Source organism: Pezoporus occidentalis, unplaced genomic scaffold, assembly GCF_034315485.1.
Source record: "Pezoporus occidentalis ecotype Australia unplaced genomic scaffold, CSIRO_AGI_Poc_V1 ctg55, whole genome shotgun sequence".
In the NCBI taxonomy this organism is placed as follows: Eukaryota; Metazoa; Chordata; class Aves; order Psittaciformes; family Psittacidae; genus Pezoporus; species Pezoporus occidentalis.
In genome coordinates this window covers 1759487-1829789 of record NW_026915888.1, presented here as the reverse complement: position 1 = coordinate 1829789, position 70303 = coordinate 1759487, and the positions used below count along the sequence as shown (strand labels likewise).

Sequence of the window (70303 nt, the reverse complement as noted above, 5' to 3'; positions counted from 1 at the left end):
GCTGCTCTCTCCGTTTCCTTTACACACGTTTCAGCCAGTGTCCAAAACCTGATGGTTTGGTCCATGAAGTCCTTCCTCTGTGGGAATGAAAGTTGCACATCTTACTTCTTGGTTATGTTACTACATCATTACTGTAGGTTGGCCAGGCTTGTTAGCAGGCAATTGGAAACGTACATCCTCTTCCTAAATGTATCTTACAAGGTAATTGACTTTGTCTTCTTGGCTAGTGCAGTGTGTTCAGTGTGGGACACGCCGATGCTGAGTCCTCACCTCCCAGCTGATGTGTGTGCAGTATTTAAAGGACCTTAAAAGGTTTCTCTGAAAAGCTAATAATATTTGTGTTAATTATTATAAAGCAAAATATGTTCTGTAGAAGAATTCCCTCCTACAATTAGCAGCACAGGCTTTCATGGTGAAAAGCAAGCTGGCACAGCGTAAACTAAACTGCAGTCTCTATTGATTCAGGCTTCTGATGATGGACAAGGCTGAGATAAGAGGAATTTTGCCTCAATGGTTGCGCTTTGTGTGCAGTATCGCTGGAAAGTCAGCAGGTTGCGCCAGCTGATCAGCCAAAAGGCAGGGCTGGGTATGGCATTCCAAAGCAGGTAGCAGGCTGTAGGAGACCCGAGTGTGTTGCCTTCCTCCTTTGCAACAGTACGAGCTGAAGATGCAGCTGAAGTTGTGCTGGTGCACAATTCTGATGGAAGGCTCCATCCTGGACTTATTTCGCCTTTGTTAACATCCTTGCTAAGCCTGAGTTAGGCCGGTTTTAATGAGGATTGAGGAACACAAAATCTTTTTGCTACCTATGTCCCATCTTATGGGGAGGCCAAAGCTCTGGCTGAACCCTTCGGGAGTCCTTTAACGCTTGGTGAAACAGAAGGGAACAGTGTAGATTTGGGTTGCAACTTTAGGCAGGGGGACCTTGTGGTCCAAACTTATAAAATAGAAGGGGTGACAATGGAAGGATCCCTGCAGAACTGGTGCAGAAGCAGAGCAATTCTGCATGGCTCTTCCCTGAAAGGCCTTGTGGCACAGGTTACTTCCCCAGCACCCTCTTCCCTCACCCTGATTATTTCTACATCTGTGTGTTTTACCAGCCCTTTATTTCCTTTCCTATTTGTAGAGTCAGCTACAAACTGTCCTTTCCCTCCCTCTACAGCCAGTGTTTTACTAGACTGAAAAGATAAAGCTGGATTTACTGATGCTGTTTGCCCCAACTGCTCTGCAACCTAAGCCAGTAAGTGTATTTGCTTTTCCCTCCCAGCTAAACTGGAAGCTTTAGTGTTTGCCCTGTTCCTTTTTCAGGAGCATCCTGCATCCCAAAGCAGTGCACCTCCCTGTGCTGCTGCTGGAAAAGCTCCGGTTAAACAGTAGTTCCCTGCAGAAGGTTTGTGAAACCAGCCTGTGGAGAGCACCACAAAGACATTGAGCTGCTGTCCTTGATGTACAGGAAGAAATGCTTCTGAAATTGAAATGTTTCTGCTTTCAGTGTAAGGAAAAGTGCTTTTTCACTGCAAATTCGATTGTATTCACCCTCCTGCAGTGACTGGTAGCTCTCTGGCCCTGCAATATATTTATAGGGACATGCTGATTTTTCACTCATAGCAAAATTAAAGTGGTTCCTGTGGGAGGTGAATGGGACACGGCACATTAAGCACTTCTTACAGATGCAGTGAGTATCCTTCTGTAGTTTCTTAGGAGAAAAGCCTGCTGTCAGGACACACGCAGCTCCCACTGAAGCAGCTTATCGGAGGCTGCATTTGTGATGGTAAATACATGAGTCTGCAGAGCTTGTAAAGCCATTTAGCTCTTGAGACTCCCAGTAGCATGTTGGTAGTCTTGGCCTCAGAAGCCCTGTCCTGTTAACAAGAGCTTGTTGTCCCGGGAAAGTCTTCAGCTGATTTACTAATGGAAAGAAATGCCTCACTTGGACAAAAGGCAGTGCGGGTTTGCCAAGGCAATGCTGAAGCAGGAGTCAGGGGAAAAGGAATGAGTTACTTCATTAATGGTGGTTTATGTTTTTGGTGATGGGCCCCAGGAAAGATTGAGGTTTCAGCTTTATAAATGGGTTTTTCTCCCCAGCTGTATTTAAAAAAGCAGAACCCAGCCCAAACTCTGTGACAGCACTGAAGGAACTCAAAGCCATTTGTAGTGAAGCAGGCCTTTAATAATGCGATTTTCCATATGTTAGTACAAGTGATATTTGTGGCTTATTGAAGAAACCTTTGTGTTTGGCTGCAAAAAGAGCAGGGAAGTCCAAGAGGAGAGAGCTGCAGCCGAGCACCAAGGGTCCATCACCTCCCAGCCAACCCGTTCCCCACTGCTTCAGCCTTCACCTGCGAGTGCCATGACATGCAGTATACGATAACAGTGTTAAAGCATGTGTTATACCTTACTCTGAGCCTCTTTATGTTCAGATGACCACCAACATATTGCTCATGGATAATTTTTAGGTGGAACATCCATTTGAGGCTCAGTGGCTTCGACTTTACTAGTGTGGCTACCCAAGCAATTTAATGAGTACAAATAGGAGGCTGAAGGCTTTGCCCATGATGTGCAGCCTCCCATTTACAGGTTGGGAGTAGGATCTGTTAAGTCACAGTTCTGGATGTGGACATGGGATATAATTCCTCGGTAGACCCTCTGCATGGGCAGCAGGACACCGATTTTCTCCCCCTTCTTGATGGGACCGCTGTACTTGATGGGTTTGATGTAAAACATCTTAATGCAGAACCCTGTTAAAGGGAGAGAGAAGAGAGGGAAACTTGCTCCTGTGAAATGAGCCTGGAAAAGTCATAATGTTCAGTAGCAAAATACAAATGACAATAAAATTATAAAGAGATTCAGCAGCAAGAACAGTTACAGAAAATGATGCTCCTATAGCATCATGAAGAGAGAATAGGAAAAGAAATAACAGGGGAAGGGAGTTAGGGTGGGTTCCTTTAATTATCCAAAATGTGCAAAGGGACCAGCTTCATCCTTTGGCTTTTCTAATAGAGGTTTCCAAGTTAGTTTTCACATGGATTCACTTGCAAGCACACACGGTTCGGGTTAGGGTCCTGATTTTTGGGTTGGTTTAAAGCTCTGTAAATGAATCAAAGGGGTTTGCAGTCAGACTTTGCAAGACACACGTTTTAGCTCTGTACCTGATCCTGACAGCTGGACTCCGTTGTCGATGGCATTGTTGTTTCCATAGGGCCTGGCTCGCTTGTCAATGTTCCCTGTGAAGGGTGCATACACCTCCGAGCCATCCTCACACACCACGTCCACTCCCTTGTGCTTCCTCCCTCCTCTGGAGAAGGAGAGCAAAGGGGTTAGCCCACTGCAGAGTGCTAGAAACCTTCCTCTTGCCCATTTTCTCACGCTTATTCCTCTTTTAAGGAAGCTTTAAGCACATCCATCTCCCATCATCCCATCCCAGCACCTGGGGTTGTTGTATCCACCACAGCCATGGGGGTCGCAGCCTCTGATTTTGTTTGAGGGTTGACTGGAGCAGATTTTGGCCCATTGTGCTGCAGTAGCTGGAAAAGAAGAAAAGAGAAGAACAGAAGATGAAAGCCACAAGCTAGAAAGGGGATTTTTCAGCCTGTGTTGTTTATTCAACAACAAGGTCCCTTTGGACTTTGCTGTAATCAGGGATCAGGCTTCTGGGAACTTGAAAGTTGCTCCTCTTTTAATGTAAGTTAATATTAGGGGTACAATGAAACAGCATTCTTTTGTTTCATGCTTTTTCCAGTGATGTTTGAGGGTACTTAAAGCAGCAATCTCAAAGCAGAAATGCAGAGCAAATAGATCTGGAGGGGACATCACAGGGTGACCCACTCCTCTCCCACTGCCCCCCAGATGGGTTGTGCTGCACCCACAGTGCCAGGCATGAGGCCAGAGCTATGGGATCTCTCTGCCTGGAAGGTGAGCTGAGCCACCAGGAATTTTGAGACATTGAACTATAAATGGGGCTTCGGGAGACCCACTGAGTTCATTCCTGTTCCCTAACATGGGATCCAGTCAAAAATATAAGCTGTCATCCATCTTTTACTAATTGCATTTTCTATCTCCCAGTGTTTCTGTATCACTGTTTCAAAGTAGCAATCAGTAGGGGATTAGAGGAACATCCTCCTAGTGTTCACTCCAGACTCCAGCTATCACCACCCACAGTCAAATCCGTGCTGATGCTAAACCCCTTATGATGTCTGAGAGGTGGGAGACACAGGAGAGAAGGGGGGAAAGGCAATGCCTGCCTTGCTACCTTCTGCACGCATCTGACAGCCCTGCTCCCCTCCCAGAACTACCAGGACTTCCTGTAGGATGCTTTAGCATGAAGAAGCAATGAGTTGAGGCTTATTGGTGTGTGTGGACAGCTCAGCTTGGGCTTGGGAATGCACACAAACAGGGGAAATGTGCTGGCACTGAAGGTCTGATGCTATGAGGGTGCAGGAAACCTCTAATCCCTTTCTCCAGCAAAACAGCCCTTTGTTCTAGGTAGTCTTCATTTAGTTTAATGACTTCTATATCCTTTGTGGAATCAAAGGTGATGACATTAAGCACTGCAGCATCTCTGGGAGCACTCTAAGCTCAGCGGGCTGATCTTTGTGGGGAAGGCTTGTGAGAAAACATGCATGCTGTTAGTGATCGATGTGCTTCATCTTATTCTTTCTTACCCATTCAACATTATTACTCCAACAAAATCTCGCCACAACTCTTTACCGTACCTAAAAGGGATTTTCTCATGGAGGTTTCTATGCAATGGGTGAAGGGCTGTTTTCCAAAGCAAGAAAACAGCAGAGAACAAATCAGTTCCTAAACCCTTAGAGCTACCCCTCATTAAAAGCACAACAAAGAGGGCAGGTTGCAATGAGCAATGCTCACTACAATGCAGGCAACTCACCACTGGAGATCACAATCACGAGGACGACCGCTGTGGCTCTGCGCATGGCCATGCTGCCTGGAGAGCTCCGCTTTCAAAGTGGAAGGTCCCAAATGCTCTATTTTCCATTTATACTCTGCAGAGGCTCTATCCAGACCTTTTCCCCAGCCAATCAGGGAATTTATGTGGCCTCAGTTCTCCTGTTTGCAGATCGAGGCCAAGAGCAAGAACTCAGAGAGGCCCTCGAGGTGTGCCACCAGCCCTGCTAATCAGTGGTGAAGAGGAGCCAACCTCTTGTGCAATAGCAGCTGCATGTTTTGTTTGCCTTTCTTGACGATGAAACCATGATTATTAAACACAAATGTAAAGCTCCGTTTGTTTCTGTCCCTGCCCCTTGCACAATCCTGAAGATAACTTAGGTGAAGAGGGAAAGAGCTTACATGAACTTAACAACATATCTGGGCAGATGGATACCTTGCCCTCCCACCATGGCTGTTGCTTCATGGAAGGAAGGTGGACACAGCACTTGAGCATCACAGCCAAGCTCATACTGGAAACCTCTGATTAGGCAACCCATGAAACGAGACCTTTGTACCCCAGTTTTATTAGCCAGCTTCATTAATGCATCCCAGATATTGCCGTGTGCTGCTGCTGTCCCTTCAGGATTAACAGTGGGAGTGGCAGATGTTTACAGTCTTCACTGGGCCTGAACAGAAAATGTCATAAAGCCTATAATGTTGTGGCTAAGCAGGATTACGGGAAAAAGGAGAAGAAGAGAGCACTGGAGCACAAACAAGGCCACCTCGAGTGTTGTTTCTGGGAAGGGAGGGAATGTGATGCCCTGGTTTATAGCCAGGAGCTGAAATCTTTTGTGTTCTTGGCTCTTTGGCCGCCCGGTCTGTGCTGCTGGGAGCCACTGACCGCCTTGTTTCTCTGTGCAATTAAAAGCTGGGAACCCAAGTTAGGTACAGCTTCGGGTCAGGGCTCCCAGCCACGATGCTGTGCCTGTGCTGGCACTAGATGGGTGAAGACTGGTTTCACATCCCAAAGGACAACCAAGAGCAATTCTGTTCCACAGGGTTCAAACCTCTTCTTTGTCATAGAATCCCAGCATGGGTTGGGTTGGAAGGGACCTTAAAGCTCCTCCAGCTCCAACCCCTGCCACAGGCAGGGACCCCTTCCACTGGAGCAGCTTGCTCCAAGCCCCTGTGTCCAACCTGGCCTTGAGCACTGCCAGGGATGGGGCAGCCACAGCTTCTCTGGGCACCCTGTGCCAGCGCCTCTGCACCCTCAGAGGTGTTCCCACCACGCTGCATTTCATGGGGTTTGCAGCCTTGCTCTGTAACTGAGCAGCAGCCCAAGGACTGAAGCAATCCTCGTGGCCTGCCAGTTGCTTCATGTTTTGCTTGTTGCTGGCTGTAGCCAAGGGTGGGTTCCTTTCCTTGGCAGAAAATCAGGCTGCAGAAAGGTGGCCGCAATTTGCAGTTGCTTGGTTTGGCATTGATGGCAGGTGAAAGAGTTAAAGCAGGTCAAGGGGAGGAAAGCCAAGGGCAGAGTTTGTTTGATGCACGTGACGAAGGGCCTCTTCCTTGGGCAAACAGTGTAGGAGGTAAGTGAGGCAGGGGAGAGCTTTTCCTCATCTCCCACAATGCTGGAAACTGCTCAGAAATAGAGGTACAATGTGTGCATTAGGCAGTGTGTATGTCTGGAGGGGACTAAACCCCACAAACCCACCCCAAGCACTGCAGCTTTGCAGGATACCTTGTGGCTTACAAATACCTGTTGTGCTGTGCCTAGGAATGATGCTGGGGTTAGGGGAGGTCTTGCTTGCAAAAGGATGAGTAAGGAGCAAAATGGTAAAATGCAAATAGAGCACGGCAGCACAATTGAATTAAATGTGGTTTGAATGAGATGAAATTGAAAAGACAATGACTTAAATCCTCGCTCCCAAACTCATCAAACTCCCTAAAAGCAATTTCCAAACTTGTAGCCATGCTGGGATCTAATAAAGGTTTCATTAAGGAGGAAGTGTTTGACTCAGCCTGGCACTCTGCAATGTAAGGGGTTTTTCCCCCCCTGTTATGGAAGGGATGCACATAGCTGTAATATCTGTAATAGTTTCCTTTCTGTTTTACCAAGGCATAACTGAGTGTGCTGGCAGCCCTCTGAAGGCTGTGAATTCCTAACTGACTTAGGCAAAAAGTGCTTTTTCTCCTCCCTCCCACCCCTTCAAGTTTGACCTTTTGCTAACCCAGGTATGCTGCAGCTCACAGCCTGCTCTCGTTTTTGTTCACCAGAATTACCCAACACATAAACACAGCAGGAGCTTCTCATGCTCTTCTATTTAGTTCTTCTATTCAGGTGTGGCTGCCCCATCCCTGGCAGTGCTCAAGGCCAGGTTGGACACAGGGGCTTGGAGCAAGCTGCTCTAGTGGAAGGTGTCCCTGCCTGTGGCAGGGATTGGAACTGGAGGAGCTTTAAGGTCCCTTCCAACCCAAACCAGTCTATGGTTCTATTCACCAGTTAGTGCAGCCTGAAACACCTAAATATGCTTTAAAAGCCTTCAGAGTCAAATAGAGTGAAATCCCTGGGTACAGGTATGTTGCAGTGAAGAAGAGCACGCAGTTTGGGTACTGAAATGTCAGGTTTTGGAAACATCCAGGTTTTGCAAGATCCCACTTAAATTTCTAACATGAAATTCAAGGAAGTGAGCCCTGAGGCACGGTACTGCAGATGTCTACTGCCAGCATCTTGGTTTTCTTCTCTTTGTTGTTGATGGTAGCAAATGCCACACATGAGCCTTTCGAGGAGGGGATGAACTGTAACCCCATGTGCCAGCACGCTTTCCCTCTTGCTATGCTGGCTTGCGTTGACCATGCCCATAGAGACTGCTGAGTGCATAAACCAGGCCTTGAATTAGTTAAAAAGCTGTTTGTGTGGATGACTACTTATTGCTTCTGTTCATCATGCTCATTAAGAACAAATATATTGGAAGAACAGGGCATTCTAGAGAGAACTCTGGTGTCCAAAAGCAGCTTTTCCACCTCCATCCCCTTCTCCGATAACATCCCAGACTTTTAAAGAAATAGGAACCAGTTTATCACCAAAAGTTCCTTTTTTACATTATTCTTTCTATTTATTTTAAGAGGAAACGTTTTTGTTGTTAGCATGTAATGGATTCCTGAAGTGCAGCACCCAGCTAGTGTAATGGCTGGTAATGAAACCCACTGTAAGCAATGAGTGTAATTTAGAGACTTTATTGCAGAGTTTCATGGGGGGGGAAGTTTAGAAACCTTCAGCCTGTGGAAAAGCGGTGTTTTGTGGTTCCTCAGAAAGCCTTGCTTCAATCTGTGGAAACACAGAGTGGGTTTTTATTAGCCAACGTGAGCAACTGAAGGTGCTGTGTGCAACCATGAACGCACACTTACCTCCCAGTGCTTTCTGAGCTGATGGAGAGCTGTCCCACAAGGTGCTCCTCTGTGTCACTCTGCACCCAGCCTTTAATTTAGCCCGTTTTCAGCTTGAAACCCTGCAGTTTACTGGGCAAAGCTGCCTCTTTGCTCGTGCAGAAAGGGATTCCTTTGGGTTCCTGGGTCCCTGTTAGCGTTGGGATGCGATGGGATGAGCTGCACAGCCCCATGTCCCTTCCTTCCTGATGCAGTGCATCGCCCCCAGGCTGCTCTTCATGCCCCAGGGCAGTGGTCACTGTGTATTCTCCATCACAGGTCTCTGCTCTTGTCCTGTTGCTGGGTTTGGGAGCATTTTAGGATGTTTTCTTCTTCCAAAAGAAACCCTGTTGAGCAAGAGCTGGAATCATCCTGGAGAAACCCATGGAAACCTGGTGCCAGCAGGGTTTTGGCTTTGGATACCTGAGAACCAGGGGAGGGCAGTGATCACCCTCCAGAGCATAAAGGTGTTCATGAGATGAACTGGACTGTGCAGGGGATGGTGGAAATGCCACTGCTCTCTGATGGAAAGCAGGTGAACACAGTCCTACCAAGCAGCCTGCCCTTATCTCCCTGGGTCTTTATATCTGTGTATATAGCTAGAGATAAAATATCTCTGTGTGTGTATATTTACCACCTGCACTGCTCCTTCTCTCATGAAGGGAAGCCCAGCCCTGTGGTGGGTTTCATGGGGATGCTCATCAGCATCTGCCCACTGGGACTGGAATGAACTGGTGTGTGCCGGTACCCAGGATCAACCCACAGACAGCTCCTCAGTACGATGGCATTACCAGCAAGGAGAACTGCAGTGCAGTGGATCTTTAAATACGAAAGCACATAAAGATGCCTACAAGATAAGCGGTACAGATGTAGTGGTGATTGTTACTCCTTTGTGTCCAGCAGATCTTCTCTTACCCTGTAAGAGGAGCTGTTGTTGGGTTTTAAAATGCAGCAGGGAGAAAGTGTGGTGCAGGCTTGAGGCCAGTTTTGCTGATAGGCAAAGGAGATGCCACCTCTCCCCTTACCCTGCCCTCACTAAAATAAAGACTGTGTGGGAATGGTCTCTTGGCAGGGCTTTGAACGGAAACCATATAATTATAAACCACTGTCTAGCCCAAAGTACTGCTCAGTGCTCGAGCTATCGTATTTCCAGGGCTCATTCAGAGGTATTTTTAGCGTTGGTGGAAAAAGTTGCTGACTCTGGGTCAAGCAAAACCCCTCCCGCAGCCTATGGTCCTGATTCGGGGAATTAACCATGTGCTTAAATGGGGTGAAGCAGCCTCTCTGCCCGAGCCCAAACCTCAGAGTTGAGATGAGCACAGCCAGGGTGCCCCTTTTTGAGGTGTGATACCTTAAATCCTGCTTCCAGCAGCATCGGCCCCCACGCTGCTGAGCACGTACCTCAGGTTGGATAACTGCACTGCACTATTAAGAGAAGGTTTGTAAATAACTCCTCTTTGCACCATTAAATCCCTGCCCTTATATTTTCTTGCCTGGTTGCTGATAACTCTCCTGTATGGCTTCTCTTGGAAAACGGCCTTTCCTGCTAAGCATTTCCTTCCGTTGGTGCACGGGGTTAATTAAAACCTCCCTAGGATTTGTTGCTTTGCAATGAGGGAAGCTTTCTTTTGCCTTTTAAGAAGCAGTCGTGTGTCTGCAGGTAGCCTGCACGCTTCTGCGGCTCTGCTGAAGGAATTCCTACTTGTTTGCAAGGTCCTTTTTGGACACACAACTTTGTTTAGTCGGTTGCGTTGTGAAATGGGGGACATGTGCTTCTGCAGAGCTTCATGGGCTAATGGGTTGTTATGGAAAGCCACTTTATCTCAGGCTGTGGTTGTCCAGCTCAGGAGCTGGATGATGCCTCTCTGTTTCGCCCCATTGCCCTTCAGAGGTAGAACGTGTCCCACCAAGAGGTGGGGGCTGAGTCCAGCTCACACAGGGCTGTGGATCCCCAAAACCTGGTGCAAGGGGGAGGATGCCCATTTGGGCTGACTGGTGGCTGCACATAGAGCAGAGAGAGGTGCTTGGCCCCTCTCTGGCCTTTCTGACCTATACCAAGAGTATGGGATCCATCTCCCCTCTTTGCTCCTGGATGCTGCTGCAAGGCTGTCCCTGAGCTGCTTTGGATGCCTAGGTTAAACGATGTTTAATTATTGCTGGGAGCAAATCCAGCTGCACATTCACTCCTAGCCGAGACTGATGCCGGATTTGTCATTCTTGGTACCCAGAGCACGATTTGCACCATTGCTCATCTCTAACTGGGGTGAGAGCTGCTTTAGCCTTGCTGTGGTTTCATCTGTGCTGCACAATTAGAAAGACACCTTCCAGAAAAACTAATTTCCCTTGTATAAGACAATACAATGTGAACTGCTTGCCTAAAGGAGTCCTTCGGCAGTGGCCGGCAGAGGGTGCAGTGGGTTTTTGCATCTGCAGAGCTGGCTTTTGGGGAAAGGATGCTCTCATCCCTCGCTTCTGGTTGGTTTTGAAGGGAAAAAGAGATTGCAGGGCCCTTTTGCTGCCTGAAAACTGAAATTATTTCATGCCCCCATCAAAAACTATTCAATTTTGGAGAAAAATAGAGTAGAATTAGAGCTCCTTCAGAAAACACTCTGATAAACGACTGCATGAAAAACTGTCAATATGCAATGACTGGGTGGTTTGCAAGTGTCCTTTTGTATTGAATTCTATATGCATTGTGTCTGTTCACATTTGGTAATGGTTTTTGGGGTGTGCTCTTCCCAGGCCTTGTAGCAAGGGCAGGATGTTGCTTTCCCCAAGTTACAGGTGCTTGGTATCACAGATGCCACTGGAGAACATAACCCTGGTGGATCACCTCAACCTTTAGATTCTTGGCTTCAAAATGCACTGTGCAAAATGAGCTCTCCTTGAAATCAAGTACAAAACTTCTCCCAGGGCTCAGTGGCCACTTCTTTTGTATTGACTGACATGAGCTTTTTCCCCTGGAATAGCAACAGTTGGGCAGGAGGAACCTGACACCACAATTACAAAGCCCTCCTTTGTAGGACTGGGTTCAGAAGTCACTTGGTTATGACCCTTATATTGACCAGTCATGAACAATTCCTCTGCCACAAAGGTCAGCCAAGCAGTGATGCAGAGTTGCCAGGGGCCAAGCAGTCGCCTTGGCCAGCAAAGTCTGGTTTTGGGGGGTTATTTTAAGCAAAAACCAACAACAAACGCAGCACTTGTCCTGCAAAAAGCCAGCAGGCAGGAGCAGCACTGGTGTGAGCCGGGCAGCCTCAATGCACCTCTATATGCTGACACCCAGCAAGAAGAGGAGAGGATAATTTGACTAGATACAGCCCAGGGCTTGATGCTGAAGGCTGAGTTGATCAAGGCCTTGTTATTCCCATAGCAATGAGCTGTTGTGCCAAGTTCACCCGCTGGTGAGCAGCACGACACAAGTGCCAAGTCTCCATAAGGTCCCCAATCTCTTTGCAGAGGTATGGGGATTTATTCATTTTATAGTGCCAGTTATGATTGACAGGAATTGGCATGAGGATAATGAGGGCTCCTGCAAAAATGATCTAAGGCTTTGCAAACCCTGCTCTTTGCAAGCATCCAGCAATGTAAAGTGTGTATCTCAAATGGGATTGGGCTTTCGTGGTCTTTTTAAGACCTGGAACATCGCAACTCGGTGCAGCCTAATTGGATTCAGCCTCCTAAGTCAAGTCTATATTCTCTTTTTAATGAGCTGCAGATCTTGCAAAGATTATTGATGGGATATCAGTGACTGTGTTGAGCAATGCACCAGATTTATTCCTCTTGCAAAGGGAGAGAGAGCCAAGAGCTTGGCGATGCTGAGTGCTGGCTGCACCCAGGCTGAGCACCCCTCATCGCCTCGGCGGCTCTAACAGCCATGTGCACTTATCCAATGAGGGCCAAAAAGTGATCTAATTCCTGCGGGATCTGCGCTGAGCAATTCAGCTCCCATATTCAGACCTGCTGCTCCCACTTAAGGCTCCGCCAAGGACATCAGCTCAGGCCTGGGTATATGCACTGTCCTGCTCATGGCTGTTTGATTTATCTATTTAATTTGAGCTGTCCCTAGACATCACTAAAGGGCATGATCATGTGTTTGGAAAGCCCATTATTTCTCTGAAAGGGGAGAGTTCCCTCATTGAATTGTGACGCTTCTTTTGCCTTGTTGTTACCTCAGGGCTTGGCTTCCACTGAACCTGCTCAGATGTGTTGGGTTCAGACAATAAGTGAGAGGCACAAATTCAGCAGCTCCCTGTCCTCCTGGTAGAAAGAGAAAATGAGGCTTTTTTCATTTCTGCTTTCTCCTTTCCTTCCCAAGGAATGGGATGAGAAACTGGGTGGTGAACTTCCCGTATCTCTGAAAGAGGAAACCAGCCCGATGCTGGTCAGTATTGCTGCTTCCCCATTACTTGTGCTGTGATCTCTGCAGGAGGATGGTGTCAGGGCAGGTTGGGATGAATTGATGCAGAGGGCAAGACGAGATCATTTCACCCATTTCTCAAACACTTGTGTTCCTTCTTTTTCACCTCCCCTGGCCCCTTGGCTCAGAGCAGAGCTGTGGTGGGTGCGGGTCTCAGCATCTCTGTTTCAGCAAATGACCATGAGATGCTCTGTGTGATTTGAGCTCCCACAGTATTTCCAATGGAAGAAGGAACCAAAATGACTATGAAAGCCCCTAAGAAACCTTCCTGTGAGGTTTGTTACAGCCCTGAGTAAACTCAAAACCTTATTCAGCCATAGGAGGGGGAGAGGAGGGAGTTCCTAATGCTCTTCTGCAATGAGCTGGAGGTGTGAGTTTGCTCTGGGCAAAAGGCTGCCCACTGCTCAGCTCTGATGGTCAACAGTCCTGAGTAACCCTCAGGCAGCTCTCGCTGGTAATTAATAGGTGACTAATTAGTACTCATAGGTTAGAGTCCATAGTGGGTATTTGCCTAGTGATCAAAGCAAGCTGAAGCAGTGATGTGCAAGCGCTGCATCCTGTCCACACCATCCCTCTGGGCAAGGAAGTCTCTCCCTGTGCTTCCTAGCAGGAGGTTCAGATCCTAACCTAACTGTATGTATATTCTTCAGGTATGATGAAGCAATGTTTTCCTATTGAAATATTACTCCACCCCTCCCTGCAAGTAAACCTTCATTTTGGTTCTCTGAGGAAAATGTACATCTCATTTCAGCTCTACCTCTGTCCTGGTCTCAATCTTTTGCATTTGCAGTTCATTTCCTACTTCAAAGCGAAACAGAGAAACTCTTTGATTTACTAGATTGGCTAAACCCAAGATCTTTCCCAGAAGCAGTGGCTCAGTGTTTCCTAACAGTAAGTTCAAATGGTTGAATGATATAATTTCCTCACTTCTGACACTCGTCAAAAGCAGCGTACTGCATCCACGTCGGTCTCCTTCATACCCCCATGGCAAGCTGAGCATAGATTTCATCCGCTTTAAACTATAGCTGTGTTTGCCACACAGTGTCCTACAGCTTCGAGGTCTGATTCGTGATACGAATAACATGCACAGTTGGACACCTACGTTAAGTCTGTATGATGAGATCACTTCCAGTAAAAGCTTGAAATGCAGTAATGTGAAAAACATCTGGTTGTTGTGCGTTTGATTTAAAGTTGGAAGTCTTGGACAAAGGGACTATACATCTATTAGTGAGTTCTGTGCCTTATGGAGGTTTCCGTGCAATTTACTCATTAGACTTCAAAAGCAGGAAATTATACCACCTCTTGATTGAAATTAGTTTGTTAAACATCAAAAGTAGGAAAATACATGATTTCTTGGTGGGAATGAATTGCATTGTTGGGGTTTCTTGAAGTCTAAATTTAACATAGCAATTCTCTCCTATTAACCCACCCCCAATGCAATATGTGTGTGCATGTTTATGCCTACGTGTGCCAAATAAAAAGGGGGGTGTGTGGAGGAAAGATGTGGATGTTGGGAGTAGGCCACACCAAACCATGCGGATTCCTTGGCTGGTGCATAGGGTAGGGCCAGAAGGGGGGATCCAGGGGCTTCCATGGCACAGTCTTTGGCCCTTGCCAAATTCCTGCCCCATCCCTGGCAGTGTTCAAGGCCAGGTTGGACACAGGGGCTTGGAGCAAGCTGCTCTAGTGGAAGGGGTCCCTGCCTGAGGCAGGGGTTGGAGCTGGAGGAGCTTTAAGGTCCCTTCTGACCCAAACCAGTCGGGGATTATATGAATGTAAGAAACATTTAAAGCCATGGGGGGTGGCTGTGTGATGTCTTTGCCCCAGAGCGAGGAGAAGCCAGGATGAAGCATCCATCGCCTCTCACCTGGGTTAGTCCCTATGCTCACCTCTGTGCCCTCAGCAGGGACCAGCGCAGGCTCTGCTGCAGTGTGCTGTTCCAAGCAGTCGTGCAGGAATGACTCTGTGTCTGCGTCTCCCCAGCAAGAATGTGCAGTGTGTTTGAGACGTATCAGTAGCGAGCAGTGGTAACCATGGAAATCCAGCTGTTTAGCAAATTGTAGGGAGGAAAATTCAACAGAGGTGCCCAAGGGGGATGAATTAGGGCTGCCCCTTGGCAAGCGCGGCATAGAAACTAGTGGGGTTGTATTTATTTCTTTATAAAGCATGTACACATGTGAACTCTCCAATCTTTCATTCACTGCTGTCTGCTCTGAAACGTGGAAAGTATTTGCAGGGTGTTGCACTGCCTCCCACGTGGCGTTTGTGGTCCTGCTGCAGGGCAATGGCCTCTTCTTGCTCTGTGGGTACCAGTGTGATGGGTGTCCCTCTGCCTCCTCATCTGACATGAATATGCTCTTGGCATCCCCAGATTCACATGCTCTGAAAGAAGACCCCCAAATACAGGGAAAAAGTTGCTGGAAGTGCTGTCAAGGGGCAAATCATCATGCAGGGGACTGGGGGGGGTATGACCCCTTTGCCCATCACAGCTGGAACATCCCTTTCTCTACATAAATCTTTGTATTTGAGCTCTCTGTCATTCTCCTATTGTGCCCTGTTCCTCACTAACACCCAGTTATGGTGTTTTGGTCATTTTTCAAATGTGGGAGCTGTGGTGGGGTAGATTGTGTCTAGACTGGAACCATCTAAGAAAAGCTGCTTATAAGAGCTATTGGTGTTTCTGAAATGGGTTTGTGCTGCATTCTCTCTGATGCTACTGAAAGGTGCATTTGTTTCTCTGTTTTATGTGGTACTGCTGAGGATACTGCTCCATTAATCCTTAGTTTCTTATAAATTGCTATACATAGAGAAAGAGTTTTCTTTTAGTCCCTATAACCTTTGCTGTAGAGAAACACGGATGGTAAAGCGATACATCTCTGCAGCACTCCCTGTATTGTCCTTAGAAATATGGGCAACCAAGCATAATTTAAAGCCATTTATTCCAAAGAACAGCTATTTTGATCTTCAGGCTGCCTTTTTTAGGATGCAGATACACAAACCTCTTGGCTTGGGCACGGTGGGGGTAAATAGGAGTAGTTTCCAGCCAGTGTGCAGTTCCCCACCGCAAGCAGAGAGTTTTAAACCGCTTTCTGACCACTCTTTTTTTGACACAATCTATTCTGGCCTTTTATCTTCTGGGTCCAGCAGCGTTTCAAACACAGCCACGGTTCTACCGACTGCATCCCTCTGTATGGGGAAACCGTCCCCTGGATGTACAGACAATTACAAATCCCCAATGACTGGAAAACATTCCTCTAATGAAAGCGTCTGTACACAGTCTGACTCATCTAAAGGCAGACTGCAAAGACAAGTCACCTCTCGTGTTTATACAAACTAGGTTGGCCTCATGCATAAATACTCCTTTCAAGTAGCCCCATTACTCTATACCTGAGGCATGTTCTGAGCTTGCTGTGGGTTTCTTCCCTTGAAAGCATAACCAAGGCATGATAATCCTGGCTACCACGGAACATCTGCGCTACGTTTTCACATGATTTATACCAACATATTGCCAACATATATGGATATTTGTGTGTATATATATCTGGAAGGATAAGACATTAACACTGATCAAAAATCCTGCTTACTACTCTAATGCCAACAAATGTATTTCTTACAGTCCACGAACCACTTGTCCAAATTCCTCCGTGGCATACTGGTACAATAAAACAAGAAGAAAACAGCGGCTCCATGTGATCTTCAAAACCAATTGCCCTTAATTTTTCTATATGAAAAGATCATGGAGAGATTTATAGACAGTATTTCTTTATTCCTAAAGTCACCCAGGACTAAGGTACCTAGCAGGAGCACTGATCAGCTATAATAGAATAATAGAATCATTTGTCTTTGTGTAATACCATTGAAGGTCTCCAATTATTGAAGAGCTTACAGGGTTTACACCATTAACTCAAGTTCCTCCCATGAGCCTCTTTGTTTGCTTTGTATTGTGAAAAACCTGATAGCCCGTGGAAGAAAGAGCAATCTGAGCTGGGACATAGCAGGAAATTTTCTTGCAGACCAGCTTTCGCTATTTGTACACTTTTGGGTTTGCTTCTCCTCACGCTACCTTTCTTTCCCTTGTTTCCTTTAAATGGAAAGGACTTTTTCTTCCTCCTTTTCTGCTTTTTATAGCCTAAGCAGAACCTGAGGCAATAGCACTGGGGACCAATGTCAGTGCCAGGCTTCTCCCAGTGGGCAGGCAAAATGGGAAAGTTAAATCCTAACTGTGAAAATGAAAAGTCCTCAGTAAAGATGCCTGAGGGTCTAGGGCAGCGCTTGGGCCAGGTACTCAGCTGCCATCAACAGCTTGGCCTATGCTTGCAGGTGACAGTTTGATGTAATAGGTTAACTATAGATATTGCATGGCAATAAGCAGTTGGGATATTTTCCCCTCTCTCTCCTCTCCCTGTTCATGTTAACCCTGATGATTTCATCTCCCCCATACGTAATACCCAGAGCTGCTGCTTCGGGTCCCCTCCTCCGGCGGCTGGGAATGAGAAGCAGCCCTCGACAGCAGCAAGGAGCCTACTGTAGGTACCGGGATGTGGATGAATCATGGCCTGCAATTATGTCAGACTCCACAATGTGTTTCTCATTTGCTGAACTAAGGCTTTTATGAGACAATAGTGCACTGTGTGCTATGTGAAAGGCAAGAGAGCTGAAGGACAGCGGGGAAGCCAGAGCAGCAAGAAAGAAATCTACAGAAAATCTCCCCAGAAACCTGGAGAGGGGCTTTGGACAAGGGATGTAGGGACAGGCCAAGGGGAATGGCTTTAACCTGCCAGAGGGGAGACTGAGGTGAGCTCTCAGGCAGAAGCTCTTCCCTGTGAGGGTGCTGAGGCGCTGGCACAGGGTGCCCAGAGAAGCTGTGGCTGCCCCATCCCTGGCAGTGCTCAAGGCCAGGTTGGACACAGGGGCTTGGAGCAAGCTGCTCTAGTGGAAGGTGTCCCTGCCCGTGGCAGGGGTTGGAGCTGGAGGAGCTTTAAGCTTCCTTCTGACCCAAACCATTCTATGGTTCTATGAAATAGCCCATGGTAGGTATGGACATTGCTTCCTTTTCTAATTTTTAGGTTAAATTCAGTCACTTCTATGGCATTGGATTTATCCTCTTTGTAAAATCAGTATTGCCACACATCCCCATTTCTTTCTTTAGGCTCTTAGAGCCTTCCAAGGTTTAAGGGAAAAAAAGTATTTTTATTTAATTAATCATCCTTTATCAATAACAATTGTCAGTCATGTAATGAATTTGTTCATAAATCCAGTCATCAGGACATATGGACACACCAGGCGATCGCTACTACAACGGAGGACTGCAAGCCATTTACTCTGTGGAGGTTTTTAGCCCTGTTTTCAGTCCTCAGCAGGCAATAAGATGTGCTTCAAACCTGGGGGCTGCGGTCAGGACCTGCCCCAGGGCTGCCATTCCTGGTGATGAGCAGTCCCTGTCTCCCCACACATGGGTGCTCTGATACAAACAATACACATAAATCCACAAGTGCTCGCATGCCATTCTTTTGCACTGACTGCTTCGGTTAAGAGCAGTATAAAGTTACTGGAAAATGAATAACCACTGTTGCAAGTGTCAAAGCAAAGCATTTACTGAGAGCTCCGCTCCCTGGTTTCACCTCTCTCATTTTTCACTCTGGTTTTCTGTTCTTCCATCCCACCTCGCTCCCAAAACTGAAGCCAATGCCTGGAGCGTGCTGTGTTTTCTGGACCGACTGTATCATTTACTGGAAAAGAACTGGATGGTTTTTTTTTTCCTTTGTGGGGAAGGAATAAGGTTACACTTGTGTTTTCCACCACACTTGTCTACACCTCAGGAGAGCACTGGGTTGCAATCAGGTATTTGCTCTCCATCAGCAGGAAGGGAGGAGGAGGCAGCTTGAGGGGGATATTTGGTGCCAGGTTTGGGGATGCACAGGGCTCAAAGGAAAAGTGCTGTTATATTAACCCAGGGCGATCCCAACACTGCAGATTCGGGGACTTTTGATGGGATTTTCTTGATGTCCATTTGCTGTAAGGAACGATTTCCATGAGAGGCATCCCCCAGGACATTGAGGAAGGGAAGAGGAAGCATGGGGCAGGGCTTTGGTTTGGAGAAACAAACCATCTCCCCGGTGGGGAGAAGAGGAAGAAGGCTCTGGGAGCCTTATTCCTCTTATATGAGTTTCTCCAAATTCCCTTAGGGAAAACATGAAGCACCCTACTTCTGAGTGCCCATTGAATGTGTATTAACATGTGCTGCAAAGGAGAGACAGGTCTTGTTTTGGAGAGAGCCTGTGGTCCTTTCCTGGGGTCAATGATGTGATAGTGAGGGAGAAAAGGGAAATCAGTCATCACTGGGACCTGTGTGAGAGGCAATGAGCTGAGCCAGTGCTTGTGGTCCTGCTGTCCCACACAAGCAAGGCTCCCCTGGGCTGGCCATGGAGGGTCCACATGGATGACCTGAATCTGGGCAGGATTCAGCCTCCAGCTGCATTTCAGGTGGTTGGGATGTGAAACGGGTGGGTTTGACTTTAAACGAGGCACTAATGGCTCTGAGGAGACGCCTGCACGCTCTTTTACAGCACCTATTTGTGTCGGTTTGCAACCAAACCTCCTTGTTTGGGAGTTTTGCTGAGTTGCTCTTTTCTGCTTCACCCATAAATGACACATTGCCATAGAAGCAATGCTGATGCTGGTTTGACACCAGGCATCTTAACCCACAGGCTCTGCAGCATAGAAAGGTGAGCAAGGTCTGACTATCTGGTTTATCTGTCAAATACCTGGTGCTTGAACTGAGGCTGTGCTCTGGAGCACAGCTCCTAAAGGTTCTTGCTAACCTTCCTCAGTGGTTTGGGTGTCCAGATCAGGCACCTTGTGCCTGATAACAGAGGGTCACACTGAGCAGGGATGGAAGGCTTCAGTCCAGGCTGTGGGCTGGATGCTGCACAGGTCAGTGCTGAACCCTTAAACAAGGAACAAAGCTCCAGGAGTTGAACCTTTCATCTTGTCAACCTGGGAGAGATTTGCCCAGATGACTTGCATTAATTCTAATGGAAACTGTGTGCGGAAACCACAAGTTTAAATCAAGAGAATCATGTCAAAAGAGCAGACTTTACATTCACAAATTCAAATGACAGACTCCAAGTGGGTTTTTCTGCTTACTGCAAAGAACCCATCGCTATTTTCAGCTTCTTAAAGCTGATGGGATGCCCAGCCTTCCCGTGGATCAAGTTTTGAAATGGTTTTCATAGTTCAAAGGACAAAGGAAGAAATCTTCCCCCAAGTAGGGCCATGTTAATAAGCAGCTACATTAAAAGAGCAGCTCTCAGAGACTTCAGCACAACTTTTGGCTTGGCATCTCACTGCAGTCTCTGTGCCAAGGTGGGACGAGCTGCTGAATATCATTTCCCTGCAGTGGTGTGGTTGGGAGCATGGCGAAGGATGTTGCATCAGTCCATCCCGCTGCCCATCCCAGCAAGGAGACTGGCACTTTCCATGGAAGAAACAGCCTTTCCTGGCCAGCTGCACTTAAATTCTACCTATTCACTGAGATGAATGAAAGGGAAATACAAACATCAGGAACCTCCACAGGGGACAGTATGGATTTTCCTGAGGATGCTTTTAGCCTGGAAAAGCACCTCCTGAGGGTCTGGGGATATAAGACAAATCCAACATAGCAATCCCAGACCGATCAAAATGCACTTGAAGAAGGGTGGAACATTTAATGTATTGCAACATGTTGAGAAAGCCGTGACCATGTCTTTGGGCAAGCAGAAAGGAAAGGACCTGGCTTCCAGGAGCCAAAATCCTGTTGTATCCTGTGCTTCAGGAGCCCTTTGACCTTCTCCATCAGCTTCTGGCCTTCTCCGTTAGCAAGACAGGAACGTAACCTGGCTCTCCCTGCTTAGGAGAAAGAAGTAGCCAGATGATTTCCATCTCTTCCACCCTGAACTGCTCCCAGAAAGCCCTTATACCTGCTTCTTTTTTCCAAAGCCATCCTGACCTTGGCATCTGCTTGAGTTCATACCGGGCTCCTTGTGGCTGCAAAGCCAACGTAGAAAAAGCACTTTTTGATGCCACCAAGCTTTTGGAGAACCTCATGGCCTGGGGTTTGTCCAACCCCGCTGGCTGCATCCAGGTCTGGCACTTGTTTCTTTGCAGATCCTAATATGATGCTTTATGCCCCGTTTTCTATTGTTAGTGCTGGGTGAGCTGAGAGCAGCTCTCGATGGCAACTGGGATGGGAGCTCCTCATGAGCCATCAGAGCTCAGCCTTGATTCTTGGTGAGGAAGAAGAAACCCTCCCTGTAAAACCTGCTTTCAGACGGGGGGAAGATGAAGCTTTTCTGCTGGGAAACAGTAGCCAGCGCTAACGAACAGGGAGCGAGTTGTCATTAGGCTCATGTCAAGGACTGACATGTTTGTGGCTGTGGACATCTGGAAGGGATTTAGCAGGGAGGTCTAGTTCCTGTGACAGCGCTCATCTCCCTGGCTGATGGAGTCAAAGGGAACGAGGTGGAATGAGAAAAGAAAACTGAAGATCTCATTCTTGTCACATGTGAAATAAAGGACCGGCTCAGGGAAGGTAAAACAAGCGGTTCTGCAGCATCAACCACTCTCTCTTGCCTTTCCCTTCTTATTTATCAGAGGTGACTACAATGTGCTGAAAGCAAAACGCACTGAGCCCTGCAGGGTCTGGGTTCCTGCAGGGTGATGGGGGCTCCCTGGCCACCTTCCCCTATTGGACTGAGCATATGGGGCTCAGGGATGCTCGTCCTGGGGAGGTGGTGGGCAGAGCTTTAACTAACCCTAAACCACCACCCAATACAAACCCTCATCCAGATCTGCTCAGTACCTTTGAGGCTCAGCCTCTGACGCTGCCTTTGCCCCAGCAACCTTGTGCACCTGCTCAACAGCACAACTCAAGCAGACCCCATCACTGACCTGAGACAAATGGGGGAGTCCTTCCACTGCTGCAGACATGGGGAGAGACCCAGAAACACAAAGGTTTTAATGGCTGGTTTCATTCTGGTGTGGCGTAAACCTCGAGACTTCTGGAAAGAAACTGCTCAAAGAGAGATTTCCCAAAGCCAAACCCAGTGTTTGGTGGTGGGGCTCACCTGGGCTGTGGGAGACCTGAGCTCCCCTCTCAGGAATCACTTGGCTGCAGCTAAATGGGATGCTCCACATTAGTTGCACTTAGAAATGACTCAATCTGACATAAAATAACAAAGCCAAAGGCTGGTTCAGGACATAACCTGACTTTCCAACCTCCTTTATTATTTGGCTCTTGTGTTCTTCTGGGAGTGACCCAAATCTTATCTTGTCTGAAGCTCGGGAAGCCTTCCAGCTGTAAATGCAACACACACTGCATTGGTTGTGCTCTTTCCTTGGGCTCAGCCCCGCTCCAGAGAACTTGTTCCTATACATCGTGTACTGATGAGCAACATATTTTAAGGTGTTTTACTTAATATTCCAAATATTGTGTGCTATTCTCATATGCATGGCATGCTTCTCTTTATGTAAGGACAAAATGGAAGGAATTTAGCCGGTCTGCGTATTTAATGTGCAGTCCTAAAATACACCATTGGCTGTCTCATGGTTTTGAGATGGTCTTTTTTAAGTACCATCCGGGCTAAAATAAGGGTCTGTCCAGGAGCCATGAGCTAATCTGTTTGCTCAGACCTTGGTAGGATTCAGATACAATTCCTAATTTGGACAATTCCTGATCCAAAGAGTCCCTGGAGGAAAACAGCCAGGGAATTCCCTGGTTCTTCAGTTTGAAGTGTAAATCACCAAAAGCAAGTGAAAGGCTAATGAGCAAACCAAAGGTACTGCAGCCACCTAAAAAAGTACTCCCAGCAGTAATCAGCTTAAAACTCCATTTTGTCTTATTCTTTTCTTCATTTTTGAGAAGGGTTTTCACTTAAAGGGGCTTTGAAGGAGTTTGACAATTGGTTTTTGACAAGTGTTGAACACTCAGAGCAGCAAATCGAACATCCCACCCTGGCAGCCCTGTCACGCTCTGGAGCAAGCCTTTGTGCATGTTCATGGATGTGTATTTGTACATCATGTCCCTAAAGCCCTGTGGTTTGCTCTCGGCAAGCCCCAAGCAGGGTGAAGCGCGCTTCATCTCTTACCTACCTGATCCGGCCTCTAGAAGAAAAGCTCAGTTTGGGATTAAGCAGCCATGACCTCATCCTGGGAGCCTCACATTGCCGCGGGGATTAGGACCATATGACTGGAAAGCCTGTCTGATAAATGTTTGTTCCTGCTCACGGACGAAGCATCTCTCCTGCAGCACTTGGAGCGAGGCAGCGCTGCCTCCTGGTGTGAATTAGCCCATCCCTCTGCTAGAATAAAAGAAGAAAGCAAACGTGTCCGCTTGCCAGCTTCAGAGTCAGAGAGTGACGGGTGCCGATGGTGCCAAACCATTGTGAACAGAGAGGCAGAAGAATTAAGAACTAATAATGAAGAAATTAGCCTGTCTTGATTGCGCTACAACTGCCAGAGTAATCCTGCTGGAGCCCTCCCAGGCCACAGCATCACTTATTCGCTTTCTCAGTAGCTGGCAGCTCTGCTTTTATAAAAGTAGTGGTGGAAACAAGTTGGGTTTTAAGAAGCTCTTTACTTGTAGTGAGGTTTCACTTCATTTGAATTCCAGATTTCCAGGCACTCGGGGCTAATGCTAATACAAAGTCCTATTATATCACACTAAGGAAATCGCTTCTCTGATTCTTCCCATAAAAGCTGAGTTTCTGTTTACCTTGCCCGAGTGAGAAGTGCCACTGAAATCAAAAGGTCAGTTTGTCTAAACAAGAGGACCTGGATTTGACCCAAGATATCTTGCTTTACAATGTGCTGTGTCTCCTATAAAGATCCCTGTCTCCAGTTTCTCTCTGCTTTGGATGTGCCAAAGTCCTGGAGCATATTCAGACATCCTCTACTAAACCCATTCCCACACCTGTATCTCTTGTAAAAGACCATAAACCTGCATGCATCTCAACCTCAGAAATGTGCATATGCTTTGCTGGATGAAACAGCACATGCCTGTTTCAAACACTTGATTGAAACCTGTAGAAAATGCTGCTCCTTCTGTTTTATGGAAAATAAGCTACGTGGACCTGGCTGGTTGCAGAAGTGGTTTATCCAGGAACACGTCTGTACATTGAGCTTGCAGAATGAAGGCAATTATTTTCCATTCAACCCCCCTAACACATATTGCAACATTCATTCTCAGCAGCGGCGAGGAAATGGATCCAAACTGCTCCAGCTCTGCCTGGCCCTTTATCAAGGAGGGCGGTAGATTATATTACTAAATCATTCGCTCTTATAAACGATTACTAGCCTTGTCATGTTATCTACTCAGCTGGAACTAGAAAACCACTGCAACTAAATTAAGCCATATGTCCCCTATAATTCCTCACAGTGATGATGAACTTGCAATACCTTATTGAGAAGAGTCTGTATGGGGTTTATGTTTGCGTGTATGCAGGTATGCAGAGAGAAATGCTTCAGAATCACGGGCTTGGGTGAAGCTCTGCTTGGACATAAATCCCTCCCAAAGCAGACAGTGGTGAACGGGATATCTCTGAGGTTTTTAACCACAAGGAAGCAGAAGGAAAAGGTAAAATCCAGATATGAAGGAGTTGATGAGGTATATAATCACCTTCAGTGCTTAGAGACTCAAACCTGAAGGAAGTATTTTGCTGGTGCCAGTGTGATGCCAGGCAGGAGAGCCTGTGGAACAGGGCTGTTTTGCTCTTGTATCCGTCATGGTCCAGCCCTGTGGGTATCAGTGTGGAGGTGGCCAGTGCAGGAGAGCTGGGGCAGGCACAGCCTGTGCCCATGTCCCCCCACCTGCTGGGGCCTGTGGAGGCAGAGGAGCTGGCACATGGGGGAAGAAGGAGCATCCTTATTGGAATAAGCCAGCTGTAATGTTGAACTTTACCCAGCAGAAAGTGGTCCAGGAGTGTGTAAGTGGATCTAATCCACGCTGACAGCTCAGGTCATCCAGTCCGTCTCCCCATCCCTGGCTCAGCGCTGGCTTTCCCCACCCTGCAGATGTCTGTCTGAGCTAAAAGCACGAGGAGAGGTTGCTCAGCTTCAAGGATGGTGGTTGCTGTGTTTGAGTGCTTGTCTGAGGCATAGTAGGAGAGGCCTGTGCCTCCTTGGTGGTGGCCTGGTTTGAGACATGAATGGCTGTGTTGTGAGATGTCTCTCTAGTGCCATTGTTGTTTGTGCTTTCTTCGTCAAAAGCAGAGACTTTTCCTTATTAGGACCCAGTTTTCCTAAACTTTATTACTGCTTGCTTGGTCTTTTGTCTGGATTACGTACCTGCTTTACCTTTGTGCTTGAGGAGGCTGTTGCCTAATGAATGGACTAAGCAGAAAATGCATCCAGCACTTGTATGACTTTACAGAAGTGGGATATAAGTGATGCACAAATGCTCTGTGAAACAGCTTCCAATCGTTTCTTAATATGAACTATAATTTAAGGCTATTTCTCCTTTTCTCTTAGGTACAGCATCTCTTCCTGCTGATGAGGGCACGAATGAAACAAGGCATGGCAGCCTTGAGAAACACGCTGCTGTTCTCCAAGCAGTTTCTTGTCTTCCCAGCACTTTGTGATTCTAAATGCTTTTAATACACTCCTAACTGCAAGATCCCACAGAGTTTGTATAAACCCTTGGGTTTGCTTCAGAAATACGGATAGCATGTTGGAAAATGTACTGTAGGGAACATGGTTGTACTTTCACCCTCTAATGTCTCTTTCCCTTTGCTTCATTGAGACGACTGCGCTGTGGTCCGCAGGTGATGACCGCCTTGTCACGTTGGGTGTAGCAGTTTAAAAGCTCACTGAAGAAATGATTGTGCAGTGCTACAGAGGGGTTTTGTTGAAGTCAGAGCTCTGTCACGCTTTCAGAGAGCTGAATTGCATCCCTAGCCTGTAAGCTAACAGAAGCAGCCTTCTGGCGACGCATCTCCACTTACGAGATGGTCTGTTGACATAATGTAGTTTGTGTATCTCTTTGGCAGGCGATGGTTTCTTCTGCCTGTTCTGGTTAACTGCAGTTAATGAGTATCTGCTTTTTTTTTCCCCTAGGAAGTTCCAATATATCATCATAAACTAAATGAATTCAGATTTCAAAGCTTAGCCTCCCAAAATAACAGTCTGTTGTCACTTGGCTCAGGATAGCCCAACGTTTGCTCTCTTCCTGCATTTCAAAATGGCCTGCGGCCAACCTCAGCAGATTACTGCACTGACGTTTGGCGTCTATCAGACCTTTAAATCAGATGAAGCAGGCCAGAAAAAACTCGCTTTTATCCATTTTAAGGTCTGTAGGCTCTGCTCGTCAAGTGGTTTGCTCTCCAGTGATGGCACAGACTTTTCCATGGCTTATGCAGCTATGCGTGGAAATGAATACTCCCCAGAAAGATATGTCAGAATAAGATTTCTTAGGGGTTTTCTACTTCACTGCTGGCTTGCTGAAACCAAGAAGACAAATTGCAGGATAAGGAATGAAATGGGAACATGTGAGAGCTAGAAATGCCTTAGGGGAGCTGTTTTCTATCTGTCTTTTTTCTTTGTCATGTATGGACAATATGGCTAAGTGACACTGAATTATTCCCTGAAAGCTGAATTGCTACTTCGTGTCACTTCCTGCTCTCTAATTTTACTGTATCATATATCTGCAATATGGGGCAGGGGGAAGGAGGGGAAAATAGGAAACAGATGAGGGGATATCAGCTTGGCCCCACAGCACTACTCATGCTCTTCAGTGGGTTTGTTTTGTGTGTGTGCTTGTCAGCGTACGAGAGAGAAACAGCAATGGAGAGGTGTTCTTAAAGAGATTTATCTCAAAGTATCTACTGTGGCAAGATAATTACAAGCTTAAAGGATGAGGTAAGAGAATTGTTCAGTTTATACCAGAGAAGATAAAGCACATATTTCTTCCATCACAGTGATATAAAAAAAGGAGCAGAATATTATGTATAATTGCTTTTTTGGCTCCCCAAGGACAAGATGATGCGATGCCTTTAAATCTCATGAGCTGACTCAGGGCAGCTCCCCTCGATCACTGGAGGTCTAGTGTGAGATGCCCCTGCATTGGAACTGAATGATCTGAAGGTCCTTTCCAACCCAAACCATACTATGATTCCATAGGTGGGTTTGCCTTTTATGCTTAATCTCCACCATGTGTCACACCTCTCAATGGCCAGACAGGCTCTTCTGAGGTTTCAGAGACAGCTCATGCTGCCTGCCTCTGTTCCAGTTGCTGACCTAGAACTTACTGTGCATAATAATAACACTTCATGCATACGGAGGGACTTTGGACACAGTTTTGAGCAGAGCTGGAACATAAATCCCATGAATTTCCCGCTGCGTGCGGCGGAGGCAAGTGGGATTAGTTCTCTTCCTTTTTCAGCAGGCTCTGGACACATCAAATGGAGCTGTCTACAAAGGGAAATGACGAGGATTATGTGATCTTTATCGGGATCTTTTTACAAGGCTGATGTGTGAAAGCAAGAGTGTGGTGTGAAGGAGCATCTGCCACGTCGCTAGCACATAGGGCATGGAAAGAAGACCCAAAAGGCGAGTGTGGGAGCATTTGGGGTGAAGAAGTTGTTCAAAAATGACCTGAAAAGGCACAGAAGGGCAATCTTTTCCCTTGATATTAATACTGATAGTGAAAACAGGGAACAAAGTGAGAATGTGGAGTGAGTTGGGGTCTATTTCATACCAGCATATTGACAGGCTCATGGTTAAGGTCATTTCCCACCAGCTGACTCCTCCGCTGAATCCCAACCAGGCATGAACCCCTGTCTGTCAGTGCTGCTGCTGCCAGGGAAGGTTTTCCTGAGATATACTGATTCCATTTACCTGGATTATTTATTTGCTTCAGCCCCTTTTGTGCTGGAGCTGCTCAGGCTCCCATACGGGGCTGTGCCTCTTGGCACAGCATTGGTCTGTCTCATAAATGCCATGAGAGTAAAATGAAGAGCACAACAAAGATGCCCATGGCAGAGGGTCAGAACCAGATGATCTTTACTGTCCCTTCCAACCCAACCCATTCTATGTTTCTATGCTACGAGCTGTTTTCAGGGCTTTTGCTCAGTCTGTCAAAATGAGAATAGAGGCTGGTGTGGGGAAAAAATCCAACCTGAAACCACCGTTAACCACAGCTGGAAATGAAATGGAGATTCAGCCTGTTGCAGGGATGTGGGTTTTACCAAACATCACTATATCTGTTTACAATGGGAATTATTGCTTATGCTATTAGGCACCGGAATGGGTTGCCCAAGGACGTTGTGAATGCTCCATCCCTGGCAGTGTTCAAGGCCAGGTTGGAGGAAGCCTTGGGTGCCATGGTTTAGTGTGAGGTGTCCCTGCCCATGGCAGGGGGGTTGGAACTGGATGATCTTAAGGTCCTTTCCAACCCTAACTATTCTATGATTCTATGATTAGTGATTCAGTAATATCAGCCTTCACATTTGTTCATAGAGGAAAAGCTTTTTACATAATAGAAGTTTATTATTGCTGAAGATGTCTTTGTTTGGCTTAGGGCACATCTTGCGATCCCTGCCTTTCGGTGGAGCAGCTGTTATTTCTGCTTCTTGCTCACTCTGAAACGTGTCTATTTGTGTAAGTGCTATTTTCTATGTGACTGATTCCCGACTATCTGTATGAGTGTGCAGAGAGTCCATTGCAAACTAAACACTGGTCTGAAAGCAGAGGGTAAAACAAGCGCAAAGCAAAGCAGTGGTCATTCACAAACAGGTTTGTCACAGCCTCATAGCCTGCTGTATTTGAATGTCTCTTTGCAGCAGCTGAACCGCTCTTAAGCAGATCCACAGAAGCTAATTGAAGGCTGGGTCAGTACAGAGAGTCCTGCCGGAGGGGATTAATGAATAAGGATGCACTGGAGAAGAACGAGGGGGCAGCAGGAGTGGGAGGGAGGGATGGGGAGGAAGGAAACCAGCATGGTAGGTAAAAACAGTGAATTTGCCCATGGGGTTTGCTGGAGATGATGTTCCATGGGAGATGATATTCCATGGGAGATGATGTTCCATGGGAGATGATGTTCCATGGGAGATGATGTTCCATGGGAGATGATGTTCCATGGGAGATGATATTCCATGGGAGATGATGTTCCATGGGAGATGATGTTCCATGGGAGATGATGCTCTTCCTGAGCTCTCAGCTGCCCTCATGGCAAATGCACCAGCTCTGCCCACCTGCCATGCACTGCGGGTTTTCCCATCCTGCCTTTGCCTTGCTCTGTGTATCTCAGCACAACGGCTCCATGCTTTTCGGGGCAGGAAAAGCAGCGTGTCCCCGTTTTCAGCCCCAAGCCCCCGCAGCAGCTCGTCCCTCCTCACCCGCTGTTTGCCTTTGGAAGTCTCCAGGAAAGCACATCACTTGGAAAAACAAAGATTCATTTCCAACGTCTTGGGTTCAACAAACTTCTGCTGACTGCAGCGCGGGGTTTGGTGTCTGGAGGATGTGAACCCTGGCTTTGGAAGGTCAGAACGGGAACATGGTGATCCCAGGGAGCTCACCCCAGGACAGGCAGCCCTGTACTGCTGGGAGGAGGATCTGGGGTTCCTGCTCCTTGGGGGTGAAGCTTACAGGTCTATAAATCAGTTGTGCGAATGGCACCATGCGGGACCTTTGCTGCTCTTCTTTGCAGAGAGATTACAACCAGCTATTGATTTTGGAGGACCTGGCAGTTGGCAATGGCTTTGCTGTGATCTCCCTCCTCTTTTTGATTCACTTTTTAGGAGCTTTAAGCTTTTTCCTGGCCAAAAAATAATTAGTGGCTGGTAGAGGAGGAGGGAATTTTAAGGCTCATTCCCTTCTGGGGTAAAGGGGTCTAACTGTGGCCTGGAAAAATGCACATCCATCAGATGAGGCTTCACAGCTCTAAATCTTCATCCAGAGCCAGGGAACCAAGTCACTGTGTTCTGGGGAGAGCACAGATCACTCCTCCCTTCTGTTTAAATGGAGCACTGGAGGCACTCCTAAAATACCTCTGTTTTACAGGGGTGCAGGTGGGAAAGGCTTGGGTTAGGCAATACCCAAGAGGGTTCTAAACTCTGCCTTTTCCTTGCTAAGACCTAAAACCTCTATTTCTTGTCTTTTAGGCTGGAGCCATGAGCGAGCCTGTGCAGGTAAGGACTTCATGATTCACCTACTTAGACGGAGGCAGCAATGAGGCACTCCTAGGGAAGGGAAACCCAACTGAGCAATGGGTTTGTGTACTCTACCCGAGAAGCACTGACGCTGTTTACAATAATCAGATTTATTTACTGTGGGGGGAATAAAATCTTTGTAAATCCAAAGTGTTTATTCTTGCTTAAGACTTCTCCTGTTTGGCTCAGTGGCTGCTCACTGGATGTGTTTTAATTCCCATCCCTTGCAGAGCAGCTGCCCTTTCTGGCCACTGCCCAGCCTGCGAAGCCACATGAGGTTTGTGCAGGAGGCTGTCCCAAGGGTAAGTGGCCACAAAGGACCCCTTCTGCTTCCCAGGAGGATTTAGGGAGGAAGGAGCCCTTCAGCTTTGGTGTCAGTCTGGTCAGAGCAAATCCATTGCAAACAGTGGGATGTGGCGGTGAGTCAAGTTAGACAGACTGGGGACTGGGTGACTGGAATCTCCCCTGCCCCTTTGTGCGTGGCATTGCATGAGGAACCTCAGTTCGCTGTGCTTCACCCACAGTTTGACCCCTTCAGGACTTGTGCAAGGGCTCTCTCCTCTAAGCCCGTGGTGATGAGCACAGTGGGAGCCCCAAGTGAGGGTCTAACTTCTCCGCTACCATCACCTTTACAAGCACTACCGCCACTCTCTGCCCTTGGCTGGAAATGAGGTTTCCATGTGAGCTCTTAGGATGGCTGCAGGGCCAGGGCTGGCCCTTGGTGCCTGTCCCATCAGCCACAAGCACCTTTGTGACCTTTCAGAGCAGTGGGGTTGCTTGTGCCAAAACTCCCTCTTAGGCTTCACCCCAGAGCCGTTAACAACAGCACCCTGGCCACGAGGACACGCCGATGGCACCCTTACAGCTCTTGCTTGGTTTAAAAGCAACCAGCAACCTCTCACCACGTGTGATCCCTGCCAGCACTGGAAGATGCTGGGAGTGAGGTGCGATCCCAGCGCGCACTAAGCGGGTCCCGCCATGGGGTCGCATCCAAACCAGTGGTGGGGCACGGCCGGGTGGCAGCCCAGAAGCCCACCCTGGGGCTGAGATCCAGGGGACCCCGGAGCGTGTCAGCGCAACCGCCCCATCCTGAGCCCCGAATGGGGGGACCGGATGGATGGACGGACGGACGGGCGCCATCCCGGGGGGCGGCCCCCTCTCCTCTCCCTTCCCCTCCCCTCCCGCCGGGCCGGGCGGTGGCTCCGCTCCCCCCCTCGCCGCCGCTCCCCGCCCCCGGCCGCCGCCGCATTTAACGGGGTGAGCGGCCGCCGCCGGCCCGTCCCGTCCCATCCCGTTCCCGTTCCCGTCCCGCCGCCTCCCGGCCATGGCGCGCCCGCCCCTGCCGCTGCTGCTGGCGCTGGCCCTGGGTCTCGCCGCCGCCGCCAAGTCCCCGTACCAGCAGGTCCTGCAGCACAGCCGGCTCCGCGGCCGGCAGCACGGGTAAGCGCATCCCCGAGGGGGGAAAGGAGGGGACAGTGAGGGGGAATTGTTTCTCCCCACGTTTGCACGGATCCCGCTGCCGCCGTCGGCTCTTTGCGCGGCTGCGGAGGAGCCGCGGAGCCCGGGGCCGGAGCGGGACAGCGGCAGGTCGGCCCGGTCCCCGGGGAGGCAGCCACGGTGCTTTCGGCCCCGAGAACGGCTTTTTCTTCCCTTATCTCTCGGATCATTGCTTCTATCGCCCTCGAGTGACTTCTTTCTTCTACGGACAACTTTCCTCTCTTCTCTCGGGATGCTTAACGTTGCATCGAGCCGCCAGTGATTCCTTATCAGCATATCCCTGCTAAGGGAAAAGGGAAAAAAAAAATCCCCAGATTTTGAAGGGTCAAACGTTTTGTGGAAGGGATTCAGGAATTCTCATTTTCATGAATTTATAGCAAGGGAATTGGTTCAATGGCAGGGGAGTGTCTCTGTGGAGTTAAGCAGCAACTTCCTCTTTGAGGGGAACCCCCACTCAAAGTCTGGAAAGTTTTATGGATGTCTTGAAAAGTCTTGGAAGTTTTCTGGATGAAAGTGATCACTTATTCACTCATAAAGCTTCCAAGGTAAGGGGTATCCAGAAATGCGTGTAGACCTCTCGTGCTAGATGGACAGTGTCTTATGGACTGAGTAGCTTGAGTCTTCATGGACAGGCAGAAAACTAACCCAATGTTAACAGTTCTTCTCACTGTGTTTAAAATGTACTGGGAATTAGGGAGGTGAAGGGATGACAGACTTTTCAGCTGGCTTCCGTCGTGCAGGAGGGTGACATTGATTGAACTGCAGCTTCCATTTAAATGGTTTGCTGAAGGCAGGGTCATAAAATGCTTTTAAAAAGCCCCCCAAGACTTAACTATTGCAGTTTGACACGTTCTCTGGCAGGGATCCAGCTCAGTGGTTGTGAACAGGGGTGTGCTGTTTGCGTGTCTGATGAGGTGCATTAAGTGCTGAGCTGATGCCTGTTTGTAAGATCTCGGTAATGAAGGGATGACGGTGCCTTACACACAAATGCTGTGAGTCTTCATCTCTGTGTGATCTTAAACTCACTAAATACCCAATTCTGCTGATAGCCCCGAGGCAGAAGTTTGCTCAGACTCAGAAAGTTAGTCCTGATGTAAATCAGTGCACTCATCTCTGCAGAGAAGCCTGTTAATCCCTGTACAATCAATAGTCACAGGGTAAGAGGTGAGTGCTGGTGCCTGAGGTATTTGGAATACACAAGGAATTAGTATTCCAGAGTTTCCAGACGAAGTGAAGTTACGCTGAGATAAACCCAGTGTAGCTGACCGCAGCACTGTGCTCACTGGTCCCTTTGATGGAGAGAGCAATTTAGACCAAGCTGAATGTTAAACAGTGATTAATGATGTGCCAAAGAGATACAGCAACACAAAACCAGCCAAGAAGGCCTGGGATGTGAGGCATGTTGTTTTGCTTACAGGAGGGAACTTAGGAGGGATGTGCCACCCTTTCTGCTGCGAGCATCCCCCCCCACCATCAATGCCCCTATTGAGCTGAGAGCGAGTTGGGTGGCTCTGCAGCAAAACTTGTACATCTTAATGAACCTTTAAAGTGAATCAGCTCAAGTCCAGTGGAGGAGCTGAGAAGTGTATCAGGAGCATTAACTTTTGAAAATGAAAACCTAGGAGCACCCACCTGGCTTTGTGGGTACTGTGTGATGCTGGGGAGCTTCATGGGCATGCATAGCCATGGCAGGTAGCTTGGCCCATACGGTAAATCCTGCCCTTCTCTGCCACTTCCAAAGGGCAGCCGCGGCTCCAGCAGCTCCCAGCTGCTCCTGCCAAGTGGAAGGCTTCAGCTGAAAGGGAACAATAGGCAGTTTTATCCTCGAGTCAGCGCGGCTGGCTGGGAACGGCATGGCAGAGGTGATGAACTCCAACGAGGAGAGGGGAGAGTGTTGACAAATTCATTTTAAGCCCGACTGGGCAAAAGACCAGAACACGCACCGCAGGGAGCCGCTACTACAGCCTGCCTGCGGGAATCATTGATAACACGGCCCTGGAGGGGGATTTTCCATGCTGGTGGGAAGAAGTTTCCCCCCATAAGTCATGGAGAGAGCAGCAGCCCCACAGAGCTGCAGTCCCAGGCAGGGAGGAGGGAGCAGGGCAGCGCTGGGTTTGATGCTGTCCTGAAGACACAAGGGTTTTCTTGGCAGGCTGCTGCCAGGGATGCAGGGGAAGTGATCAAACAAGTCCTTCAGTAGCCAGGCTTGTCAAGATGAATATTAGATGGATTGTCCACTGCCGTCAGCCAGACGCTGAAATCAAGGCAAGGCTTGGAATTTGGATATAATTGGAACCATATTGCGGCACGGCGGGGCTGGGCAGCCGAGGTGGGCTGAGTCAGGGAGCACAGACAGCTCTAAGAGATGATTTGGTGTGGAACTTACTGAGCCCAGGCCCGTCTGACCAGCTGAAAGTTTGGCTTTGTGATTTCTAACTTGTAACTTTGTGATTTCTATCTTCAGTACTGTCTTTCTCCTAGTCCCTTGCCTTATATATAGAAAGGGAACTAAACCACCATTAACTGGATATGGCAGTAACCAGGGGAGTGGTGAACCCAATTCCTCCAGGTCCCACAGACCTCCCCTTTCCCCTCGGGGCAGGACGGAGGTGCCAGGGCTTTGCAGGGTTGGATCCTGCCTCTGAGGGCCCTGTGGCAGCCACGTCAACAAAGGCTCATTGAAGGCAAGCCAAGCTCCTGCTGAGACTGGCGCTGGACTTAGCCAACATATAGGAGACCCTCACATTAATTCATGCTAATGATGGGCAGGCTGGCCTGCTTTGGAGAGAGCTGAATTTGGGACGCTGGTGAAAAGCAAGCTGGTCGCAGGAAGACTTGGTGGTCAGGCTGCAAGCTCTGCTCTTGTTAACTCTGGTAGGCAGGCGGGCAGCATCCCAGTCAAAGTCAGTGTGAAACAGGAGGCTGCTGCGCTAAACAGATCAACAAGACTTTTACTCCAGGCCCATCCAGAGTTTCATTTGTGCACACGAAAACTCTGCCTTGAAGTTGTTGAGCACTTCTGATGGGCCGAAGTGGTGATTTATGGATTTTGCTTAATTGCTTGTTTTCCCTCTATCTGCCTTGGCAGCCAACACTGTGCATACTTTTGGAGACACTGCCTCAACTGGGGCATTGTGTTGGTGTTAGGAATCCAGCCTCAGTTGGGCTGAGCATCCTCAGCTTGCTTGGATGTTTGCTACATCTCTGGCTCAAGCACAGAGGCAGGCAGTGGCCTCACAACCCAGATCCAGAAATCATATCTCATGCACTGATTGTGCATTGCCTGCATCCATGGCCAGGGCTGCTGGCCATAAACCACAAAGCCAGGCTGAGCAGGGAAATGCTGTGCTGGCCAAACCAGCAGCAAGAAAACTCCCAACTCCTGTTTGACCACATCTTTGCTCGCAGTGATATCACTTCTTAGAAAGCCGAAAGGCTGAGTTAGCTCCCAGTGGGGTCAGTTACACACATAACGCCAACCGTCTGCTCTTCTGGTAGAGAAGGAGCTCTCAGTCCTTTATGGGCTGGTAGAGTCACTCTCAATCTGTGCTGTCATACCTGGTGTCTTGAAACAGGAGTGGGCAGTGCCACTGCTCATTTTCCTATCAGCAGCTCAGCATCTGTGGCCAGAATTGGCTGAGTCTATCCTAGAGCAAAAGCACCTGTTCTGGTTTTGGTGCAAGTTGGTCCCTAGGCTGATAAATGTCTATTTTCACATCCTAAGCGATAAAATAATAAGGGGGTTTGGAAAGATTTGAATTATTTCATAACTTTTTATTATGAGGGTGCTGAGGCGCTGGCACAGGGTGCCCAGAGAAGCTGTGGCTGCCCCATCCCTGGCAGTGTTCAAGGCCAGGCTGGACACAGGGTCTTGGAGCAAGCTGCTCTAGTGGAAGGGGTCCCTGCCTGTGGCAGGGATTGGAGCTGAAGGAGCTTTAAGGTCCCTTCCAACACAAACCAGGCTGGGATTCTAAGATCCCAAACTGTGAGTGCTGTTCACCATGTGAATACTAATCAAAGTGTTATTTTTGACTTAATTTCTTTATATTTTGGTGAGAGGTGGAACATGGGAAAAACTTGGGATTCAGTGAAGATAAAGATGCCCTGGCAGAGCGAAGATCTCCTTCCCTGCTTCCTCCATCCACCTCATGATAGTCATTATACACTCAAACTGAGCAAGTCATCTTGCAGCTCTCAGTTTCCTCCCTTGTAGCCCCAGCAGGGCTTGTTGTGCACTGTCAAATGGGGTCTGGCTCCGTGCTGGGGGTCAGCACTGGAAGGAGGGAGGCTTACAGGACCCTCTTCTGCTTTGTCTTTACCTTTAGCCCCAACGTGTGTGCGGTGCAGAAGCTGATCGGCACGAACAGGAAATACTTCACCAACTGCAAGCAGTGGTACCAGAGGAAGATCTGCGGGAAGTCAACGTAAGTACACGAGTGGTGGCCAGGGCCTCCCACACGAGCCCGTTGTGGAGGTGGGTGCTGGGTGGGAGAAGCAGATGGTGTGACAGACATGGGATGCCACAGCCCACGGCGTGGGTTTAGTGTGCATATGTCGTAGGAACCGGTTTAGCCTTTTACTCCCTAAGCAATCTTAGTGTTTTCCTCAAATGGCAACCATCATCCTAAAGCACTTAGATGTTAAGAATGGGAAGTACCATGTAAATATAAACCCTGATGGTTTATTCTGCTTTTCTATATATATTGATAATTGCCCTCTGTGCTGTAATGAAGTGTGTGCCAGATGTTTTCTAGTATTTAGCTCTGTCTCCATACTCAATGCTGCCTAGATTTAAAACCAAAAAAAAAGAGGGGGAGGAAAGGCAACCCAGAGCTGATGGATATTGGAGAGAACATAAAATTCATCTATGTGTGTTTGCTTTGGAAGGGAATACAGAAATAAGGGGAAAGAGGTGTCACTTTTAGCCAGCACACTCTGATGATTCCACCAGGAAAATGGATTAGACTCGCAGGCCAATTCCACGTCTGAAATGGCAAACAATAATATTCAAGTAGCTGCTGCATCAAGTATCTGTGTAAGCAGCCTCGGGACATTCGTTTGAAAGATGTAGTCAGCAGATAATTAAGGCTGTGCATGCCTGACTCTGTGCCAGGCTGTATAGGTCAGGAGCACAGAATCTTTCCCCTCAGTGGAGGCCAAGCTGGGCTTTCAGACACGTTTGCTGTCCTGTACTTCAGCACCACCGCATCGCCCAGTGTCAGTGCAGAGATGCTCTGAACAGTGCTGGATGTGGGCGTCAGAGCTGGGGGGCTGGTTGGTCCTGGACCTGCAGGGTCAAGAACAAAGAGCATAAAATCATCTCATGTGTTTCCAATGTGGTCCAATGTAAATTGTAGATAGATCTATAGAAATACACAGTTCTTTATGTAGATTGCATAAACTCTGTTTCTGTAGTCAGCAGCAGACCTTGTGATTTGAACTGTGGTGAGATATATTGCTTTTCTTTTGGTTGCCTTCATTGGTTTAGTTGTGATGTCTGGCCATTGGGATTCATTCTGTGGGTCTGGCGTTGGTAAAGAGAGGAGGAAGGCAAAACAGCAGTCAACATTGTGCACAGCTTTCAGCCTTCCATCGTGCTACCCATGAATTCATCTAAAAGAGGACAGATCTATACTTCAGAAGGATGCATTGCAGGGTGACCATATAGTGGGCATGTGTAGTGGTTTCCCTTATGTCCAATAGTCTACCAAAGAAAGATAAAAGGAGAGAGAATATTGTAAAAAAAAAAAGGCCAACTCCCTTCCCTTAATTCTTCAAACCCACTAAATCTTGGAAGACCTTATTTATGGGATTAGAGTTCAAGTTCTCATCTTGGCTGAATAGTGGCTTTTTTGACGTAAAATGGGCAAGATTATGGCCTGGCAATATGGTATCATCATTGCCTCTTCTGATAACAGAGTAGCTTAGAAGGTCTCCAAAGAAAACATGACTCAGCTGTGGATGTGGGATAGCTTTGCTGTTGTAGTCCCTGCAAGGCAAAGCGATCGAGCCATGGATTTCTTCAGCTCCAAAGCATATGAAAACCTAACCTCGCATAACCCAAGTGTGCAGCTGAATTTGGCAGAGACAAACTCATCTGCTTATCTCCAGGAAGAGGTGGAACAAGTGGCATCTGGCATTATGTCATGATTTCATTTGGGGAGATGAGGTGATCTCTTCTAACCTCATTTACTCTGCTTTTACCCGAGTGTCCAATGCAGTGATGCATCGCTGAGAGAAAAGTGCACAGAGCATTAACCTGCCTGTTAACCTATGAGATAATGTTCCCATTATACATGGAATTTGCTCACTCTTCTTTGCTTTGCATCATCTCCACAATGGGTGTTATTGTCTTCTTCTTTCTTCCTAGTCAGTTTTGAGCCTGGCCCTACTTTGCCCTTTAGCAGTGCTTGTGCAGAACAAAAGGCACGTGCCTTGACTCAGATTTTCCAGAGGACCCCGGGACAGCTCTGATTACAAACCTTTGCTGGTGATGGCTCCCACTGGACCTGGGGTTCCTGGCATATGGAAGCAATCAGGAGTCATTTGGGCCATAAAGGACACGATGCGTCACGCTACGGCAGTCAGATTCTTAAACCAGCGTAAGGGGTCTGATGCTGCTCTGTGCTCAGTGCTATGTGGACACAGTTAATGGTGCTCAGCAGAAACCCTTGGAGCTGGCCTATTGTGTGGGACTGAGCTGGTCTGGGAGAGGTTTTGGGAATACCAGATGCCTTTAAATCCCAGAGAGAGTCAGGATTTGGCATGTTCCTCTGCATAACTGGGTGGATCCAGAGTATGCTTGGGATCTATAGACAGAAGTCCTCTCCTGTGTGCTTGGTCCTCCCATTGGCAGGGGGATCCACTCCATCAGCCCAGGGAAAATGGTGGAGCTGGATAAGCACGGTCATTTCTCTCCTCCTCATGGATAAACCTAAAAGAGGTTTATCCCACCTGTGAGAAGAGCAGTCCTGGGATAGGAGACACTTGACCCATCTCCCCTACTTCACATTTGACCTGGCTATAATCCTCCTTATTTGCTTAAAGGGTCAATGGCTCCCTAGGTTGGACGTGTGGTGCAGGTGCAGATGCACGGCTCTAGGAAGACAGTTTTGACTGCTTTGATTCCTTTTCCTCCTCTGAGCACTGTTTCAAACAGGTTGTGTGGGAGGAGGTCAGTGGGAGATGAGGTACGGCAGGGAAGCAAAGCTGAGCTCCTGCAGCATCTTCAGGTCCTCAAGGGTGGAGCGCTCGGCAGGGGCTGGATGTGCACGATGGAAATTCCCACTCATGCCTCAGAAGAGGGCTCTTACCTCTTTATCTGCCCCATTTTAATTTGTTTTTCTTCTCTTTGCTGGAGTGTTGGCTCACATGGGCGAGGGAGAAATTAGATAAGAGGGGTTCTGTACATCTTTTATCATTGCTGATGAAGTGAGATAAGACAGTTGGCAAGAAGTCTGACACTGCTTTGATTTTAATGAGCACTGAAACAAGATTGTTTGGGTAATTAGGTAATTTTCCACTCTTGGTTATTTCAAAGCCAAAGAAATAGTTTATTTAGAGTATATCCTCATCGTTGTGCCTGTGCTTTCCATACTCCCTTATGCACCGGGCTCATTCTTCCAGGGTTGGGGTTGCAATTGAGCATGTCCCCACACACTTTTTCATCTTGGGAATGAAAAGGCAGCTTGCATACATCTCAGGTTTGATTATTTTTTGAGGAATAACTGGTGGCAGTCAGTTACCCTTAATACATTTCTTCTTTAACTTTTAATTTAACTTCCCTTTTCTTGTCTGATGCACTTTCCTGCCGGAGAAAAAATGACTCTCTGGCACTTACTTTGCAAACACAAAACATATGGATTTTATTACAGGAAATGATTACAAATGGATCTTTATTCACTAATAGATGCCTAAGCTTATTTTTATTGCCTTGAAAAATGTACTTAAGATTTCATTTCAGATCCTAAGAATGCAACAGCAGTGACACAAAGACCAATAAAGCCAGGGAGCTTGCTTCTGCACCCAGACCCTGATAGACATTTAGCAAATAGAATGTTTCAAACCCAGAAGCTGAAAAACTATAGATTTGACTCGAAATTACTCAATGGGGAGGCCAGGAAACTGTGGTCAGAGGCGTTGCAGAGGGGATGACAAATGCTCTTTGTGTGAGGCAATTGCTTGTTTAACTTACATCAGTGGCATTTGCCATGTCCCAGTGTAGTGCTCTGCAGTGCTGACACCAGAAACAGGGATGGACCTGGCACTCCAAAGGCTTCCATGCAGAACCCGTGGTGAGGTGCAGGGGAGGTGTTCAGTGTTTTCTCCCATGGGCTGTTTGTCCCTGGCCATGTAAGAGAACTACTCCTCCTGGGCAGCAGACTGGAGGAGAACATGTCAAAGGAGCAGCCTTCCTCCCATGTGGATGTATAGGGTCCAGTAGCATCAAGATGCAGAGTCCACCATGGCTGTGCTGCTGCTCTCCAGGGCTGGAGGGGCTGCAGAGTCATCTGTGAGGGTGCCCTGTGCCCAGCCCCAAGCTGCCCCTTGAATGGTGCCCACGTGCCTTTGAGTGGCCTTGTGCTTCCATCAAAGCCACCAGCCATGGAACAGCAAACGGCTGAAGCTGAAGCTGTTTTGCAATCCCCATCTCTGGCTCCTTGTAGGTGCAGACACCCGGCTGAGCACCTCTGTGTTCACCCAGCCCCTTGCAGAAGCTTTCTGGTACGCAGCTCAAAATGCTGGCATGCAAAATGCACACCAGGTGATGCTGGTAGGCCACCTTCAGTGGGTGAAGGGGACTGGGGGCTTGAGGGAACCCCTGCATGCATGGAGCTGGCCCCATGCCCAGCCTCAGTGCTTCTTGCCATTAGCTTCCCTTGTGGGGTGGTGCTGGAGATGCCCATGAACCCGCTGAGTTCTTCCCTGTGAGGGTGCTGAGGCACTGGCACAGGGTGCCCAGAGAAGCTGTGGCTGCCCCATCCCTGGCAGTGTTCAAGGCCAGGTTGGACACAGGGGCTTGGAGCAAGCTGCTCTAGTGGAAGGGGTCCCTGCCTGTGGCAGGGGTTGGAACTGGAGGAGCTTTAAGGTCCCTTCAACCCAAACCTGGCTGGGGTTCTATGAACACCTGGTCCTTCCATCCCTCCCTGGCAGGAGCCTGGCTGCTGGGGCAGCCCTGAGCCAGTGAGCCCCACGCTGTGTGCATCAGCATCCTGCCCCTTCCTCACAGCTCATTAATCTCTGATCGATCTATAAATAAGCCTTTTAAAGCCTACGTCAGCACTCCGGAATTATTTATGCTGAACTTTGGAATGATTTCTCTTTAATCAGCTCTTCGGCTTTGATTACAGCTCTGAACCAAGGGAACTGTCTAGACTGGAGTTAGTTTCCAGGGAGAAAAAGTGGAGGTAGGGGAGGGAAGTGGTGGGGGGAGAAAGTGTGTGCTTCTAATGAACACGAGACAGGGGGGCTGGGGAGAGCAAAGCAGCAGGGTGTTAAGATCTCCAGTAGTCAAAGGAAGGGATTGCTTTAGGCAAACTCTTTCCCACATGGAATATATAATGTCTAGACAATCAGTCTGGGTTTGCTTTGTAATTCTCTTAGGAAACCATGACACGGAATTTATTTGCTTCTGTCACAGAAAAGCAGGTATTTGTTTCACTTACTGGCTCTTAATTACCCTGAAGAATTCCCTCTTAAGCCCCAGGCATTTCCAGTGTTTGTTAACAGTGTTAAAATGATGACAAATATCTGGAGCTTGAGGATTTTCCTTTCTCTGTGAGTGAGTGTGCCGAGGCTCGGCAATGCAGCATCCTCCTTGTCTCGAATCCAACCGGGAGCACAGAGGAAACACTTGTCTTTGGGAGGAGCACCTATTCCCTCGCAGGCTTAGCCCATCAATCAGATGGCCTTGCTCCTTTCACACCAAGCGTAAGAGCAAGAGGAGAAAGAATCCCCTGTGGAAAATAAATGGACAACTTCTGGATTTATTTCTTTCCTTGCTGGTTTTTTATTCCCCTGTTAATATCATAGAATCACAGAAGGGTTTGGGTTGGAAGGGACCATAAAGACCATCCAGTTCCAGCCAACCTGGCCTTGAACACTGCCAGGGATGGGGCAGCCACAGCTTCTCTGGGCACCCTGTGCCAGCGCCTCAGCACCCTCACAGGGAAGAGCTTCTGCCTAAGAGCTCATCTCAGTCTCCCCTCTGGCAGGTTAAAGCCATTCCCCTTGGCCTGTCCCTACATCCCTTGTCCCAAGCCCCTCTCCAGCTTTCCTGCAGCCCCTTTAGGCACTGGAGCTGCTCTCAGGTCTCCCCTTCAGGAGCCTTCTCTTCTCCAGGCTGCCCCAGCCCAGCTCTCTCAGCCTGGCTCCAGAGCAGAGCTGCTCCAGCCCTCGCAGCAGCTCCAGGGCCCTTTTCGGGATCTATCAGCCAGGGAAATCCCTGAATCCCATGGGAAATGTGCCCAAATGAACCAGCACTTGCAGTGCCTTGCATACGTTATCTGTTGGAACCACGGCATCGGTTTCCATCCGCTGTTTGTATGAATTCTCCTGGAAAGTGTGGTATTGAAAAGAAATTGCCCCTGCTTTTTTCTGTGGTGAAACTGGCAACACACAGCCCTGAAGGAGATAAAAATCATGGTTTGCTGTTCTTCCAAGTCTGTATTTCTAATGAAGAGTTTGCTTAGAAACATCTCCAAATATGGATGGATGCAGAACTATAGCAAATAGAGAAACAGCAGTGAGATGCCATCCATTAATCTGCTGTATCCATCTCTTATTCCAGAGTAATCAGTTACGAGTGCTGTCCTGGATATGAAAAAGTTCCTGGAGAAAAAGGCTGCCCAGCTGGTAAGAGCATGTTTGATGCTTTTTAGACTCCTAAAGCTGATACAGCTGCCTGGTAAGGGGAAATGTTAGGAAATTGCTCAAGTGGGTTTGATCTTTGCCATTTGCGCACAATATTGCCATGGACAAGTCAGAAATGGACTGGGCAGCGCACCAGCCGAGGGCCAGATCAGCTCCATAGCATGCAAAATGTTCCAGACAACTTCAAACCTTGGCTGTAATTAAGCTTAATCAAGCATGGGAGGGCCGTAGGGAACTGCTTATTCCAAGTTATATAGCTGTATTGGAACTGCAGTCCTAAGGAATGATGGAGTAGCCAGTACCTCTGCCAATCTCTGTTCATTGTTATTTTGGCAAGCATGAGGTTAGCAAAATTGCCTTTAGGAGGAAACACAGTTCAACCGCTGGTGAATTCACTGGGTTTATTGAAGAAAGACACATTCTGCCTTTGCTTTCTGAACACTTCCTTGACGCTGCCCATTTAACCACGTGGGCTGGTGTGGATGGGCCAGTGGAGACCGAGACCGGCAGCGAGCTGCCAGCTCCGAGCATCAAAAGCCGGTGTACAAACAAGGATTAGGTGAAAGCAGTGAAAGTCATTGCTTGCCTCAATTCACATCCCTATAAACCCAGACTAACTCCATTTAAACCTGCAGAGATGTAGTAGGTCCTGGATTACTCTGCTGTAATTGAGGCTGGAGCTGTCAGTCTATGATTATTTATTATCTCATTAATGAAGAGATACAAGTTCCCTGACGTGCTTCATTTCCCCAGGTGTTCTCACCAGCAGCTCTCCTTTAGCTCAGCACAGAGCAGGAGGGATGGATGATGTGTTGGGAATATAACCTTCTCTTCTTTCAGCGCTGCCCCTTTCCAACATCTATGAAACCCTGGGAGTTGTTGGGTCAGCCACCACGCAGCTCTACTCCGACCGCTCCAACCTAAGGCCAGAGATCGAAGGACCTGGAAGCTTTACGATTTTTGCCCCAAGTAATGAGGCCTGGGCATCCTTGCCTGCTGTAAGATACAATTCCTCTTCTTCCTCCTCTCCCTCTGGCTTTCTCTAGTGAAGATCCAGCTTTGCAGGGCCCTGCATCCAGCCCCTGCATCTGGCAGAACAGACGCAGTCCTGATACAGGAAGGACTATGATTTTCCAAGATGGGAATCACTGATGGGTCCATCAGCTCCAGAGCTTTGTTTCTGAAAGAGCCCAGCACTAGAGATGTGGATGCTCTCCAGCAGGTGGATGTAGAAATCACCTCATTTAGCTTTCCCTGCCTCTTACCATTAGAGATGGTGTTAAGAGACTTTCCATCCCTTTTATGTTTTTCTTGTTGACCCTTACTTTACCCCTCTGGTTGTTCTTAATAATTTATACAAGATGTGTAAGAACAGCTATTGGGACAGGGAGGGGGCATCTTTTTGGCTACCCCCTCCAACAAGCCTCTACCCAAACTTGCACCAGTGGAGCTCCTCGTAGGGATGCTGCTGCTGGGAAAGTCTTCTGGTGTATTTGTCCTTGGCCCTGAGTGATGCCTTTTGTCGCCTCACTGCTCATTTCAATGCAGTAGTCCCGCACTGGAGCTTGCTGCCATCATCCCTTTTTCTGCCAAAGAGGAGGGTGCCAGGGCTGCTGTTGTAAGGCAAAAGATCTGCAAAATTTGGAGCTCTTAATGTGCACAGATGGTGAATGAATCACTCAATACACACACACCTTGGGAGCACCCTGGATGCAGCCAGAGAGCTTCTGGCTCTCTCTAACAGCTGCCTTAATTCCACCCAGCACGAAAACCCGAATTCTTCTCATTTTCAGGAAACTCTGGATTCCTTAGTGAGTAACGTTAACATTGAGCTGCTCAACGCCCTGCGCTACCACATGGTGAACAAACGAGTCCTCACGGATGATCTGAAACACGGGACAACGCTTAACTCGATGTACCAGGACCTGCCTATCCAGATTCACCACTATCCCAATGGGGTAAGACGTGCATTAAACCTACCCACAGCAGGCTTGGGTTTCTGCTGCTTTGTACCTCCTATGCTGTCCTTGGGCCTCCAGGACTCTGTAATGCTCAGGTTGGCAGCTCTTAATTTAGGATCCGTCTTTAGAAGGAGCTTGAAAAGTTTATATATATATATATATATATATAGTCAATAGTTGCATCAGTGCTATTGCAGGGAAGTTGCCCACGTTACCTAAGTGTTGGTTCTTGCATATTTTCTTAGTCTTGATGACTCAGTGGAGACAAAACCACTGATTATTTTCAAAGCTCTTTAACAATCAAATGTTCCAAACATCCTTAATAGTGCATTCTCATTCTTTGTGTGTATTTTGGGGGGACACCACATTTGTGCTCCTGCTGATTCAGTATTAAGGCACTCGCTGTGTTTGAAATAGAAAACCAGCAGTGCTTGCTTCACCTTCTTGTTTCAATGCACATAACACCCCGTGGCTCTTTCCCTCTGCAGATTGTGACTGTGAACTGTGCCAGGCTGTTGAAAGCTGACCACCATGCCACCAATGGAGTGGTCCATGTCATCGACAAAGTCATTGCTACCACTACAAACAGCATTCAGCACATCATTGAGACCGAGGAAAGCCTGGAAACTCTTCGGGTGAGTCCATCCTACACGTGCTCCAGGCTCCTTAAAGATGTTCAGTCATCCCACCCGGTGAATTGTCACAAAGAGCTTGCCAGTGTCTTATGAATAAGCTGCTGATGAAATCCTTGTGCCAATATACCTTATTTTGCTTTAGGAAGTGTTTGATATCAGCACAAGTAGGGTTTTATGGCAGTAATTGTCATCCTGCGATTGCTGTCAGTAAAGTGACATAGGCTGAGTCTATCTCCTCACTCTTCTATGGGAATATTAACTGCTCGGATTTGATGCGTGCTGATTTATGTGCCTTGGTATTCTCCAAGTTAGGGATAACTTAAAAGCACAGGGGGTTTGCGGTTAGCCAGCTGTGGGTTCTGACCTGAATTATTCACTGGAATTTATTGTGACCCTTTCCAGGCCTATCAGGGTATTTGAATTAGCTCTCAGTCTTGCCAAAATAGGGCTCTTGTACTCAAATTTCTGGAACACAAGAGAACCATGGGCCAGGTCAAATTTATAAAGGGACCGAAGTGCTGAAAGAAGCTATTCAGGTTTTTTTATAAGTGTTCTGAAATGATGAAAGCCTTAATAAATCTGGCCCTGGACAAAGTTGCTGACCTTTGTGTTCTGGCTGAGTGTGTTTTACCCTCTCCTCATTCCTCTGCAGGCTGCTGTGGCTGCTTCTGACCTCAACAGCTTGCTGGAAAGCAAAGGCCAGTACACGCTCCTGGCTCCAACCAACGAAGCCTTTGAGAAGATCCCACGAGAAACACTGAACAGGATCCTGGGGGACCCAGAAGCCCTGAGGGGTAAGTGCTTGTCACTGAGCCCAGGGAGAGACTGACGAGTGGGGTTAGGTTCTGCATTCCCTCTCAGGAACATTTGAGTGGCTCCTTGATGCATTCTGACAACAACTGCAGTAAACTGGTTCAATAGGCTCCAGCTTTTTAAACTGGACAGCCCAGACTGCTTTGGATGTAGATATGGTAGATGGGTAGATGTGACAGCAAGAGTGGTATCCAGATATGGAGGAGGGGGCTGAAGCAGTCCCTTTTCCAAGTTTTCCTTTAGCACTCCTATATGTGATGGTCATTTCTATCAACCCAGCAAGATGCAAGAATACTGGTATCTAACTGGAATCTAATCTGGCAAATGGCCACATGAATAACCACAGGAAACCTTTTGAAGCTGGCAAAGATGTATGAAAATTACTCTTTTTAGGCACTTCATTTCACAGGCTGCCCAACTAAAATCAGCACAGTCTAAAATGATTGTGCATCTCTTGGAGTGGAGCCCCATACAGTACAGTACAGAACAGGATCCCTAAAAGGTGCCATTATTTCACAGCTGATTTCTGCAGCTCACTGAGACACTTGCCTCTCTTATAGACCTGCTGAACCATCACATCCTGAAGTCAGCCATGTGTGCTGAGGCTATCATTGCTGGCCTGACAATGGAGACTCTGGAAGGAACCACCTTGGACGTGGGCTGCAGTGGGGAAGAGCTGACCCTCAACGGGAAGCCCATCATTGCCAACAAGGATATCCTGGCAACCAACGGCGTTGTACATTTTGTTAATGAGCTGCTGATCCCAGACTCAGGTACTGGTGCCTCTCTGCATCTCTCTGTTGCCTTTCTCTCATCTATTTTGCCAAGGAAATACTGGACCTGGAGGATGTAGATAATTCGCAGTGATGTGTGGGTTGTCTTTGACACAAGCTTACGATGGTCTCCTTTTCTTTGCAGCTAAGACTCTGTTTGAGTTGGCACAAGAATCTGAAGTTTCCAAGTCCATGGACTTCTTCAGACAAGCTGGTCTCAGTTCTCATCTAACTGGCAGCGAGCGAGTGACCCTCCTTGCCCCAGTGAATGAGGTGTTCAAAGGTAAACTGCGGGGAGTAAATCCCTTTCTTCCATCAGTTTGGGCCACAAATCTCAGTCTTCAGCCAAGTTTCGGTGCACAAGTATGCAAATCCTCCTGTGAATGCCTCAGCTATAGGCAGTGGCATCTCACTTTACAATTAAAAACTGTGGGTAATACTCTGTATTGAACACTTGAGTGTCTCAATGGTCATTTTAAGTGAATCACTGGCTCTTCCCATGCTTTTTTCGGCAGATGGACTCCCCGTTGTCGACAGCAACATGAAAAACCTGCTCCTGAACCACATTGTTAAAGACCAGCTCTCCTCTAAATATCTTTACCACGGACAGAAGCTGCAGACTCTGGGTGACAAGGAACTGAGAGTTTTTGTGTACCGCAATGTGAGTTCTTGCATTTTGCAGTGCTCTGAATGACGGCTGCATGATGCTCGATGGCTGTAATGTTATGGCCAGCATGTCAAAAGTGTAACTGAGCACTGTGGAAAGCATAAAGATCTCCCTTTTGAAGCATATGCTAATAAAGTCTTTTTATCTGCAATTTGTTTCGCAGAACCTTTGCATTGAAAATGCCTGTATTGCTGCCCATGACAAGCGAGGAAGGTTTGGGACCCTCTTTAGCGTGGATAAAATGCTGACTCCACCATCTGGCTCAGTGATGGATGTTCTCAAGGCAGATCATCGCTTCAGGTGACCTTTCTGCTCTTCCTAAATGCTAGTTAGGAGCAGAAGAACTGCCAAAGCCGTTCCTATTTATTATGGGTTGTAGTCATGACTATATGTATTTTGTTTAACATAGAAAGAGCATCCAAAACCATGGTCTCATCCCTAAATTACAGGGAGTGAGACTTCAAATAACCCTTCAATGAGTTGTGAGCCAAGAATGTGTGGTCCCCCTTAATACAGTAAGAAGCTGGCTCCGAAGCCTCTGCCCATCCAAGCCACTGTGGCCAGACCTCTCTGTCCCCTCATTGCCATTTGTTCCGCAAGGCATCAGCATTCCCAGGTTGTCTTTGCCATTTCTCAGACGTTCTGGCTGGACCTCACAGGCTCATTTCCTGCTTAATCAACTTTCAAAGTCCAACAAAAGTAGTTTATAGCAAAGCATTTCGTGTATGTTTGTTTTGCAGCACGTTGGTGGCTGCCATCCAGTCTGCAGGTCTAACGGAGAACCTGAACAGGCCAGGTACCTTCACCGTGTTTGCTCCAACAAACGAAGCTTTCCGAGCCATGCCCCAAGGGGAACTGAACAAACTCATGGGTGAGTGTTTTTAGAGCATTTCGGTCAGGAGCTGCTGTGTGTTATTGTCATGATATGGGGAGGAATGCCTAAGTTTCTCTGCCATATCTCATTCTCTAACCCTGTCTGTTGGAAGCATGGGCTTCCTACACAAGTGGTTTGGGTAAGCCATATCCAGCAGAAAGGTGAGGATGTGCAGGAGAGCACACAAAGTGCTGACACAGGTTTATACTTTCCCTGTGCTTGGGAGACATGTTTGTAGAGTGTGCTACAAACTTATTATGACTTTAATTTGGCTGTGCTGGCTGGTGTAAGCTGTTTCTAGGGGAACTGATGAGGTCCCTGCCTCTCTCAGGGATAAAAGAGGTGACAATGAGGCTGTCAGGGATCATCAGGGTGTCAAAAGTGAGTTTGCAAATAGGAAACATGGTAACATGGTCCACGTTCAGCCTCCGGTTACACTGATTGAAATTTAAGCAGGAAAAGGATGGAGCTGTTGCTCCGTCCATATGGCCAAAGCAGGAAGTCCAGTCTGAACCTGAGAAGACAACAAATATCCCAGTCTAGAACAGGCGAAGACCAATATCCTGAAAAGCACAGGTGTGCAGGCTGGGTGTGGAAAAAGCATGGGAATGTTTAGGAATGCTCTTCTGGATAAGCAGTATGACCTTTTATTTTGCTCATGTTGAAAGCCAGCTGTGGTTGGAAACAATGTGAGGTATGTGAGTGTAATGTCTTCTTGTCATCAGAGCCCAACCAAACATTGACATCATAATTTGGGAAGCATCTGCCCGTGGTAGCTGGTTATCCTTTTAAGTGCAGGGATGAGGAACTGGTGATTCCACCCTGCACATCCAGTCTAGTGCTTAATACATAAATACTTCACAACTAGTGTAAATGGCTGCAGGACTGAGGTATCCCAGATGCAGACACTTCAGATGTGCTGCTTTTTCACCCAAATCTTTAGCTTACGTTTCTGATGAAGAAGTGAATCATGCTGGTGAGGAGGTGCAGTGTGCACTGAGGCCACCCCAGAGAAACTAATGGAGAAAAAAACTCAGAGTGTGTTCAGGTATGAGCATTGAAAGAAAGCATCCCCTTTGCTGAAGGAGCTGCTCTGGTTTTGTAGTTGGAGGCTATCTTTTTGCACTAGATGTTCCCCATCACCGATATATGGGGTTTGTCACTGATGCTGCATCCACTAAAGGAGAAGATGGAGGAGAGCTGCCCTGGGCTGTGCACATCATTGTCTCATGGAAAATGGATAGTGAAGGGGAAGCATCTTATCCTCCTAAAATCTGTTTCAAAGCATGGCCAGATGAGTAAAGACTCAGTGGGCTGGGGATCAGGCCAGCAATCTGTGAGCCACTGGTGACATTTCTCCTGCACTTTTCCACTTCCTACCCAGGAATCCTGCAGTTTCAGCCATGGAGATTATTGCCAAGTGACGCTGGTGCTGGCGAAAGCATCGACATTTCCAAATACCAGAGTGCTCTATCTGCTTCCTTATTTCACATGGGTCTTTTCCCCTCCGCAGACTTATTTGGGAAGTGAAAGCAGCAACAGAAGCAGGTTCATGCTGTGCACAGTGAGAGAATGAGGGACTGAAAAACCAAGAGATAGGGATTTCGTGTGTGAGGCTCGGTATGAACCAAGGTTGGACACGGGATTCACTGGGATCCTAACCTGCCCAAGGCAGGAATGGCCTCAATGTTCTACCCAGCTCTAATCAAGGTCCTTCTTCCTGCTCTTTTCAATTTCATATTGTTTCCTTGCACTTTTCAGGAAATTAAGATATTTTCCATGAAATCTCCTTCCAGCACGCGGAATATGGGAACCCAGCCCTGATGCTGTTTTGCAAATGTAAATGTTTTCTCCCTGCAGGTAATGCCAAGGAGCTCGCCAACATCCTCAGGTTCCATGTGGCTGATGAGATCCTGGTGAGCGGCGCAGTCAGTGCCCTTGTGAGGCTCAAATCCATGCAGGGAGATAAATTAGAAGTCAGCATGGTGAGTCACCTTGGATGGGGTTTTGTGGTCAGCAGGGCTGTGGTCTGTCCATGGCAGGGACCAAAGTCTGTCTATGCTCATTTGGATGGTGTGGGAACCTCTTCTAGTGCATGCAGAGCCACCAAACAGTGTTTTCTGGGCTGCAGCTCAGGGCCCATTGCCATGTGTTCAATTCAGCGAGCTGGCAGTCTTGAAATGTGGTTTGCTTCAGCTTTCTCCCCAGAAGACCAACTGTGAATGATTTCCAGGAGCTGTTATAAATTGAACCCTGAGTCATGGGGGAAAAAGCATAAATAAATTAAACAAATAGCTTGTTCAGCTCGCACGTCCTTTTTTAGCGTAACAAAAATGATCTCTGCATGGGCTCCCTTAGCGCGGCAGGGTTTATTTAGATATGTAATTTCATTTCACTAACTCTGCACTGCGTTAAGAAAATGTGGGGTCCTCAACTGAGCTGAAAAATGTGCTTCAGAAAATAAATAACCATGCCCCATGCTGTGCATAAGGAAGAAAACGCAGGATGAAATGGAAAGGGCAGTGCTGCCACGCGCATTGAGTTGGCCAACTTGCGTGCTAGACCTGTTCTATGTCCAGTCCTATTCTGCCCTCTCCTGATGCCATCTCCACAGCCGTCCCTCTTAGTGCGGCAAGGGAGCTGGTGGATGTGCTCTGCTGCCATGGGACAGCATCCCCAGCCAGTACATGGAGAAAGTCCATGCTCCAAAGCCTGCCAGCACCTCCAGGACAAACTGCTCAGGCTATAATTTGGTTTTATATTCTTCTTGATTGGAAGAGGAAAACGCCTGCAGCCACCCAGTAAATGAATGGATAGAAAGAGGGGGCTTTCTTAGTAAAACTGATGGCAAATGTTCCTTATTTTCTACTTTTTAAATGTTTTTCTTTTCCTGACCAGAAAAACAACGTCATACACATCAACAGGGAGCCCGTTGCTGAAAGTGATATCATGGCCACGAATGGTGTGATTTATGCCGTGAACTCTGTCTTGCAGCCACAGGGTAGGTCCACGGGTAGAAGTATCTAGAGCCACATCACTGCAGCAGAGCTGCTTTGGGAGGGCGGTGATTGCTTCAGTATAGTGAGTATATTAGTCTGTTATGAGATTTTCAATACAAAATGATGGAAGGAAGCAGCCTATGTGCTTTGAAGAGTACTTCAATGCTATCTATGTTCCACCCTTAGCTTCCAGGCCGCAAGAAAGAGGTGATGAGCCTGCAGATCCCGCACTAGAAATCTTCAAACAAGCATCTGCATTATCCAAGGTAAAAGGCAAATAAATCTTTCATTGTAGAACTACTGAAATCAAATTTTGGTGATAATGATTGGAAGATATTGGCACATTCAGACTTTGGCTGAGAGTGAACGTATGCATGGAATGCACGGAATTCCACATTCGTGGAATGACCAATCCTCTCTTCTTGCCTGATTTAATTATATAAAAGATAATATATTTTGCAATAGGAAGCCTACAGTTTGCAGTGCGCTCTGAATGTAGCCTTGGCATTGTACTATCTATGTCAGCTTCCAGTAACAGAGAGTCATCCATCCATAGTTTTCGGAAACTAGGGATAAATGTATTAACATGCAAACTGTTCTTATACCTATCAGAGATTAGTTGTGGTAATGCAAACCTTATGTTTTCTTCCTATGCAGGTTTCTCAGAGGAATCCTCGACTAGGTAAAACAACTTCCCTAGCTTGTTCCCAATTTCCACCTTATGTCCCTGTCCCTTAAAGAGAGGTTTATCCCTTTGTCTTGCTCCAAGCAAGATGCAGCATCACAGGGAAGGGCAGGAACTGGGAGATGCTGTGTGTATATCCCACCTAACTCAGTCTTCTCCTTGGCAGCACCCGTTTACTCCCGGTTACTAGCGAGGATGAAGGAGAACTCAGGTCGATTCTGAGCTGTGTCGTGAGCAACCACAGTCAGCACCTCCATCCCATCCGCTCCGGCTGAAGAGAAGGACAGAATCGTTCTTAAAAACCAAATATCACCCTTTGTGTTTCTGATGAAATGGATAGGGAAAATGAAAAGCCATATATATATGTATATATTTTAAGACCATTTTTATTTGGGGTTTGACCTAAAAAGTTCCCAGACTGAGGATAGGTTTTGCCTGGTTTTGTTTTATAAGGTAGTCACTAATTTGCAGTTTTTAACTTTGCAGTTTGGGGCTTGGTACATTCATGCAATGCAGGTGCTTCATTCTGCCCTGGTTCAGGAGCTCACATTGATGCTCAGAGCTCACCTTGGTGCTGTCTCACTGGGGGAGACTGAAAGGGGCTGAATTAAAGCCCCTTTTCCAGGCTCCCAGTGGTACCTACTGCCACTGCAGACTCCAGGCTTCTGGAGTGGGAAGCCAGGGATAATCTCACTGAAAACCCCCTCCAAACCAATGCCAGAATTGGGCCATTTGGGCCAGGATGACTTGGCAGGAATTGGTGTATGTTCAAATACATCACCCAGGGCCAACTCCATGGCTGGGCAACCAGCGATTGCTCTGGAGGAAGTAAATTTGCTGAATGAATTAACCATTCCCCAAGCAATTTCTTTTTCCTGTTTTGGGAGTTTATTTTGTGGGTTGTTTCATTTTAATTTAATTATTTTTAAACGAGCATGTTTCCTTCTTCCCTTGTGCTTTAAAAGTCTCCCCTGGAATTCTGACTTAAAGGCTTTTAACAAAAGCCCCTCTATTGACATTGAGGAAACTGCATAACTATAAGCTATAGTTTGAACCTTTCTCTTTATTTTCGCTGTTTAACTGGGTTCTGTTTATGCCTATGGGTTTAAACCGTGCTGCCTTTTGTTCACAAGGTTGAAATGAGAGTTCTCCCTGGCTGAGTAAATGATCCATTGTTAATAATGGTGGGGGTTTTTTTAATAAAAAATAAAAATAAAATCAAAAATATAAATATGAAAAGTGATGATAATGGTCGTTTGGGGCTTTGTTTGGCTTGAATTGCCTGGTGGCACTGGGAAGGAGGCGAGTCAGATCCGGCTGTATTAACAGGTCTAATAGTTACTAGAGTGGAATGGCAAAGCATTTCTCCTCACTGATCCTGGCCTGCTATCATCATTTTGGTGGTACTTTCAGGAGCAGCCACTACCACACACTTCAAGGAGCACAGGGCAGTGTGCGCATCCCTCCCATTGGATGTGCACATCCCCAACAGCTGCAGCTCAGTGCCTCATGCCATGATGCTGACAGCACTTACTCACCCCATGAGGACTTTATATTCATTCCCTGGCCAGTTATTACCTTGGTGAAACCAAGGATTATGAGGAAAAGAAAAGAAATAGGGTATCTATCAAGCGCAGAATACAAAACCCCAGATTGTTTTGGTCGCTCTGGCTGAGCAACACACTGACAGTTTTTCTTGTATTACAAACCCCAGTTGGAATCCCATATGCTGTGAAATCCCATCTGCATAACTCAAATGTGTGGAAAATAACGAAGCTCTTCTTTCATTTCCCTTCCCCAACTTTCCATCTCATCTTTTCATTTTCCTGGCATGGTGCAGAGCTGTTCTTTAAGGCTGGAATGGTGATGGAGAACCCTCTGAGCCATCTATTCCCAGCAGCCCAAGGAAGAAGTCGTATCAGGGGACTGGCTGCTGGGGGAGGTTCAGCTTTTTGTAATTAGAGTAATTAATTACTAGCTCCTACAAAAGCCTGAGAGGGAAGCCCACTTTGCATCTTCCTTAGTAGCAGTTCAGACAGTTGTAAGGGCATAGTCCTGCTTCTCTGTTTTGCTTTGCCTTTCTTGCTCCCTTGATGCTTCACGACTAAGCGACATAAAGCCCTTCACAACCTGGGGAAGTGGAAAGTAGATCTTATCCCCATCGAGGTGAGTGCCCCATGTTTATACCTTCTTGGTCTCTGGCTTGGTGACTAATTAAGCATTTCTTTGCAAAATGAAGCCACTTGAATAGATACGAATCAGGGAAACTTTGCTTAGATGTGCTTAGTAACTAGATGTCCATCTGCTGAGAGAGCAGTTTTCACCTCCTGGGAATACAGCCCTGGCTTTCCCCTGTGTGGTTTGTGGGCAGGCATTGGGACTGGTGGTGATGCAGTGATGATCTCCTTTATGTTTTGCATATGGCCTGACTTTGCTAGGCTTGCTTTGAGGGGAACACCAGGTTTAAGACACACAGCAGAGTTTAGAGTAGATAAGAGGTGCTTTATCCTTTCAATCCAGTTCCCTTTTTGCTCTCTCCTGCTGTTTATCCTCCCTGGGGCTCTGGCATTGTTCCCTCCTTGCTCCCCCTGCTGCATCCTCTGAGCTGCTGTGGGTACCAGCAGCATCTCCCCGTTGTGCTGCGGATGCAGGGCTGGTGTCCCTGTTGCATTGCCTCTATAATTTCCCCAGGATGCCACATCCTGGGAAGCTATCCCAGGGTGCCTTCCAACAGGCTCTCTGCTTGGAAGCCCCCTTAGGGCTTCGTGTCTCCAGGTGATAGTTCACGTTGGTGTGACCACTTGAGATGACTTAATTCCCTCCTTTTCCCTGCTCCAAGTTGGTTTCTCATCCCACTGTGCTCAGGGAGGGTTACCCATATGGCTTAGATAAACAGCAATGGTTTAGCTGATCAGTAGGGACTGCATCTCTCATTTGGATTCAGTGACACTTCAGGGATGTTTTCCCTCATGGATATCCATGCCTGTGCAGTGAGGGTGGATACTGGCAGTCACCCCACCAAGAACACCAAGATGTTTTTGCTCCAGCCTTCAAAGGATGCAAAGGGAGGAAGCAAGAGGAGAGCAGCTGAAAGATGGGGAAATGAGGAGTGCTGAGATTATGGGAATATGAAACTTACCATTTTCTAGAGAAATCTTTCTTTATTTTTTTTTTTTAATGTGGCAAAAGGTGGAAGTGAAAGGAAGAAGGAAGTTGCTGGTGCTGGGGAGAAACACAACTCCTCTGGGGAAGTGCTGAGCAAGGGGCAGAATGCTCCCATCAGCTTGGCTGGGTGTGGGAACCTGAGGGATGTCCCAGCTGAGGGATGGAGGAGCTGGGGTTTCCCTGTGTACCCATCTATCCCACCCTGCAGCTGCAGGAGGGAGAAGCAGCAAAGCCGGATTAAGGTGCTGCTGGATGAGGGTCCAGGCTGCTTTTGCTCCCTTCAGGGCTGAGAAAGAAGGAGCCAAACTGAGAGCAAATAAGAGCCTTTTGGAGAGAAATCCTGCTTTTCTTCCTCCTTTGGAGCGAAGAGTGTTTTGCTATTGAAAATGTACAGGAATGTGCAGCCACCCTCAGTTACTTCTTTAGAATAATGAATCCTTCATTTGCAGTGGCTCCAGTTCAACAAAATAATTAAATGTATGCAGAAATCTATTCAGGAAAAATACAGCCTTTAAGTGTGTGCTCTGAGTCCTGGAATCCTGCTGGTGCCTGGTGATCATGGCTGGGGTGATGCTGGTGGGTAGCTCCTGTGCTGGCTGAGCACCAGAGCTCTCCTGGGTTGAAGCAGTGAAAAAGTAGTACCTCTGAAAGGGGGGAAAAGCAAAAGTTGGATGTGAAATGCTGTGTTTTGGGAAGCTCCATGTGGTGGTTTTGCTCATTTACATCTTGAGACAAGAGCCAGAGATGTTTCTCTTCTAGAAAGTTCTTTTCCTTTCTGGTGGTCTTCTGCAAATGTATTTACAGTAAAAGCAAAAGCAGTGCTGTGCTTTGTCCCAGGAGGGATGCTGTAGTGGAAAATGTGAGCTCTCCCAGCACCATGGGAATCCTGGAGCACTGTTTGCTTGGCTTATGGAAAAGGTTTGGAGCTGACCTTCCCCAGGCTATGGGGCTTGGGGGGGGTCAGGCTGTGAGTGCAGTGATGGCAGCTCCATGTGCCTCATTACATGAAAGGTGGAAAGGGAAAAGCCTTTCAAGTGTCAAAGGCCAGCAGAGGCTTGGATGAAGCCACAGCATCACAGCCAGATGTGTGGCAGAAGGATGACCCCTGACAGTTGAACCTGAAGGCAGGGGTGAAGCCACCCACATGCAGGCACTGGAAGGGATTGTGCTCCCTGCTTTTCCACTGTACATAAATCCCTGCTCCTACACGTGATTTATTGGAGAGTTGCACCTGTTAGATGCTCTCAGGAGGACCAAAAGGCAAAAGTAAGGGTTATGTTAGTGCTGGTGAAAGATCAATGGTGTTGGAGGCATCCAGCTGTGGCTCAGGCAACCCTTGCATTTTTCTTCTAAGTCCTTTTTGGTGATGTATTTGAGAGATTTCGCAGAAATCTATACATTCCCCAAGGAAAAACATTGAGGAGGACCTTCTTCCACCCACTCACTGCTTCATAATATCTTCATGGTATTATGATGACTTTGCAAAAGCTCAGCACTTTCCCTAGGAGAAGTCATTTGGTACAAGAGCAGATGGGTATCAAGTGGCCAGTGAGCCACACAGCACGCTGTGCCCCATGAAGGGCTAAGGTGGAATAGCTTTACCAAGGATCAGTATCACCTCCTGGAAAGGAAGGTGGGAGGAAAGGTTGGTTTGCTGGGTGCTGCCATTCAGGATACACTGGAAAATCTTTACAGGATGGTCATGAGTTGGTCCGGGCACATCTCTTTCTTGGTACCTTTACCCTTGACTTCTCTGTTGCTTTTCAGAGAGCTTGGCTACCCCTTGGGCTTTTGACTTGCCTCTTGTCTCTTCTTTCCCTGTTCAGCCCATCTTTCCAAAAGGATGTTATCTGACTTTTGAAGTAACACCTTCATTTTCTTTATGTGCATCAAGTCCTATTATCTGGCAATGCAGAACAGGTTATGTTTTAACTGTTACTTCTGTGCCAGAATGAAGATCTCTTGTTTTGGAAATAACTGAACAGAAGCTGGAGGCCTTCTGGGGGTATTTGTTAAATTGCTGGTTCTGTGGAGGCAGGAGGATGGATTAATAGATTTCAGGTTTTCCACCAGTGCTTCTGGGCAGCTCTTGAACCTCTCTGCCCTTTGCTTCCTAGTTTACAACTGGGATAAGTGAGCTTTTTCAGCAATGATTGGGCAGAAATCCCACCTAACTCTCCAGTATTACTGCAGCACCTGTGGCATTATCAGCCTCCATGAAGAGCCTGATGGGTCTTGAAGTATCAAGATCACCATGATAGCAGTTTTGGCTATATAATTAAGGCTGACTTTATAGCACTAACCTGAAGGCACATCTATCTGCTGCATGCATCTTAACCCCTGTATCTGGCATGGTGCGAGTTCTCCTAACAATGCTGTCTGTGGAGTTTGTGGCTTTAGACACTGGACAGGCTCATGGTGATGTGGTTTTTAGCTTGGAGCTGGCATATGTCTAAGGAAGACGTTCTGTGCTATGAGGGTGCTGAGGCACAGGGTGCCCAGAGAAGCTGTGGCTGCCCCATCCCTGGCAGTGTTCAAGGCCAGGTTGGACACAGGGGCTTGGAGCAAGCTGCTCCAGTGGAAGGGGTCCCTGCCCGTGGCAGGGGTTGCCCGTGGCAGGTGTTGGAGCTGGATGAGCTTGAAGGTCTCTTCAACCCAGGCCAGTCTGTGATCTTGGAGTTCTGGATGGACAGGGTAGCCTACAGGCACTGGAGGTGTCTGTTCCTGCTACTAGTCAGGTAACAGATCCTCACCCTTCCTATCATGCACAGCCCAAAGTGCTCAGATAGAAACCTTCACAGACTCGTGTCCCTGACCATGCTTCATCCATCCCCACACTCGCGCTGAAGGGACCCGGTTGTGCAATCTCTGCTCACATGAATGGCAGTGCCGCACCCCGTTAATCACCCCGTGGACGTGCCCTGGCACCAGCAAGTGATTAAAGTAGCACAAGTGGCTGGTTCCCTTCCTTAGCTCCTAAGGAGAGAGCAGGAAAAAGTGGAATAAACAAACTAAAGCTGCAGAGCAGTCACGCAAGCAAAGGGAACCGAGGAGCATCAGCAGAAAGGGCTCCAGGACAACACCATCTGCGAGCACTTGAGGTTCAGGAAATGCTGCTCTTTAAGAAGTTCGTGATGCTGCTGCGTACGGCCGGAAACAGGCTGGGGGTGAGGCTGTGCTATTATGCCTTTTATTTGCTCAGCATATTTTGCCTCTTTTTAAGTAAAACCAGCAAAAGAGGAACTTAAAAGTCACTTCTTCCAGAAAAGGTTTTGACTGCAGAATTGTTCATGAGTTTTCTGCTTTTGGGCTGTTTCTACCTTATGTTCTTGCTGCTGTTACACTGAAATGTAGGAGAACAATAGTAAAATGGCCTGTGCTGCAAGCTCTTCTGAAATGCCTGGGGAGCTACAGAGGCCCATGAGCTGCAGTCCCAAAAGATGGGATGCTGAGCTGGATCAGCACTGGACTGTGAGCACAGAAGGGCTAGTTCAACTGTGCAGGCTCGGACACAGTCCTGGGCTGTGCCCAAAGAGCTCCTGGTTCAGATTTGGGAGATGCCCTGCAATGGGTGTATGGACAGGGCAGGAATGATGCTGATCCACAGCTGACTGCCTGGGCTTGGGAATGGGAACTGTGCTTGCCATGAGGCCCCAGCTGCCCATGCCTGTGACTGGTGTCACTGGGGCACAGTGGAGAGGCGCTGGGGCTGCCCTGGCTTTACACAGTGAGAGTGCAGGACATAGCATCAAGGAGGTAAGAACCAGACAGCCTGGGGGAAAGCAGCTGAGTGGCACATTCCTCTGAGTAATCTCTCCCCTGCTAAGCACCTATACAGTAAAAGGGCATCTCCTGTCCCAGGTTAGTGGTTTCTGAGGCAATACCATTGTCTCATTGTTTATTGGGTTTCCTGACTCTTCAGGGTTAGCTGGCTCATTGGGAAGCCACGTTCTCCTTCTCTGCCCATCACTGAGGGTTGAAAGCACATCCACACACAAGCCTTGCTGATTCCAAGGAGATGCTTGGAACCTTTTCTTTAAGGACCAGAGCAATCCAAAACACATCAGAGTCTATTTTAAAAAGATGGGAAGAAATTGCCCCTGGAAAGCCCTGAAAACAAGGTGGTGGCTGCCTGGGGAGAAATAACGTGCCTTGGGTTCAGCAGGGGTGAATGCTACAGAAAGCTATGGGCAGATTTGCCTGGGAAATAAAAGGGTTGTCTTTGTCTAGGCTATTCCTTTTGCTCTTTGCTCTGGCTTGCTTAGCTTTAGGGTATATTAACAAGAATTGGGGGACCCTGAAGCTGGTGTACCCAGGGAGAGCATGAAATGCTGGGGTGTACAGGGCTGATGGGCACGGGGAGATGCTTAGCTTGGAGAAGCGCCTTTCTGCACCGCGCAACCTAAGGATGCTCGAGGACACTGGGGACCGCGATGAGTAATGCTCAGAGTAGGTGGTCCCAGGCCTGCTGACCAAATGTTCCTCCTGAGCTACTATATTTGGACACCACAAGTGAGTGATTTCACTTTCCTGTTAAATCACAGCCCCCTAAAGCTACAGGGCTGGCTGCTAACGCCTGCCTTGCAGCGCATACGGCTCGCCGAGCAGCAGCCCCTCGTCTCCCACAGGTCACCTCGGGCAGCACTAGTTCTGCTTGGGAGCAGACAGCCGCATTGCTCGATGCTTAATTGCAACCAGATTCCTCTAGAAATGCCTGCTGGAATATTTATAAACATCGGAGCCAGCAGCTGCTAATGCCAAACAGGAAACTTTAAGCTGAACAAACTTTTCCACGTTTCTAAGTGGGAAAAGTAAACTGTAGCTAAGACCAGTATTCAAAAAAGAAGTCTAAATAGCAACAGGCTTCCAGTGTTCCATATCCTGAGAGAAGTTCATGATTTCTTTCAGTCTTGGTCCCTTCCATTTAGCCTGTTTTCTATAAGGAGTGTGCCTGCACAGTGATGTGACAGCCCTGTGTAATGGTACAGCCTGTGCACTAGGGCAGTCTCGCAGCAGGAAAGGCCCACTGGGAAGCTTTCAGTAATGGTACATGTGTTGTACATGCTCTCGTTGTAACTATCAGTCTCGGGGGACTGGCATTTTAACCTGTGGGTTAATGTCATTTCAAGGGAAAACAAGTAATGCAGAACAGGAATGGAAAGCAATGAGCCGGGGATGAGGCTGGTGGGAGCAGTGGGCACCCGAGGGAAAGGAGCCCTGTTTTAGCTTGCACTTCATGTTTGGGGCTGCTTTTACCCCCACCTCTCAAGCTCTTTTCTAGGAATTTCATGTTTCTGCTCATCCATTACTTGGTATTGAGGCAATATTTTGGAGCTCTAAACCATGGAAAAAAATGTAACACTAAATCTTGGGAATTATCTATTTTAAACAACTTCTGCCAGTTATGAATTCACTGAATTCATCTTCAGGCAAAAGGCATTATTAGGCTTTTGAAAGCTGATTCGTGTCATTTTATAGTCAATTATATTGAAATAGGGATGCAACTTCTGGCTGTTGATAAGAAATCCACTTTTTGATGTGAGTTAATCTTTTAAACAAGTCAATGGTGCGTGTGCTGAGCTTGGCTGCAGAGTCCGTAGGCTGAATTACACTTCCCTGAGTGGGTTTTGGTGAGCAGCATGCATTTTAAGAGGTAAAAAAGTTGTAGAAGGAAATGAAGGTTTAAGGATTCCCGTAAATTTTAGCAGCTAATAGCAGTAGGATCTCAGGAAGGGTTTATTACAGTATAAAATGTGGAATTCAGCAGCAAATTTATCCATAGCTTTTCTACTTGAAGGGACTCTATCTGGGTTAATTCCAAGTGGGAAATAAAGCACCCAGGTGGGCAGCCCTGTGAGCACTTGGTTTTGTTATGAGGCTGGGAGGAAGGAAGGTCTTAGCCTGGTGTGGGATGAAGAGGAGTGTTGCTGGATGGATGGCCAGAGACAGCTGCTGTGGTTAGTGGTTAGAGGTTTCTGCCACACCAGGAATGCGGTGTGCTGTATTGGCAGCTCACTGTCCAGAAATCCATTACATGAGAGAACTACAGGAGTCTCACCTCTAAAATCATAGAATCATTCTGCTACCAGCTCAGTTGCTGCTAAAAGCTCTGGTTTTAGGTTTGGTCTTTCTCACTTGTTCCTGTATTCCAGGCACCCTGCAAAGATGCAGATGGGGCAGAAGAAAGGGTTCAGTCTCCATCCTTCCCAGGCAGGTGTTATCAGCAGTAATCCTACCTGTGCTTCCCCCATGCATAAAAGAAAATACCCCTTTGCAATTACTTCTCCCTTTTTCATGCTGTCACTGCAGACACCGTATGGAAAACCAAGCTGAATTTTTCAGCAGCTGGAAAGACACCATAGCAGCCAAAAAGAAAGGTGGGGACCCCTGGAGAGCATCCACATAAATGTTCTCTCTCAGGATTATCTCACTAGTTGTTTGTCACCACATACTCAATCCTCCAGCTCCCTTTAATGCTGAATCCCTCGCAGTGAACAGGTTTGCTGAAGAACAGTCTGCCGTGCTTGAGTGACTTTTCCCTTGGGAATAGCTCAGAAGGGTGCGTTTGTCCTGTTGTCAAAAGTGCACATCCATCCTCGACCTGCATCTCTTCTGCTTGCAAGTCCTAGCTGAATATACACAAGATGAGCAGACTCCTTGGCAGCTCCCTGTTGCTGCAGCACCCTACTGCCATACCCTTTAAGGTTTTCCTTCCCCTGGGTCGTGGTTTAAGCACCAGGCTCCCCTGTCCAGAATAGGCATGATGGAGCATGAGTCACAAGTTCTCCATGTCCTGGTATCTGGAACAAGTTTCTGAGTCTAATTTAAACCAGATACTGAATAGGAAAGAAATGTACCTCTGAGGCTCTGCAGTTGTATAGGCAGGCAGGAGGGACACATCTTAGCAGTGACAAATGCTTTGTCTCGCTCCTAGTTAATGCTTAAGAGCCCCAAGTGTCACCAAGTGAGGCTTGAAAAGGCAGTTAAGGTGATTCACTGCCACTGGGTAAGTCTCTGAGCTCTCTGATGCACTCTTAGATACAGATGTAATTGTGCGAGGCTGGGGTGCTCAATTGGTTGCTCTTCCACACTTACCTTCCCTCCAGAGGGATGGCTTTCCGAAGTCCTTAGTGATGGCTCTATCCAGTGCTTGGTCAAAGCCCTGATATTGCATGCATAGACAAGGAGATGACCTCAGGTCTGTGTTTCCCTTTGTGCATCAGCACTTTTGGAACAGCCTCAGCTCTTCACTGTTTGTTGTCCTGTGACTCTTGTTTAGATTCAGATGTCTCCATGGCCAACGTCTTCCTCTAACCACAGCGATTCAGCAGCATCTTAAACATGCAGATGCAAGAGAAAGCAATTGAGCTGTGGTCAGACACTATTGCTATGACAAGGAGGTCTATTTACAAGTCTAGTTCTGAAAGGCCAGCAATTAAAGCCATTTTCTGCATAACTGATGAGAAACTTCTGGCTGCCCACCACTAAGCTCTAAATCGGAACATAGCTTAGAAGGAACTTTACTCTTCCTGGAATGTGGTGCTGTATAGTTTTGGGCTGCAGTTTCCTGTTAATTCTCTGCCCATCAGCTTGGATGGGCTTTGCCTGACTCCTACCCAATACTTTCAAATTTAATCTTATCATAAATAAGTACCAAGGTGCTATTCTGACATTTTTTCCCAGCTTCCATGTAACGCATAGGGAATGATGGGAACAGAGCGATGCTGAGATCCTCTTTTGCAGGATTTGTGGGAGAACACCACATAGGAGTAGATAACCACACCCTAAAAGGCAAAGCTGATTCCCTCTAGACCAAGGCAAACACTCAATCATGAGCACATTGGCCTGCACTACCCACAGCCAGGCACAAGATCACAGATAGCTCAGTTAGAGATCACCACGTCGGCTTCAACAGCACGATACATATAAAAGGAGCAAGCTACAGATGTAATTACAGCTGCCCGCTGCAGGTTGGGTTGTTTGAGGTAAAGGCAAACTGGAATGTCCATAAAGAATAAGAGGAAAGGAGCTGGCCAAAGCGCTGGGTGCCAGGTCCTGCGGAGGTGGCATCACTCCACCTTGCCTTGGGCACGAGAGCTGCAGCACTTGAGGATCTGGCCTGGAATTTTTATTACATTTAGGAGCGAATTTGATCTGGTTTAGGAATTTTCCAGTGAAACCCTTTTTGCTGGGAAATGATTCACTGAACCCAATACTTGGACAGTATAACGAGAAGCTTTCTTCTTATATCCTGGGTGGGATTTTTGGTAAGAGAGATGGATCACAGCGTAGTTCACACTTGGGCTTAAGAAACTGAGGCTGGAGCTTGAGGCTGTATTTAGGCTAAGAGAGGAGCTCACCCATACCTCAGGTATGGGATTTGAGCAGTGAACTAAATGGTGGGGAGTATCCAAAGTGGCTCATGGAGGCTGGAGGAGAGGCTCTCCTCTTTGCAGCCATGCAATGCTCGATGGGCTGGTTGTGAGGCACCCTCTGAGCACACAGAACTTGCTGGACATTTCCAGCGGGTGAAGGTTAATGGGTTCACATCTGCTCTTGGCACCGCAGTGCAGGGAGTTAACTTCCCAGGTTCAGGCATTTGACATCTCTTACAGTTCCGCAGACTCTTCCCAGCTGCCATAGGGGAAGAGGAAATCAAGCTTGATTAACTCTGCCTATGCATTAAAATGTGCCATGTCTGCTTACACCCTGCTGCTAATACTTCATCCCCAAAGCAAAATCCCCATAACTTACAATTTTCTTCCCTGACTTCCGGGACTGTACCACGTGCTCACCAGGGATGGCAGCTGATTACAGAGGGATGGAAAAGAGGGAGAAACACTAACTCCTGTTTTTTCAGCTGCTTTGCAGAGGATGGCATTCGTGCTCCGTGTTGCTGGAAGCACGACAGTCCCTAGAAAGGGTTTACTCTGATTAATCCAAGTTCTCATCAGACTATTGAAACAGAAGGAATGAGGCTCTGCTGCAGCCCTACTCACATCCATGCAGCATCCTGCAGCTCAGGCTGTATCACAGGAGGATGAGTATAGCAGCCATCAGCCTGAGCACTCATGTCCTGGTGATCCTGGGCTTGTTAATTATACGGATTGTGGCATTTATACCTCCTGGGCTGATTTAGGCCTGATAGTCACACCTTTTGGTGACTTATATGTGCCACATATAGGTCCAAAGGCAAAGACATGTATTAGTGCTGCTGTTCCAAGAGATCCACCCACCATGGAGCTATTCATAGATGTCCCCTGGAGTTATGTTCCAGCCCACTCCTTTATGGAAACATGTCTTTACCTTCTGTTCCTCATTAATTTTAACCAGGGTCAGAATTCAAACAAGGACATCCATACATGAGACGGTGAGAACCACCTCCTCACAGCCCTTCCAGTGATGGCCCTGGCCCTACCTGTCTAAGGTGGGTGTGAGACAGCTTCTGGATTTGTTTCTCCCTACTTCATCTCAGCTTTGGAGACCTCAGCATCACGCTTGGGATGATGCTGAAGCTCAGATGCAGTGCTTTGGCTTTGTCAGCCATGCAAATCTGCTGCTCCATTTAAATAAACATATTAAGTAAATAGATGTACATTAGTGTACCCCATATACATTACTTCAATACATAACACACTACCATAATACCACAGCTATACCTACTGCAGCAGTGGCTTCATCCAGTGGATAAATGCATGTTCACATCATTGTGGCCTTTCAAACCGTGGCATGAGCTCTATTTGTGAACTATTACCTGTCCTTTGGCAGCTGCATGCCGATGGGGTGCAGACATCTGTAAAGTCTGGCTCTCCGGTGGCTGTAATTGCTGCTAGCTTAATACTGGCAAAGGCTCTGGAATTTGTTCTGTGTTTCATCTGTAGGACTTTAATGAGGATTTTTCCTCCATCACTCCCCATTTTGCACATACAGATGCCTTGCATTTTATAAGCCTTATGTAGAAAACATAGCACTTATGTAAGGTAGTAATATAATTATGTTTATAGTCAACTCCATCCACATTCTTTGGCTCTAGTAATCTGGTTCTGGTGACTAGATAGCCATGGCTTTGGCATGCAGATAGATCATGACTGTGTCACACAGTTACTGTAGGAGCAGAATCACTGTCGCTTGCAGCAAGCCTGTGTTTGTACTTGTAAGAGGGTGACTATAATTGGAACCACCAGCAGTCACTGAAGCCAGGAACCTTTTGGCTTCCACACAGGTCTGCTGAGAACACTAGTACAATTACTTACGTGAACTAATCCATAAAGGATGTTTTTCTGTTGTCTCTGCATTAATCGTTTCCAGCTTATGGCTTGGAAATGTTATTGGCCCTGGGAGGCCAAGGGGAGAAGGGAAAGAAGGAATGTCAGAAGGCTTGGATGAATGTAGGAGGTATTTGAGGTTTTTCCTCCTACTCCTACATCCATTAAATCATGGGAACAAAGGTAAAACTATTTGATTAAGTCACGCTCGGTCGAGCTGGCCTTGATGTGCCATAGGGCAGCTTTGAACTATTCTATAGTTGCAAAACTTTCTTACTAGGTCATCCTGGTCTCTTGTTGCTTGGGAGCAGGTCTTCAGCCTCCTCTCTGCGCCCACAGAATGGGGGCACCAGCTTTCAGCCCAAATACTCAAATCTTGGGAGCCCATGGAGCATCTCTGCAGCTTTCTTCTTCCTGTGGCTGCTGAGTCTGTCTTGTTTGTCTTTGGCTTCCTCACCTGTGACTTACAAATGTCAGCCCTTCTGCCTCCCTCCATTGGCTCTGTCTCCTCATCTTTGATCTTGCCTGTTTAGGCTATAAGAACATCACATTAAGCCAGCTTGGCAACTGATCTTCAGAAGAGCACCCTCCCTGCCGGGTTGGCAGAGCAGCTTTGCCTTGAGAGAAACATCTACCAATATATCTCTTCTGTCACTCCACCTTTTTGCAACATACATTCTTTTCTTGCCTTCACTTCAGAAATTCCTACTTTATAATTTACTTTTTCTCTTGGCACAACTTATTGTCCCTCCTTCATATTTTTCATATTTTCCCTTCTCTGTTCCAACCCCTCCCTTTTCCACTTGTGATCATGCCAATATCCATCTTGTTGCATATCAGTTCTGGATAACATCCAGTGTACTCCCCCTGCGTGCTCTTCCATAGGTCTCTCTGAGCAGAACTCCTCCAGGGAGCAGCTCACGACCAGCAGAAACCCAGACACCCAGACCCGTTCAATCACTTGGGTTATGAGCAGAGTCAGCGATCTCACACTGAAGGTGGCTTCCCAGGTTGTAGGAGGTCACCTTCCTCATGGGGTGGTGTTGAGGATCTCCAGCTGAATCGCTGCTCCAATGCAGTCAGCTATCTGACCATGGCACTGTAAGGGAGGAGTCTGGAGGGTAGCTGAGCTACTGCTGTTTGAACACCTCTTCTCTGCATACAGATGCCTAAATCCTCAGCTTTACACAGTCAAGTACCTAAGACATTGCATATCCACAGTAATTGTGAATATTCAGTTTCTGCGTGGGAAACATCTGTGGATGTGGGTATTTTTGAGGAGAAAAACATTGTAGGGAAGATTTGGCCATTTCCAGTACTGGTGCCACTTGGGTACCAAGATTCTGTACGTGGGGACTTATGCTGGGAGCACTTGAACTCCTTGTTCTTGAAGGGGGCGTTGGAAACAGTGTCTCCCGTCTCTCAAGACTCCAACTGTGCATGTCAACACTCTGATCTGAAGGCAGCTGTACTGAAGAAATGTTCCCACATCAAAATGACTCATTAGCAGCAGCTGGGCTGAGGCCACGCTATTCTGAGTCAAGCTCCACTTGTCCCTTCTCCAGCATCCAGTCTGTTCCAGAGAGGCCGCATGGGCTAGGCGACCTTTCCTCATTAACTAACACATGAACATCCCTTCCCAGCAGTAGCTTCCACATGCTGATATTACTCACTTGACATTGAAATATTGATGGAAAATGTCTATTTAACACTGGAGGCTATTCCCTTCTTCTGTTCATTCCAAACTGTGGCCTTCGGGATGAGGTTCTGGCATATTGCCGGCTCCTCCAAAGCAACCATCTCCTGCAAGCGGTAATCAGCTAATGGAAAAATAATATCCATCTGAAGCACTTGGAAAGAGAGATCACGAAGGTGCTTCACATAAACCTGTATATTTTAATCCCAGATAAAGAAATCAGAGTCCTTCTTTAGAAATGCCTACTGCTTTGCACTGGCTGTTCCTTCCAGGTATCAAAGTTAGGGTTCCTCCGCTCCTCTAAATGCAGAGCAGGGAAGGTAGGCATTGCAGAGCTTGCTTGTCAGGGTATTTTGCATGGTGTGGTTTTCCTGGGATAGTCTCTCCCACTCCCATCTTCCTCTTTTCTGTTCCGTTCGGAGGATTAAAACGACTTGCTGTGCCAACACTGGAGCACAGTGCCACAACAAATGGCAGTTGTGCTAAGTGAAATGTGAGCGAGCTTATTTGCCTGTTTACATGAGGTTTCTTCAGGCACGCCAAGTATTTGAGTTGTGGAAAGAGCGCAGTCGTTTCAATATGGTCAGGCTGTATGCAGACAGCTTGGGGAACTCAAATCATTCCCTTAAATTTAGTACTGCTCCAAGCTTTCATTTTGTCTATAATATTGTGGGGCCTGGGTTTTCCTCTGCAGCCCACTCACCATCTGCAAAGCTGTTTTAGATGTGCTACTGCATCTTGATCACTTTCCTCAATAACCAATGTTTCAAGCTAAGCAGAAGCGCCTTCAGTTTGCTCTGCAGCACCAGGGCCTGCTTTCACTGAGCCTTGACCCAAGGGCTGTCAGTCCCAGCTTACCTCATCCTTTCAGAAGGGAAGCGACCAGCCTGGGCAAGGTTTGTGATGTGACATCCAGAGCATCTCCCTTGGCTTTGCAGAGATGGTGGCCACAGAACTGGCTTGAAAGGCAAACAATGGCTGGAGGTTCCCTTTCCCAGGCACTTTTGGGAAGGTCCTGAATGGAGCACTGTGCCTTGCAAGCATAAGCCTGTCAGCATCATCTTTCTTCCCACTCATGCTCCCTTTGCTCCCCATGGATCTCCACATTGGGGCAGCTCTCCCCAACCTCCTGGAAAGAGTCTTAGACTCTGCTATTCTTGCAAAAGCTCCTCTGTTTCTTGCTGGCTGCTGGAGGCCAGAGGGATTGAAGTCTGATGCATCTGGATGCTGAACAGAAATGGATGGTGAAACAGTGAAGTCATTGGAGTGATGTCAGATAAAAGCTTTTGAATGTGGTGTTAGCAAAAAAAGCTGCAGTTGATGGTTTGCATCTTAACGTGACGTTTCCCTGCTAATTCTGAATTAAAAATGATAACATTGATGGAAAGCCACTTCATGTTGTGATGAAGAACAGTAATTCTTCATCAAAACCAAACCCATTGTAGTGCCATCATTAGGATTCTTGACTATTGCTCTGTGATGTGCCATTCTTTTTTCCTTAGTTGTAGGCAACACGTTAAAGTCTAAGCATGACCCTAAGGTCTTGAAGCAAGCATTTGTCTCTGATTTTACTCAGAAAATATTTTGTTTCTATTGCAACCAAAAATCCCAGGCCTTTGGCTGGGTCCTGTTGTTTTCAATGGCTGTGGCTCTCCATGTGGTTCTGTTATTCCACTGCCAGTTGTGCAATCTGGAATGCTAATGCTAGGCCAAGGGCTAGCATGGGCCATACACACACCAGTATCTAATTGGATACCTCTAGCAATCGCTGGTAGTGATGTTAAGGCACACTGGAGCCTTTGTCTCTCTGGGACTGAACCCTCTAGAGTCAGCACTGAATTCCTTCAAAAATCAACCATTAATCTCAAGTTTCAATGACTTCTTCATGAGCTGTTAAACATCAACATGAGTAAGTGTCCATTGCCATGTAATTAAGAGGGTTTTCATTGCTATAACAGTGGCAGGATTTGATTGACTTCCTGTTACTCTGTTGAAAAGTGGAAGAACTTGGGTGTGGGCTGGTAAATGGAACACAAAATCTCTTTAGTCCTCCCATTGCCACTGATTCAGCAGCACCATGAACATTCACTAGAGGGAACAAATCCAGTTTAAACGTGGACAGATGTGGGTCTCTGGGCATCTCTCTGCCTGTTACTGCAGGACAAAAGGCTAAGGGTATGAAGCTTTTAGCTTTAAGGAGGCTGCTTGAATTTGCCTGTCCATGTTAGTGACTGCAGATTGAAAGTGCCTCTAGTCTTATGTAAGGGTATTTCTGTGCTCCTCTCTGTGTATTGGGTTTCCCCTATATCCTCTTGGGGGGTTTCCTGCAGCTCCTGCAAGTCATAATGTACTTAAAGGGATAAAGAAAGATGACATCTGCTGCTCCTTTGATGTAATCTTCCACACTGAGAAACTGTCGGTCAGCATGACCTGCCCTTGTCCCCAAACTGTCATCCAAGAGTTTATAGGAGGAGAAATAAAGGGGAGAAAGACAAAGGTGGCTTCCTAATGGGGTGCTGAGAGGAGGTGAAGAGAAATGCCCAATGCCCCAGAGCTCTTGGATGGATTCCTGGGGGCTGCAGGAGGTGACCAGAGAATTAATGAGGAATTTAGATGTTGGCCTCCAGGATGGGTTTCTCTTTTGAAGGTGGTTTTGCTTCTCTTTCAGTTTGGCAAACCTCCCTGCAGACCTCTCTTATGCAGCAGTAGTCTGCTCTGGCTAAAAGTGGTGCCAAGCTCTCCTATAAGAGATGAAGGGGATGCAAAGCAAGCTTTGTTCTGCATACCTGTGCTGGTCCAAATTCTACTGAACTTAAGAGAAAGCTTTTGTTTCAGTATTTTATCTCTACATTTCTATAGTTTAGAAACTCTGCCTTATAGGAGGAATTATAGCTGCTAAAATACCAAGGGACTGAGGTTCTCCAACCTTCCCTCCTAGTAAAACAATCCCACCTTTTAAGTGACATTTGAATCGTCCAACCTCTTCCTCTGATGTAAAAAACATGCTGACAGTAATGAAATCTGCTTAGTTTCAGCAGGAATTATTGCTTTAGCGTGGTGCCACTGTAAATTCTGGCATGCTTTTACAGGGAAGATGTCTGGAGTTTAGTTTATAGAAGAAAATGAGCAATAAGCATGGAAGACTGATAAGAAAAGCGCTGCTGCTTTTGAGCCAAGCAATTAAAAAGGCAGACAGACTGTAAATGAAATTTCCTTCATGATCTAGATTCTAATTTCGTTGCTATAAATGAGTTTAATTAAATGGAATTTTGAGAAGTGGAAAATTACACTTAAGGCAAAAAAAAAAGCTGGTGCTCAACTGCACTTTCAGAAGTGATATTACGTTAATGTCATATTATGTTTTCATACGTTTTCCCACTAATTGCAGAGACCATAAAATGTGTTACTCTGTTGAGCCCCTCATCTTTAAGTGAGGACAAATTAATATCTAATATCAAAAAACCAAGATGTAGAGCAGGGCACTGGGA

General features: G+C 47.3%; 2 protein-coding genes across 2 annotated transcripts; one reads left to right on the top strand and one right to left on the bottom strand.

Annotated features, from left to right (window-relative positions):
* Window positions 1–2148: 2148 nt before the first annotated feature.
* Window positions 2149–5107, bottom strand: LOC134173725 (leukocyte cell-derived chemotaxin-2-like). Its single transcript, XM_062638053.1, has 4 exons — window positions 4889–5107; window positions 3428–3524; window positions 3150–3295; window positions 2149–2738 (listed from the first exon to the last, which is right to left on the bottom strand). Exons 1-4 carry the CDS (start codon window positions 4938–4940, stop codon window positions 2572–2574), a joined length of 462 nt encoding a protein of 153 aa, XP_062494037.1. The 5' UTR covers window positions 4941–5107; the 3' UTR covers window positions 2149–2571.
* Window positions 5108–31130: 26023 nt separating this feature from the next.
* On the top strand, window positions 31131–52928 carry TGFBI (transforming growth factor beta induced). Its single transcript, XM_062638052.1, has 17 exons — window positions 31131–31353; window positions 35736–35834; window positions 42200–42264; window positions 43123–43280; window positions 44076–44240; window positions 44732–44878; window positions 45531–45672; window positions 46252–46464; window positions 46610–46747; window positions 46980–47125; window positions 47295–47431; window positions 47872–48002; window positions 49866–49990; window positions 50904–51006; window positions 51191–51270; window positions 51662–51686; window positions 51856–52928. Exons 1-17 carry the CDS (start codon window positions 31238–31240, stop codon window positions 51909–51911), a joined length of 2046 nt encoding a protein of 681 aa, XP_062494036.1. The 5' UTR covers window positions 31131–31237; the 3' UTR covers window positions 51912–52928.
* The last annotated feature ends 17375 nt before the right edge of the window (window positions 52929–70303 follow it).

Excerpts from the sequence above, each read along its gene's own strand:
- TGFBI (XM_062638052.1), top strand. The coding sequence starts at position 31,238 with ATGGCGCGCCCGCCCCTGCCGCTGCTGCTGGCGCTGGCCCTGGGTCTC. Across the intron at positions 31,354-35,735 it reads CTCCGCGGCCGGCAGCACGG|CCCCAACGTGTGTGCGGTGC; the intron begins GTAAGCGCATCC and ends CTTTACCTTTAG. Across the intron at positions 46,748-46,979 it reads AGTGAATGAGGTGTTCAAAG|ATGGACTCCCCGTTGTCGAC; the intron begins GTAAACTGCGGG and ends TTTTTTCGGCAG.
- LOC134173725 (XM_062638053.1), bottom strand. The coding sequence starts at position 4,940 with ATGGCCATGCGCAGAGCCACAGCGGTCGTCCTCGTGATTGTGATCTCC. Across the intron at positions 3,525-4,888 it reads CGTGATTGTGATCTCCAGTG|CTACTGCAGCACAATGGGCC; the intron begins GTGAGTTGCCTG and ends CTTCTTTTCCAG. Across the intron at positions 3,296-3,427 it reads GGTGGATACAACAACCCCAG|AGGAGGGAGGAAGCACAAGG; the intron begins GTGCTGGGATGG and ends CTCCTTCTCCAG.